This window comes from Quercus robur, chromosome 5 (genome assembly GCF_932294415.1).
Source record: "Quercus robur chromosome 5, dhQueRobu3.1, whole genome shotgun sequence".
NCBI classification, from domain to species: Eukaryota; Viridiplantae; Streptophyta; class Magnoliopsida; order Fagales; family Fagaceae; genus Quercus; species Quercus robur.
The window spans coordinates 17,906,931-17,966,158 of NC_065538.1; the positions used below are offsets into that span (position 1 = coordinate 17,906,931).

Consider the following 59,228-nt stretch of genomic DNA (forward strand, 5'->3'; position numbering starts at 1 on the left):
TCAAATTAATAAAAAGCAGCAAGACGTCAAACACTCGAGCCAATTCACGAGAGATACATGACTTTGGTAAAAGGGTGAGACCCGTGGAGAGGTGATCTGATACAGGTCGATTCGATTGTGGGTGAAATCATGAAAAGTATTGAATTGTTGAAAACCACTAATTGCCACCTTTAATCCTAGGACTAGAAAATTCGAAAACAAATGTCGTAAGTATAGAAAATGTGGATAGCTAGAGTCTGTCTAGGATACATGTCCTCCAACATGCAAGTCAAACTTTTCAAGTTTCAGCAAAAAAAAGTCTAACTTTTCAAGTCACACACAAGATATTTATAATATTGTGTTTATCAATTAAGAATTTATTTTAAATGAATAATATTTATTTTAAAATTATTTTTTGAAGGTCGAAATTCCATTTATGAATGGAAATATTTTTAGTCGTTAGATAACTACAAAGTGCATTTACATAAATTTCTATAGTTTTGGTTAACATAAACTCATAAAATATTCCAATTATAATTATTTAAAACTATATCATGAACATTTATGAACATTTTTTTTTTTTTAGTAAACAATAATACTTATTAGAATACACACAAAAATAGTAATATTAGTGTTTTAAACCGGGTTTATAATGTATTATTTAACCAAAATACAACTACAAAAAGGTCTAACCTTTATGAGCTTAACATAATGAGTTTGACAAGAAAATAATATATGGAGTTTTTTATGTTATACTTTTTGTAAGGACACGATTTGCTCCCAAAACCCAAATGGATGGTTAATGGCCAAAAGAGCCCAAAACAATAGATCTGTTAGAAAGTGGGCTTGAAAATGAACTTTCAATGAGTTAGGTGAATAGTGATCACAGTAGGTTAGTTATTACTGGAAAGAATAAAATAAATAGTTCTGAGCAAGAAAGGTTCTTCTCGATCAAGTCCGAGGATGGTTTGTTCTTATATATTTTTCTTAAACTTATACAAAATTACAGTTCTTGAGTATACAGTGATTTCTTCCTAGAATTTCTGTTGATCCCTTCGTAATGGGGTTCTTCTCTTTTATATTTCCTTCCTTTCTTTCATTTCAGCCCTCCACGTGTAGGTCAGATTGCTAATCTCCTTGATACTTGTCTCATTAGCACTTTCCTGAAATCTTTGGGGGTAGTTGTAAACCTGAAAGTCACTGTTCAGGTATCACTTCCACATTAATGCGGCCAAGGGGTTAGATGCAGAGCATTCAATGTGGTGGTAGCAGCTTTCTTCTCAAATATTTACCAACTCTCTTTCGTCTCATCCCTCTCTAGTGTTTATCCTTCCAAGAATGATTGCATGTTGCCCTATTCTTGATGGATGGTCAGACCTTTGACCTCTACTCTGCTTAGCTAAGGAGGTATTTCTCCTCGGACAACATCTCCTGCTCCCTATGACCAGACTTCTTCCACAGCCTATTAATTTGTATGCATTCGCTAGTATTTATCTGTCCTTAGGTTATTTGACATTTTCGGGCACGACCCATGGCCCAATACTTTTATCTAGGCCTTTCATCCCTACACTTTCCATACTTGAATATTTATACAAAATTTGGTATGTAGAAAATAAATTATTACCAAAAAAAAAAAAAAAAACTGAGATATTTTTTTTTTTATAACTTTTGAAATGTAACAATAATATGCTTCTATATTTTTTTCCCATTCTATTAAATTTTTAATTTTTATATCAAGAAAATGGCCAATTAGCTTTTATTCCACTCCTTTTATATCAAGAAAATGTTAGAACTATTAGTAATATCAAGTAAATTCTTAATAATAATTTTATATCAAGAAAAGCTAACGTCATTTTATTCCACTCCTTGTTCATGAGACACATTAAAAATCTAATTGGCCAATAGCATGGTGGATTGAACTTAAGAACTCTAAGTTTACATCACATCGCAGACCAATAACCCCCCCCCCCCCCCCCCCCAAAACCCAAGTAAAGGTAGACATAAGAGGGGGCCCAAAGGGGCCTAGGCCCCTGGGCTTATGAAATATATATATATATATATATAATAGGTATATTTCCAGTTAAAAAATAAAATTTTATATTTAGACCCCTCTTCTATGTAGCTTAGCCCCTCTCCCCTCAAAAATCATCAGCTCAACCCATTCTAGTCCAGCCCAAACTCATGTAAATCATCAGCCCAAAACATATGGATGCTTATTTGTTAATATTTATATTTTTAGAAATGCTATATGTTCATAGTATTTTCACTATATTTTTCATAACAAATATTAAGCGGTAGGTTGTTAGTGGTTGTTTTTGGTAGGTAAAAATGCAATTTTAGTAGTGAGTTCAAATTAGAAATAGTAACAACTAATCATTTAAAATTTGTTATGAAAATGTTGCAGATATAACATTTTTTTTTTCTTATACTTCGGCCCCTTACTTGAAATCTTGGGTCCATCCTCCACCCAAGTATTTGGGTGCTAATGTCAATTTTAGGAATATGGAAGTACATAGTACTACAATTATTATGGAACATGGCATGTAAATCGCAATGCTCATAAATTTTGAGCTAATGTTTACTTCATTATGTTTTTCTTAATTGTGTGTGCAAGGACTCCCCCCCCCCCCCCCCCCCCCCCAAAAAAAACCATTTCTTTGAAAAATTTAAGTAATATATTGGTTTTATAGTTGGCCCCCCTCAAATTTTTAGATTAGTCCAAATAGTCCAAAAGAAACTGATCACCTAACCCTTTCTTTGGGCCCATGGTCCCTCCATAGTCCAAATACAATACAACAAAAAATCCACAAATCACTAATATCATAATTCAATAATTCATAACCAAAAAAATCTCATAGAAAAAAAATATTCCCTTAGGGGGTGACAATAATCTATATGACTTTTTTATTAATTTATAAATTATGGAAAAGTCAATTACAATTTGCAAAATTCTTTTAGAAGCCAATATTGATGATGTAGCATTGTCAACTCTTAATATTAATATTCCAATTTTTTAAAATCCTCAAACAAAGTTTTGAAAACTTCATTAGTGTGATTTTCAGTTGTATCCAAAAGTATGGGTTTATCATATTGGTGAGTTGGTCAACGTGATAAAATCAACATATTAATTCCAATTACCCAAAATCTGAAGATCCAAAGTCTTCTTTTTTTATACTTTTTCTTCGAAAATGTTAGAATATCATATTGTAACTTTCAACTTTTTTTGTTCATATTATTTTCTTCTTGACTTAAATATTTATAGTAATAAAGTGCAATTATTTTGTCTATCATGATTTTTTTTTTAATAGAACATGTCAAATTTTTCTGGTTCATGCTTCACCTTTGTTCAAATCCTGATTCCGTCATCTGTGTGTGGCAACCTCTCAAGCATCTTGCATCATGCTTGGGTCATGTTTCACGCGAAACAGAGAACCTGATACACATCACATCGCATGCCTTATTACACGAGATCTATAAATATGTACCTTTCCCTTTCTAGTTTCTAGTTTCCACTAGATAATTCGTTTCCAATTAATGAACTAATAGATACTGATCTGGCTGCCACAGTTAAAGTCCGCATGCATACTACAAAGTTCAACTTGCACAAGTAAAAAATTAAATAGTAACCATAAAATATTTTTCATTGCATAAACTAAGATATTTGCAAAGCATACCATAACCTATTGCTACAGTTCTCGAATAATAAAATAAGCTGACTTTTTAATTTGGAGCCAAACGCACACTATGTTAGCTACCCAAATATGCATTTAAATATTTGATAGATAATAGCTTTTCCAACTTTCCTTGAGTTGATTAGGGTTCGTTTGAGATCTGTTTATTTTTTTGAAACTAAAATTTTTTTACTAAAAGTATCGTAAATAAAGATAAAAGTCAACTGAAATAGTACCGTAGAATCCATGAACAGTACCAAAAAGTGTAGTAAGACTCATGAATAGTAACAAAAATAAGCTGAATAGTAAAATAAGTTAACAAAAATAATATTTGCCAAACTGACACTAACTTTTCAAATTATCAATACTAAAATTTTGTTTTAATGGGGCAATCTGAAAATCAATTTGAAAAATCCTCATTTTCCTTGTTGTTTCCCATTGACTTGGTTCACGTCAAGAAAGAAAATGTAGAGAAACTAAAAGTTTTAACATTTCTTAAAACAATGGATCCCTTTGTACGTGGGATTCTCTTAAAGTAATAATTATTATTTACTGCATCACTTTCATTTTTATATGAATTTTGAGAAAATGATTTTGTTTTCCCCTCATAACAAGTGGCGAAGGGAGATATAGCCATATAGGTGATGCAGCATGCAAGTGTGGAAAGAGTTATTGTTACCATGAAGAGTAAGGATATAGGGTTTTTTTTTTTTTTTTTTTTGGAGAGAAGGAAACTGATGGACTATATCCAATTGTAAAATCGAAACAAAATGTGATGGGATATCTTCCATCCATACTTGAAAATCTGGTATGCATAATGCATTTTTAGCTAGACTATGAGCAACCCTATTATCGTTTCTCTTAATGTGAGAATACAACAATCTTACAAATTTGTTAGCAAACACTTTTACATCTTCAATCAGTAAACCCGTTGGTGATAAGCTACACTCCTCTGACTTCAAAGCTTGAATCAGTCCAAGAGAATCACTTTCAAGGATAGCACTTTGAAATCCCAACTCCAATGCAAAAGACAATGCCTTGAGGGCTGCCAGCTCCTCAATCTCTTCAACCTTGTATGCTTGAGGGATTTTTTGTGAGCAAGAAGCCAAAACAGCCCCATTACTATCCCGTATAACCACTCTAATACCAGACATATTAGATGCACCAAAAACCGCACCATCAAATTTTATTTTCACTAACCCAGCTTCCATACTTGAAAATCTGGTATGCATAATGCATTTTTAGCCAGACTATGAGCAATCCTATTGCAATTTCTCTTAATGTGAGAATACAACAATCTTACAAAATTGTTAGCAAACACTTTCACATCTTCAATTAGTAAACCCGTTGGTGATAAGCTACACTCCTCTGACTTCAAAGTTTGAATCAGTCCAAGAAAATCACCTTCAAGGATAACACTTCGAAATCCCAACTCAAACACAAAAGACAATGCCTTGAGGGCTACCAGCGCCTCAATCTCTTCAGTCTTGTATGCTTGAGGGATTTTTTGTGAGCAAGAAGCCAAAACAGTCCCATTTCTATCCCGTATAACCATTCTAATACTGGACATATTAGATGCACCAAAAACCGCACCATCAAAATTTATTTTCACCAACCCAGCTGGTGGGCATCCCCACCTCGTCTCTCCACTGCCATTGGTTATTACCTAGACATTTAGGACCTGCAAATTCTATCGGTACTATGCCAACACTTCCTTTGCACGTTTTGCCACTTGATGAAGCGAAACAGCTTGTAAGTGCAATTGGGTTTTATTTCTTTGATTCCACACCATCCAAGCTGTGTATGCAAATAATTTTAGTGACCTCCCTTCTACAATCATCCAAGACAACAGCTCCTTGACATCCATAAATTCCACCTCAGACCTGAAATTCCATATTCCATGATCAGCCCACCTGCTTTGAACAAACTCTAGCCTTGCATCATCTGTAAGTGTCTTAACTAAAAACACCACATCGGGATCTTTTGCCCATATGATTTCAACGAGCTCCCTCCCTGTACGCAAGTTCCCAAGCCTGCAACAGTTCCACACTAAACAACTCATTGCTATTGGCGAGGCTGAACAACAGCTCCCGCCACTACTGAAGGTGATTTTTCGTTCCTGGGGTTAGCCTGGAATCTTTTTGCTGACACTGCAGGTAGGTCTACCTCTATTCTTGTAACTCTCTTTTTTACAGGAGGTTGATAAGTCCCTGTCATGTTGCCCTTTGTTTTTCTTTCTCTGCATATCTAGGTAGAAGCTACATGATTAGGTTCTGAATGGAGAGATTTAGCTTCTAGGAAGTCAAGTGATTTTTTAAGTTGAGATAAATCACTTAGATTATCACGAGGTAGGGTTTTTTGTTGCTCTCTTGGCCACCCCCAGAAGTGTAGCCGCCCTAAACTCCTTAGCCAAACAAACTTCCTCATTATTTGCTTCCAAATCAGATACGGTCTCATTAATTTTGTTTAATTCCACCGTTATTTCCAAATCAAATACAGTCTCATTAATTTTGTTTAATTCCACTGTTATTTCCTCATTAACTTTGGCTTTTAAACTCGAATCCTTCTTCCTATTTCCAACAAACTTAGCCACACCAAACTCCTTAGCCAAACTTATCTCTTCATTATTGACTTTCAATTCAATTTTGGTTTTAGTAGGAGACTTTATTTCCTCAATAATGATCGCATTTGATTGATTTAGGAATACCGTTTCCTCCCTAATTACTCCACCAAAATCATTACGCATTAATGGGGAAATATTTTCGGCATCACTGCTAGCCGTTACATTTTGTGACTGCTCTGGTGCTTTTCCTTTCCCAAAATTAGATTTTCGGCATGGATTGCGGTCTACCGAGGTGTTTGAGCTTATCTTCTTCTTTGCAACATAGAACCCAGGGACCTTGATCACACTCTTCCTTGCCGCAACGAATGGGAGTGCTCTCAAGTTGGGTCCAAACTCACATTGTTATGGTGTAAGTGTGCCTTCGCTGTCAAACCAAAGCTCACAATCTTTGTCATTGTGAGTAAGCTGACCACACCAGTAACACAGATTTGGCAACCGCTCATACTTAAAAGAGATCCACACGTGCTTTCCTTCCCCTACAGAGATTAATCTTCCACGGCGCAGAGGCAAGGACAAATCAATGGATACCTGAACACATATGAAGTGATCACCATCATAGAGTTTTGGATCAGTTGGCGTGAAGACCTCCCCCACGACACTACAAATTTTCTTCGCCGCCTCAATTATCATGTATTTAATCGGAATTCCATGAACCTGAACCCATAGCGTTGTCCTATCAAATTTTATATCTTGCAACGGAGACTCATTCTCATATCGACTCATTACCACCAAGTGTTTGTCAAAACTCCATGGTTCGCCTCCCAAGATCCAATCCACATCCTCCCTATTGTCAAAGGTGAAAAGAATTTTTTGGTCTCCAAAATTCTGAATCTTGAAGCCATTTCTAGCTCTCCATAGCGGGGTAAAAGTCTTGGCTATAACCTCCATATTGATGGCTCACTTAGTTAAAAACTTTGTAGCAATGGAAAAATCAACAGCTCTATCATCATCAAGCAAACAACAACATGGCCCTTATCTATCTGAAAGAGTAGGTCGATTCCACGATTGAGCCAAGTCATCCATCCTCACACTCCTTCAAACTGTTTCCCAAATCCCCAAAAATAACCAAACAAGCCGAGGAATAACAGTGTACTCCAAGGATACTAAAGCACCTTCGAAGAAGGGACACCTAATTCTACTGTGCAAGAGAAATTCGAGAGAAATCCAACTTCTGAGCACAGAGAAACTTCTTAGTTCCACCACAATGACATGTGAGAGCAAAACTACATACTTTGTGAAAGACCAGGATATAGGTGATTTGATGAGAAATACTAGAGTTATTTTAAATTTTATATATTAATCTTATAAATTAATGTGTCAAATTTTAAATGTGAAATAAAAATAACTAAACTTGTGGGGGGTAAAATCTGTCAGTTGATGTTGGGCCGTAGTTCATGTACCAAGCCCAGCCACGATAAGAAGAAAAGGCATGGGCGTAGGATATCCCATCCCAACCATGATGGGCCGGGCCTGTTTAGGGGCGTCCGAGGAGGAGTACCTCCTCGGACTCGCCAATTAAGTGTCCAATTCGCACTCCATACCTGGCGAGAGGTCACCCAATACGAAGGAACAGTGCGTGACGTTCAGGAAGGGGGGCAACCACAACTGCCGCATTAAATGCCAAGGAACTACTTTTCCAGCCGCATTAATGTGGAAGGGACAGGAACGCAGAATCATCTTGGCCAGTGCAACTCACAGAAAAAATGAAGGATGACCTATGGGACAGGCACTCAAGTGGAGGGTCAGGTGGTTGACAAGTGTAGGGACATGATCTTAGGAAGGATGCTATATAAGAGAAGGAGATCCCCATGGAAAGGGGATCGCAAGCAGAAGGAAGAAAAAGATAGAGAAAGAGAAAGGAGATAGAAGTATAAGAAACAGCCCCAGGGACCATTACTCCAATAGTTTGAAGGAATATCCTTACGTCCAACTGGTTGCATGGCTTGGTCGTAACTGCGTTTCCTCTGTCAAAGACCTAGTTCTTTAACCTACTCTCTACAAATTCATTGTTGAGGGACTTTTGGGCCAGAATCACCCGCCTGTTGGGCCTGAGCCCCAAAATCGTGCCCCTACAAAACTTATATTCATTTTTTTAAGAATAATATTCATTATTTTATTGACATGGAGCCAATCACATTGATTTATCATGTCAATTTGTATGTTTTTTTATAATGAAATTAATGATAACTTTAACATTTTCAATAAAATACCAACCATATAAAATAAAAAATGATTAGATCCTATTGGTCAAGGAAAAAAAACCCTTGAAAAGTTGAAAAGCCAATTTGTCACCCTTTTGCCAACAAAGTTCAGGACAATGCAATGAGAAGTAGAGCACCCAATAAAATGTTGGGGCAAGAAAAGATATCAACCATTAAGTTTGGTAGCCTTTTGACACAACTTAATTACTTAAAAAAAAAAAAAAAAAAAATTGTCACCCTTTTGCCAACAAAGTTTGGGACAATGCAATGAGAAGTAGAGCACCCAATAAAATGTTAAGGCAAGAAAAGATATCGACCATTAAGTTTGGTATCCTTTTGACACAACTTAATTACTTAAAAAAAATGGAAATATAATACAAATATTATATATTTAAAAAGTGAGGTTTTAAAAAACTTAAATTTTTAGTGGGTTTCAGTTAATTCAACTGGTAAAATATCTGGTGGTTAAATAAGAGATCTGGAGTTTAATCTCCGCCTACTTCAAAAACTAATTGGTGTCTTGATCTGGTAATAAAAAACTAAGTATAAATGCACTTTTAGTCCCTATATTTTGCATTTTTTTCATTTTGGTCCCTACATTTTCATTTCACCACTTTTAGCCCTAAATTAATTAACGCGTTCCATATTAGTCCTTACCATTACTCACTTAATAGAAATTGCTGATGTGACAAACGGAGTGCACTGTTGGCACATTAAATGTTAATGTGGCTAACAAAATAATATTAAAAATGCCATGTCAGAATAAAAATAATGATTAAAAAAGACACATAAGCATCCACATCAACTTTTGATTTTGAAAATTAATTTATCTATTTTAACAAAATAAAATATGAAGAAAACAAAATTAGAACCTAAAATACACATTAATTCAAATCTGGTCTCGTCTTAAACATGACCAAGAAAGAACACAAAACCAAAATATTCAATCACATGAACACAAACCTAGAAAAAGCTTCAACCCAAAACTTCCTTATCAAAAACTGGTTCCCCCAACCCTTCTAGTACATTCTCCAAGCTTCCTCTCTCTTCCAAAACTTAAAGCTTCCTTTCTCTCTCTTCCAAAAAACAGAGATCTCTCTCTTCCAAAACACATTTATGGCCAAAAGTTTTGAGCTCTACCTCCTTGCTCATCGCCACCGTCACCACCACAACTAGTTGTGGTGCTTTTTTTTCTTTCTCTGATTGACTCATTCTCTTGATCTCTTGATTTTGCTTAAACCCAAACCCAAATGCCTCAAGCTCCTCGCTCAGATCGGTGCTTTGCTCTCTCTCTGTGGCTCAGATCGATGTCTTTCTCTCTCGGTGGGTCTCTCTGTCTCAGATCGGTGTCTCTCCCTCCCCGATTCCCTTTTTTGCTCGCCCCTCCTTTTTTCCTCCCCTCTCCACAACCTTCCATAGTTTTGATCTGGGTTTAGAGAGAGGTTGAGATTGGTGTGGTGGTAGTTGTGAAACAAAAATCGGTGGTGGTGGTCGATGGTTGTGAAGCAATGGTTGGTTGGGTCCGGTGGTGGGTTGAAGGGTGGGTTTGTTGTTGGAGTGGGTTGTGGGGTGGGTTTGTTGATCGTTGATTGCTAAGTTTGAGATGTTTTGGTGTTCTTGTTGGAGAGTAGTTTGTGTTTGTGTTTGGTTGACAAGAAAGGGTAAGAAAATCCTAGAAAATCTAAGTTTGTGTTCTTATGTTTAATCTAGGTTTGTGTTCTTATTTTAATTTTAATTTTGCTTTGTGTTGGTATGGTTGAGCTGGGTTTGTGTTGGTATATGTGGATTGATTTTGTTTTGGATAATTTAGTTTATGTATATATAAATAAATGGATTGTTTTTGTTTGTACAATATTCATTTTTTATTCTTTTGGGTTTGATTTTCTTGTATTCTTATGTTTTTTCTGGGTTTGTGCTCTTCTGTCTTTATGATGAAGAGGATGGCAGATCTAAATTCATTCTTTCCGTACGATGACAAAAAACCGAGAGCTTTCACGAGAGGAGGAAACGGAGCTATCCAGGAGTACTAAGAAGGTCAAAGAAGGATATCATGCTGATTTCAATGATGGAATTAGTGAAAGTGGGCAATCACAGGGTGGCCAGAACGTTTGGGGGGCGGGGAAAAAAACTTTCAAGGATAAGTTGATGGGTGAGATTCCAGGGGCCTATGTTGAGGCTTTTGATTTTTCGGAGCTATTGGATTTGGATGCGGACTCAGACGAGGAGATGGAAGGCCTTCGTGAAGGTTTGGCAGCGATCAAACTCACGAGAGAAACCAAAATCCGTATCAGAAAGCCGTGGTCCAATGCATTGATTATTAAGCTTTGTGGTAGACCAATAGGTCTTAGTTTTCTTCAGAGTAAGCTTAACTTATTGTGGAAACCAGTTGGGTCCTTGGTGTGTGTGGACCTTGGTGAAGATTTTTACTCAGTCAGGTTCTCTTTGAAAGAAGATATGGATGCTGTGCTTAAAAACGGGCCATGGTTTATTGGGGGACATTTTCTATCCATCAAGCCTTGGGAGCCGTTTTTCAAACCAACGAGTGCGAGTGTTTCGTCTATTGCGATTTGGGTTAGGTTGCATGCTCTACCGTTGGAATTATATGAGATGGAGGTCCTCAAACAAATCGGAGAAGCTATAGGGAGAGTTTTGCGGATTGATTCGCATACTACCATGGAGGCCAGAGGAAGATATGCTAGGTTATGTATTCAGTTAGATGTTACCAAGCCGCTTATTAATACTGTTCTCATTGGGAGGTTTGAACAGCTCGTGGTCTATGAAGGGATACACAAGCTGTGTTTTTCCTGTGGGAGGATTGGGCATAGATTGGAGGCTTGCCCGCTCACTATTAAGAAACCAGAACCACTGGTCGAGGGTGGTCCGATGAGTACTGGAGAGAATACGCATGTTGTGCATTACTCGTACTGCTCTGGCACAGGTAGTGGAACGAATAAGGACAGTGTAGCTGGCAGAGAGGAGGACGGGTACGGACCTTGGATGCTTGTGGCACGTAGGAAGGCTGGGCAGAAGAAAACAAATAATGCCGTTACTTCTGAGAATCATTCCAAGCATGGGCTGGGTCGAGATGATCATGGGCTTATGCAAGATCCAAAGGGCGGTAATAGGTTTTGGAGTAATTCTAATTATGGAGCTAACTCTGTTGGGCCTGTGAGGGTGGGCCGTGAACCAACCTTTGGTTTCAAAAGGCCAGACAAACCAGTAGATGTTCGGTCCAGCCCTTCAGTTAAGGGGAAGAGAGCGTTAGCAAGGAGTAGAGCTGCTGTGGGGTCTTCAAAGGAGGAAACAGGGGCAGTGGGAAATTTTTCTCCAAATACAACGGGGGTGTGGGTTTTACGGAGTATAAATGGTGGAGGTGAGTGCGCCGGTGAGCCTTACCAATTCTCAGCAAGCGGTGGAGATGATTTGGGTAAGCTGGATCATCGGTATGAGTGTGGAGGCTCTGCAGATGGGTCAGGTGGCGATCAGCATGAGGTCAAGGGTCGAGGTGCGGTGGATCGGAGCAATGAAATTGCTTGCGACGGAGGTCAGTGTAAGAAGGTCATTGTTGCTGGCCACGGGTACAGGGGTGCGAAAGCCCAAGTCAACACCAACCTTCAGCAGCCGAGCAATGGTGAGGGAGATGAGCTTGGGTGTTTGGGGTCAAATATTGAAGCTGTGTCTAGGGAAGGTAAACACAATGGAAATGAAGGAATGGTTGAGATGGATGTTGAGGTGGGCAGCAGAGATGTTGGCTTCTCCAGTTAATTTTCTTTCCCTTTTGTCTTTAATAAATATGAAGATTATAGTGTGGAATTGTAGGGGCGCTCTGAAGCCCAATTTTCAGAGTCATGTTAGGGAGTTGGTTAGGATTCATAATCCGTCCATTTTGGTTATAATGAAAACACAGGTTGGGGGAGACAGAGCAAGGGAGATTACAAGTCGACTTCCTTTTGACGGTGTTATTCATTCTGACACGATGGGCTTTGCGGGTGGAATTTGGTTGTTATGGAACTCAGATGGAGTGGAGGTGGTGCCTCTCGCAAGCACGGAGCAAGAAATTCATATCGAAGTTAAGGTAATTCCCTCTAACCTTGCTTGGATTTTTACTGCTGTGTATGCTAGTCCTAGATTTGTGGAGAGACAGGTGTTATGGGATAATCTCTCTAAGGTTGCTAATCTTCATAATAAGCCTTGGATTATTGCGGGTGATTTTAATGAACCCCTTGCTGGGGATGATAAGTTTGGGGGTAGACCAGTGAGTGTAAACAGAGCGCTGATGTTTAAGGACTGTATGGATAGTTGCAATATGGTTGATATGGGTTTTAATGGGCCGAGATATACGTGGACTAATAGAAGGGAGATTCATAGTCTCATCCAAGAGAGAATCGATAGATTCTTTATGAATCCTAGTTGGTGTTTACTCTACCCTGATGCCAGAGTGACGCACCTAACCAGGTGTCACTCGGACCATTGTCCCGTATTGATGGACACCAATCCTAAGAAGCAGCTTCATCTCACTAGACCGTTCAGATTTCAATCTTTTTGGCTACCTGATCCTTCTTTCCGAGTGTGGTTAACAAGGCTTGGCAGCATCCTAGGAGGCTTATGGAAGCGATGGATGTCTTTTCTAGGCAGGCTAGTGTTTGGAATAAAAATCAATTCGATAATATCTTCCATAATAAGAGGAGAATTTTGGCCCGGCTTGATGGGGTGCAAAGGTCTTTGGCCAACCAGCCGTCTTCATCTCTAGTAGCTTTGGAGAACCAGCTTTGTAAGGATCTGGATGTTGTGCTAGAGCAAGAAATGGATCTTTGGGCTCTGAAATCTAGAATTAATTGGATGATCTTGGGAGATAGAAACACTTCTTTTTATCACATTTCAACTCTTGCTCGTAGGAAGTGTAATTCCATCACCGCCATTAAGAATGAGGCGGGGGTCTGGTTGACAGAGGAAAGAGAGGTTGCAAACCATTTCAGAGAAGGTTTTATTAAAATCTATACTACTTCCCAAGTGGTTGCAACTCGTGAAGTTAGTTATAATTTGCAGTGGCAACCTAAACTTTCGCTTGAGGAGAAGAATAGTATTAGCCACATGGTGACAGAGGAGGAAATTAGAGCTGCTCTCTGGTCTTTGAAAGCCTTCAAAACGCCCGGTCCGGACAGGCTGCATGCAGGTTTTTTTCAAAGATTCTGGCTGGTTGTAGGAAGGTCGGTGACTGAGGAGGTGCATACTGTTTTTAGAGAGAAAAAAATTTCAGATTTTCTGAATAGTACGAATATTGTCCTCATCCCGAAGATCCAAGGGCCTGAGTCTATTGGTAGGTTCCGTCCCATAAGTCTGTGTAACTCTGTGTATAAAATAGTGTCCAAAATTTTGGTTGGTAGGATTAGGCCCTTCTTGGATCACCTTGTTTCCCCCTGCCAAGCTGCTTTTGTTCCTGGTAGGAAGGGAGTGGATAATGCTATTGTTGTGTAGGAGATTATTCATACCATGGGGAGAGCTAAAGGGAAAGGTGGCTACATGGCTATTAAAATTGATCTAGAGAAGGCCTACGACAAACTTGAATGGAGCTTCATTAGGGGTATGTTGATCCGTTACAATTTTTCGGATAATCTTGTTGAGATTATTATGAGCTGTATATCTTCTGTCTCGACCTCGATTTTGTTTAATGGAGGAAGCCTTGATCCTTTCAAGCCTTCTAGAGGCATAAGGCAGGGAGATCTGCTTTCCCCGTACATCTTTATCTTGTGTATGGAATTTTTAAATCAGCTCATTCAAGAGAAGTGTGAGGCTAAAGTGTGGTGTCCAATCAAGGCGTCTAGAAATGGCCCAGCCTTCTCTCATCTGTTCTTTGCCGATGATCTTGTTTTCTTTGCTAAGGCGAATGCCGAAAGTTGCAATGCCATTAGGGAGGTTCTTGATACCTTTTGTGGGTACTCCGGGCAGACTGTGAGTGAGTCCAAGTCCAGGGTTTATTTTTCTCCGAATATTGATCCTGATGATAGGGAGGCCTTGAGTGACATTCTTGGTTTCCGTCAAACGGATTGTCTGGGGAAATATTTGGGTTTTCCTATTAAACACAAAGGAAATAATAATCAGGATTTTGGTTTTGTTTTGGATAGAGTGAAGTGTAAGCTTGCAGGGTGGAAGGCCAACCTCCTTTCCATGGCCGGTAGAGCGGTGCTGATTCAAGCTTCTTCTGCAGCTATTCCGGCATACATTATGCAATGTAACTTATTGCCTGGCAAGGTGCTGGATGGTATTGACAGAGTTAACAGGAATTTTCTGTGGGGTTCAACTGAAGAGAAGGGGAAAATGCATTGGGTGGGCTGGAAAAGGTCACAAGAGCAAAAGAAGAAGGGGGTTTGGGGTTTCAAACAGCAAAGGGAAGGAATACAGCGCTGTTAGCAAAGTTGAATTGGAGATTCCACACTGAAGATAAGGCCCCTTGGGCTAAGGTTTTGAGGATGAAGTATTGCAATCCCCAGAGACTTAATTCGAGAAATGCAAACAAGTTGCCTAGCTCTAGAATTTGGAAGGGAATGGGGCGAGGAGAGGAAATTTTTAAAAAAGGAACCAAGTGGCTTCCGGGCTTTGAAAGTAAGTTGGATTTTTGGAATGACAATTGGACTAATCATGGTCCCCTTAGAAAGACCATTCAGGGGCCTTTGTCTAGAGAGGCCGCCAATCTAAAGATAAAGGAGGTGGTGGATCTTACTGGTAGTTGGGATTGGTCTTTAATCCAAATGATTTTTCCGGAGGAAGTTTGCAATGATATAAAGGCCATCCCAATCCCCTTTTCTGCCAGAATAGAGGATAGATTGGCCTGGAAGTACTCGGCCAAGGGTGATTTTGAGCTTAAGAGTGCTTATGGGTTGGCCACGGACTCCTTGAGGGATCCCCCTTTCAATGGAAAGTGGATTTGGAAGCTGAAAATTCTGCCTACAATTCAAAATTTTGTCTGGAAGTGTATGCACCATAGCATTGGAGTTAATCAGTGTTTAGCGGATAGAGGTCTTCAAGTTGATGTCTGCTGCCCCCAGTGTCATGTTGAGGCAGAAACTATCTTGCATAGACTGCGTGACTGCCCCGTTAGTAAGAATTTGTGGCTGCACTTGGGTAGGCGGGTAATCAAGCATAATTTCTTCTCCTTGAGCTTACAGGATTGGCTTTTCTATAATGCCACATCTAGCTCTTATCACCAATCTGGTTCCCTGCCGTGGAATCTTATTTTCTTATTTGGTATTTGGGTGCTTTGGAAGGATAGGAATCTTTGCATCTTCAACCAAAAAAATCCTAATCCCAGACTAAGCAAAGAAGTGATGGATCGTGCTTCGGAGTTCTATTTCTGTGCGAACAATGGCTTGGCCACCAAAAGGACAGTTATAAGGAGTGTTAGATGGGAGAAATCGATGGTTGGCTGGCTCACCTTGAACACGGATGGCTCGGCAACAAGTAAGACTGGTCTAGCAGGTGGAGGTGGGCTAATTAGAGATGAAAATGGGAGTTGGGTGACAGGTTTTGCTAGAAGGATCGGGAGTACAAATAGTTTTATGGCGGAATTATGGGTGCTGCGTGATGGACTACATCTGTGTCTGCAAGCTAATGTGCATTCTGTTATTATTGAGGTAGATGCTAAAGCCATTGTGGATGCTTTTAACTCTCCCACTTCTTGTAATGCTTTTGTCTCAACTATCATGGAAGATTGCAGAATTATGGCTAACCAAATTCCTCAGAGAAGATTCAGGCATATCTACGGGAGGCTAACAAGTGCGCTGATTTTTTGGCTAGACTAGGATTACTGCTAGACAGTGAGTTTGTTGTATTTTCAAATCCTCCGGTGGAGTTGTCTACCTTGTTGGAGGATGATGCCGTTGGGCTGGTTGTTAGTAGGCTCTGTCCTGCCCCTGGTTTTGTTGCTTAGTGTTGTTTATGTTTTCCCTTTTAACCAAAAAAAAAAAAAAAAAAAAAAAAAAAGGTTCTAATTTTGTTTTTTTTTCATTTTGTTAAAATAGATAAATTAATTTTCAAAATCAAAAGTTGATGTGAATGCTTTTGTGTCTTTTTTAATCATTATTTTATGCTAATGTGGCATTTTTAATATTGTTTTATTGGCCACGTCAGTATTTAATGTGCCAATAGTGTACTCCATTTGCCACATTAGTAATTTCTGTTAAGTGAATAATGGTAAATATAAAAATGGAATGCGTTAATTGATTTAGGGACTAAAAGTGGTGAAATGAAAATGTAGGGACCAAAATAAAAAAAAATGCAAAATGTAGGGACTAAAAATGTATTTACGTTAAAAAAAAAAACTATTATCCAAAAAAAATGCCATAAGTTAATATTCTCTAATAAAATAAAATAAGCTAATTTTAAAATTTTGTGGTTCCCAAATGGGTACAAGAGCCAATGCTTGCAGCAAAAACCAAAAGACACCTCCATAAACATGTTGTAGGCTTGTGGCACATGCCTAATGTGGTTCTCTTCCTCCAACGTTGAGTTGATTTCAATGTCATCCATTACATTTAATCGTAATAAGTTAATCTTCCTATTTTTTTTTTATTGATTTCATTGTTGTCCTTGCTATCTAAATAGGAATGAAACTTTTTCTCAAAAAAAAAAAAAAAAAAAAAAAAAAAAAAAAAAAAAGGGGGAATGAAACTTAACGTGACAAACGTAAATTAGCCACACTTTAATTTTAATCATGGACCATATAACATGGTACCACACCTCACCTAAGTTGGTGCACATCACTACCCAATTTTTTGTTTTTTGTTTTTCCACAGAGAGAGAGAGAGAGAGAGAGTTAGTTTTGATATTCTTGATTGAACCTTGACAGTAAAGTGTGCTCAACTAGCATCTGGGCAACTTGGGTTATGTGGGTGTAAAAATGTCACATTTAAGTTAGGCCTTTTAGATATATATCATTGTAAATTTCTTTAAAAAAAACTTCTCTCCTTTCCTCATGTGTGTGTTAAAATATTTAGTATTCTCAAAAGAAAAAATAGTGGGTTAATCCCACATTGAAAAATGAGTGTGAGTAAAAGAGGTTTAAAACTTGTGCTGTATATTCAAGAGTTAAGTCCTTTTGGATACTACTATAAGATTTTTTTTAAAAACCTTCTCCTGTGTGTGTGTTACCATTGGTCGATATTATAGTTTAGGAAGGCCATTGTGAATAGCTCAATAATTAAAGGGAAAAAAGTAATAACTAAGGCCTTGGACCAAGATGGACTACTCCTTTGCTTTGGGCTTTACATGCTCAGCCATTACTATTGGAATTCATGTACTTTTTGGGATATGCCGTTTGGAAATTTGTAAATAACAGAAAGCAGTTTATAAAATTTGTACACAAAATCTTTGTCTATGTTCATGAGCAGCTCCATTAGCCTCGTGATCAATGTAGTTAAACTTCAAGGTTTCTTCTAAAATTTCCCTGCGCAAGTTCTTTAAATACGTCTTCAAATAACAGAACTCACCTCCTATCCTTTTTGTTGGTTGGTCCATTCAGTGTACGCATTGCACCAAATCCTTTAAATCAGATGGAATTCGTAAGCTCAGTAACGCTGAGTTCTTCCATTGATTTAATAAACTTGAGAGTGTATAAATTAAAGAGCTGACTCTTTAAAGATTTACTCTAGCTTGTTTTGGATTGATTATCATATACACATATGATATGAAGGCTTAAGATTATTCAAGTTAGGTTTAGCTACAACAACTTGTAGGTTCTCCTAATATATATGATTGTGATGGATGAATTATTTGTTTGATCTTCGATTATTTGCTGTGCTATACTTATCCCTGTAGAAAAGAAAATGACAGAGTGATCTTCAATTCTATTGTCTTGGCATAACATGAAGCTTCCGGCCAATAACTCATGGAGTACTTTAACTATCCTTCTTTCTAGTTGATTGTTTGATACCTTTATATGACTATTTTTTTTTTCCTGAATTCTTTATCTGCTGTCTTGTTACTATAATTAAACTACCGAAGAAGATTTTCTTAAGTGGTGAGGCAATACCAATCAGTATCAATAGCTCTACCTTATTTTTCCCCCAAAAAAAAAACCAATATCAATAGTTAACAGACATCTAAAAGCTAGCACTTTATGTATAAGATCAATGCGTATGGTAAAAGAGGGCAAACCGAATTGATATTTACGCAACACAATACTGTACTGTACATAAAGACTTTTTTTTTGGTTGCTAAACTGTACATAAAGACTTGAAAATGTATAATATATAGAATTATATATAAATATAATGTACATAGTAACATAAGGGAGTATTGATATAGTCATGGGCTTTAAAACAAGTTTGGGCCTTGAAGCCCTATTAGTATTAATAGATCTGACAGCTTCCACATTCAATGGCTAATATTATTCTTCCTTTTTTTTTTTTTTTTTTTCTTTTTTTCTTTCTTCTTCTTTTTGTGGGGGAAATCCAATGGTTACTGAATCTTTGATAATTAGAGTATGTTCGGAACAATTTATTTTGTTTTTATTTATTTATTGAAAATATTATAAATAAAAACTAAAAGTCAAATAAAATAAACTTTTTTTTTTTTTTTTGGTGAAAGTACCGTTGAAATATAAAAGGTTGAAGAGAAAGTCACGTAGGACCTATTGGACCCGCAAACCACCGTCAGCATTAGTGGAGTAATAAATTTAGCAATATGACTCCACAAAAAACTAATTTATCTATCTTACATTTTCACTTTATAAAACATCCAATATAAATGGTTTTATTTTAGTTTTTAATATAATAAAATAATATAAACAATATAATTAAATAATATATTTATTACAATAAAATAATATATTCACTGCAAAGTAGTGTGAACACATAAATAAAATAAAATATTTAATATAAAACCGTATGAACACACGATTTAATAATACTTTTTTTAACCCATGAGCTATTGTGCATAGCCACTTTTGGCTGAACATGGTAGTTGTGGAGCTAAATGATTTGGCTTTAGCTCCATCAATGTAGCCATAAATTTGTGTTTGGTAGTGTTAAAAATAGCAATATAGTTTTTTAGCACCACTAATACTAATGCTCTTATATTTAAAAAAGTAAACCGACTTATTATGTAAAGTAAAATGTGCGTGGGCTTGCAAACAGTAGTAACTAGTCGCTAACTCATACGATGCATGAATTAATTAAACAAAAGTTTTAAATTTTCACTTTGCTTAAAGATATGATCACTTGAAAAAATAAGTTACAATTTAAGAGGGGGAAAAAAATACTAATACCAATAATGTTAGGCATGTCATGTCTATTATCAATGGCATCCTTTCTTTAATGAAATTAAGGTGTCAATCATTTTTTTAATATAATATAATCCCTCTATTGCTCAATTTGTTTGCAAAATCCTGGATTTTTTCTTGCCATATAAGATGCAACCAAGATACCCAAAAATAAGAAAATAAAAACTATTGTAGTTTTTACATAGAAAATAGTTTTTTTTTTTTAGAATACTAAATAATTTTTTAACACACACACGGGGAGAGTAGAGAAGGTCTTAAAGAAAATAATAATTAATTACACTCAGGAATGACATTGACACTCAGAAAAAGAGTCATTAATCTAGAGCAATAGGTTTTTAATCTATATATGTTTACTGGTACCACTTTTTCATTGAGGAATTTTATCAGCCATGTTATAAACAACCCCCCCCCCCCCCTCTAAAAAAATTCATGAACATTTCTAAAATCAAATTTTGAAGGGAAGATAAATTAAGTCTTGGGAATTATCCCTTTTTTGGATAAAATAAGGTTCATAAGCTTTTACCTTAGATTGAATACAAAAAAAAGAAAAAGAAAAAAAAAAAAAAGCATTTTCTAAAATCTCCTCTAAAATAAATCGGGATGATATACAGGTGATTCGACAAAGTAATCGATATAAAGTTTTTCATTATCTGCCAAATGATTATGTCTGAAATTCGAACAACATTCATGTTATGTTGAACCCTTGAGAAGTTGATTCATATCTCATCCTCATTTGAGTTATCAAAAAGCAATTTGCGAAAAAAAAGAGCAACCCATGGACACAACTTTCAAGACAATATTGTTAAGAAATTATCAATATAGATGAAAGAAACGTAAGCAAAACAAATTCTATAATATTTGTTTGGGGAAAAAAACTACTTAGGGTGCGTTTGATTCGGCTTCAAACGAATTCAGGAAATCGTTTTCTGGAAAATAGAGCGTTTGGCTCTGGAGGAAAATATTATTTTCCGGAAATCATTTTCCTGTTGACCGAAGTTTGAAGCCTTGACCACGGAAATGAAATTCTGCCCTCATTTTCACTTCATTTCATTTCCGTGGCTTGCAAAACGCAGAGAGAGAGAGAGAAAAAACAGAGAACAGCAAACATAAGCGAGAGAGAAAGAACAAAAAAAAAAAAAACAATCGAACGAGAGAGAGAGATCGTGCGGAATAGATCGACGCCAACGAACGAGATTGACGCCGTCTAACGAGATCGAAGCGCGGAATAGCTCGACGCCAACGATCGAGATCGACGCCAACGAAGTCGATCGAAGCCAACGAGAAGTGCGAGAGCGAGATCGAAGCCAACGAAGTCCGATCCGGCCAACGAGCGAAGCTTATAGCTTCAACGAGAGCCAACGATCCGAGCACGCCGATCGATCCAGCCACCCAGAGCTCCGATCCGGCCAACCAAACACAGAAAGCACGAGAGCCAACGGTCACGCCGAGCTCCGATCTACCTCACACCGGTCACGCCGAGCTCTGCCAGACGACCACCGCGCCAAACGCCGCAGACCCACGGTGAGAAAATGCACTGCTCAAACTCACCTCACCGATCCACTCACCTCACCGATCCACTCACATCCGATCCACACTATAAAATACTAACAGTTTATTTATATAAATATTTATATAATTTTTTACATGTTTTTATTTATTAATTTTTGTATTTTTTTTTTTTGATGAATATTAATTTTTGTATTATACATTGTTTATAACTGTGTATTTGTTGGTAATGTATATCAAAATTTTGGGACTTTTCTGATTGCAGGTTTATTAATTTTTTCAATTATCCATTGTTGATTAAACTGTGTATTTGTTGGTAATGTATATCAAAATTTTGGGACTTTTCTGATTGCAGGTTTATTAATTTTTTCAATTATCCATTGTTGATTAAACTGTGTATTTGTGGATTATGCATATGAAATGTAATGATTGGTTTATGAAACTGTGTATTTATGGGTGATGCATATATCAATTTTGGGGCTTTTCTGATTGCAGGTTATTCCCAATTGCTTTGTGGTTTGAATTTTTTTGTAAGCTCTTTTGGGGCTTGACTGGTTATGCATGATTGGTTTTTGCTGTGATTTTTATTAGAATTTGGTTAGTTGGGTTCTGTGTAGAATGCAATGTGATGGTATTGTTATAGTGTAAATAGAATGCAATGTGATGGTTTGGATGTTATATGTTTGTGGCTGATTTTATTTATGGTGTAATCAATAGCATACTTGTTTACATATCTCTTAGACTACAATGTTTGTGATTTTGTTAGATGAAGAAAAAAACCAAAGCCGCAATTCTTGCATCAGTTGCATCTGTCCTCCTTGTGGGGGTTGCATTGTTAAAGAAATTACAACGTAGACGTAGAGATCTGCCTAGGGCGCCTTATGTTAACCATGCCGCCGAGAGAAAGGAATACATAAATAGTGTTTTGCATGGAAGTGAGAGACATTGTGTGAATCAACTTAGGATGAAGCCTATAGCTTTCCACCACTTATGTCACGCCCTCACTGAGGGGGAGCACGTACGTCCGACTGTTCACATGTCTGTTACGGAGCAAGTGTTCATTTTCTTGCACATTATTGGTCATAATGTGAGGTTTCGTGTAATGGGTGGTCGGATCTATAGATCAACTGAGACTGTTCATAGATACTTCAAAGTTGTCCTTAGGGGGGTCCTGAAATTATATAGAGCTCTAATAAGACTGCGTAGCGAAGATACACCTCCAGAGATAAGGAATAGCAGAAGGTTTTACCCATATTTTAAGGTAAATATTGCGACTTGTGTGTTTTTGTAAATTGTGAAGATTTATGTAATTTTAAACCATTATGTTTGTCAAAAATTAGGATTGTGTTGGAGCAATAGATGGTACACATGTTCGTGCATCTGTGCCACCTGAAATACAAGGAAGATTTCGTGGTCGCAAAGATGGAACCACGCAAAATGTGTTAGCTGCCATTAGTTTCGACTTAAAGTTCACTTATGTGTTGGCTGGATGGGAAGGCAGTGCACATGATTCACGTGTATTAAATGATGCATTTGCTAGGCCAGGGGGATTTTCAATTCCCAATGGTATTACACGATTACTTCACCCTTTTGGTTTGTTAGTTTAATAAATATTATGTGTTTTCCTAAACATAGTAGTGATTTGGTTTTTTTTTTAATATATGTAGGTAAATTTTATCTTGGTGATGTTGGGTATGGTAATAAAAATGGAATATTGTCACCGTATCGGAGTGTACGATATCACTTGAAAGAGTTTAGTGATCGTCCTCCTGAGAATGCGCAAGAATTGTTCAATCTCCGACACTCTTCATTGAGAACTACCATTGAGCGAGGGTTTGGAGTGGTGAAAAAACGTTTTCGAGTGTTGGATGCAGAACCATATTGGTCTTTCCCAACCCAAGTGAAAGTAGTGTTAGCGTGTTGTGTGGTTCATAATCACATTATGGGGGTTGAACCAAATGACCATATTATGGAAGATGCAATGAACCAAGTAGAGCTTAGTGACCACCAAGAAGAAACACAGTCTCGTCGGGAGTCCGTCGAAGATAGTAGATCATGGAATGCTAAGAGAGATGAGATATGTCAAGCCATGTGGTCTGATTATATCAGGAGTGGAGAGTAGTACTTTATTTAGATTTTTATGATTGTAATGTGTTTTTTCTTTTTGTTTTTTTTTTAAAGACAATGTATGTAATATAGACTTTTGGTGATATAATGAAAAAGTATTTTTAGCATTACATTGTTATTTGATGGTATTACATTGTCATTTCCATAGTTAGCATGTTCTGTTTTATTGTGCACATTCATAAGCGTGGTTGTATGTGTGTTTGATTTGTTATTCATGTTCCGAGTGTAATTACTGAATGCTACTCTCACTATACTATTTTCGTATGTAGTAATGTCAAAGGGTAAGGAAAAAGTTAGCGGCAGCAAGCAATTTAGGTGGCTGCCACCTATGCATGAGATGATGCTAAAGATACTAACAGAGGAGGCTGGAAAGGGCAATAAGCCCTCTAATACTTTTAGGGCCGGCTCCTTTGCTCTTGTAGCGAAGGAGATAACGGCCCATTTCGGGGTTGAGTGCCACCCTGTATTTGTGGAGAACCGGATGCGGACTCTAAGGTCCATGTGGGCAACTATTCAAGAGCTTAGAAAGAAGAGTGGATTCGGTTGGGACGAAAATCTGAAAATGATAACGTGTGACGCTAAAACCTACCAAGAAGAAGTTATGGTATGGCTTCTAACTATATTTTCTTAATATAGATAATAATATATGTTTTTGCATGTTATATGAAATTTATAGTGTCATTGTTATTGCAAAGTCTTTTATATTGAATTTATGAGTGAAGTTATTATTGCATTATTATATACGTTCTTTTCTCCCTTATAGGCACATCGGAAGCATGCCGAGTATCTGAACAAAAAAATTGAGTTTTACGATGAATTAGCGATTGTGGTGGGGAAGGATACAGCCACAGGTGCCTTTGCTAAGTCTGGAGTGGATATCGAAAATGAGCCAGATAATGGGGATAATGGGGATAGTGCAGAGTTTGTGGCAGATAATGTGGATGAATGTGTGGTTGAAAAGGGGAAGAACGTAAATGAATCATCCACCACTGGGTCGGGAATTTCCAAGTCCCGCAAAAGAGGGCGTGCAGCTTCTACTGCTGATGATAGTGTGCTGACTGATCTGTCTGGTCAGCTGAAGGAAATAGCTGTCGCTCTAAAAGAAATTAATCGGGGCTCGGTAGATTACACAACTTTGTATAATGAGGTAATGGCTATGATGGCGGATGGATATAGCGAAGATATGCTCGCTACTGCCTTCGACCATCTTTGTGAGAATGAGAAGACGGCACGTGGATTTTTAGCAAAGAATGCTAGGTTGAGGAAGTTGTGGTTAGATGGTTATTTTTTCTCACAAATTTGATTTGCTTATTTCATGTTGACTGTGATGGTAGATTTAGGAATTAACTAGACATTGTAGTATTAATATTGACGTATCAATGTATTATATATGTACTCTTTTGTATTATTGGGACGATACAATTGCCCAAATTATGTATTTCGAATGATTATGTTTGATGTTGAACCAAATGTTCTGCAATTTTTGTATTGTTACAGATATGTATAGGGAATGCAGGTTCTTCAATTTTATCTATAAGAGCAAAATATAGCATTGATCTTCTCCAATTCCATGCATATATCATTCAAGGATGGACGATTTTTTAGGGCCAGATTCTAGATCATTTTCCGTAAAATGATCCAAATTATTTTCCGTAAAGTATTTTCCGAACCAAACATGGGAAAATGTTTTCCGTAAAGTATTTTCCGTAAAATATTTGGACGAACCAAACACCGGAATTAATTTTCCGTAAAACGATTTCCGTAAAATATTTGGACGAATCAAACACCGGAATTGATTTTCCGTAAAACGATTTCCGAGACAGCCAAACACCCGAATACATTTTCCTTTTCCGGAAATTAGCATTTCCGGAAAATATGTATTTTCCGGAAAACGTTTTCCAGCAACCAAACACACCCTTAGGGTTTGTTTGGATACTGCTTATTTGCTGAAAACTGAAAACTTATTGTTGAAAACACTGTAGCAAAATAATTTTTAAATATGAATAGTGTCGTGTGGGACCCAACAAAATATATAATTTGCGTTTATCTTAAAGTTGGCTGAAAAGTGCACAATTGCTGTGTGACTCACTTTTCAAACGGCAAACGCAGAACGCTAATTGAAACGTGCAATCCAAACTCATTCTTAGTGTGTGTTTGGAAAAAAAATTAAAAAGTCAGCTTATTTTACTATTCGGCTTATTTTTGCTACTATACATGGCCTCACTGCACTTTTTGGTACTATTCATGGGTCCTATTATACTATTTCAGCTAACTTTTATCTTTATTTATAGTCTTTTTAGTAAAAAGTTTTTAGTTTCAGCAAAATAAGTAGATCCCAAATAGACCCTTAGTGTATAAAATATAATATAAGAGAAAAACTCTTAGAAGAATTTAGCAAAATAAGGTTGAAACAGGACATAAGTATAGAAGATATGACATCAAGTATAGAAAATATATAAGCTAGAAAGTTGTGATTACATAAGTGGCATTATTGGCATTATAGAAAATACAAAGGAATCACATAAGAAGAGTTAAGACCTTTTTCTAAAATAACAAAGTACAAGTCATTGCCATGATCTACTACCAAAATAAGGTTGGAAAAATATATCATTTACATGTGCCAAACTTAGGCCAAAAATAAGCTACTACCAAAAATTAGGTTGGAATAAGACATCATTTGCATGTGCCGAACCTAGGCAGCCTTTTCGGCTTTTCTACCAATTGGTCTATCGAACTCTATTATGTCATCATCCACACCCCCCCCCCCCCCCCCCCGGCATGTGACTTAATCTATTGAACTTGAAGTTTGAGGTAAACCTTTTGATCTTTCCATAAGCTTACTCCACTTTGGTTGGTTATTCAACATAAGCCAACAATGTTCAAATTGGAAATTTGTATTGTTGGATAATGCATATTTATATAAAATTTTTTGCCTGCTCAAACTATTTATTTATTTATTTATTTATTTATAAATAGAATGTAATTAGTACATTCGAACTATTGCTAAATTAATATTTTGACACAATTGTAATATAATTTATACATTTATTTGGTCAATCACACCACTTTAATTCTTTGCATCAATTTTTAGCCATGAACCCATAAAACTTATATGTCTCCTTATTAATCATAGATCATCAACTTGTTAGGGAGGAAGAATTATGTATGGTTTCGAAGATATTGTGTTTGCAAAAGTATTGCCAAACTTTTGCACGAAATGTCTCTTGCTTTTGTTCATTGCCATGCATAGCATCCACGCTAGTGTTAAGCCATGCCCAGAGAAGGAGGTTGCCTTCCTCTACACTGAAGTTGCCACCCCGTTTTGTTGTCTTAGAGGTGACAATTTCAAGTTCTGGTGAAGAATCTTGGATAGACGTTGGAGTATTTTGAGATACATTCAAATATTGTGCCCCCAAATTGGAGAAGAGTGACTGAAGAGAGAGAAAGAGGAGATATTTTGATTAAAATAATATAGTTGGTTTTACCAACACTGTTACGGTTGTTGGTTTTACCAGCACTGCTACAGTAGTTGGTATATTTTTGAATTCACTGTTCACAATTACTAAAAAATTTAGCAATAGATACTTGAGTAAAGCTCATTTTAGCGTGTATGTTGGTAAAATAGCAATTTGGGGGGGGGGGGGGGGGGTTTACACCCCACAATGCTAATGCTTTTAAAAACACATACACATACTCATACTAAATACTCAATTATGTTTTTCACTTTTAAAAATATATTATTAGAAACATGGTACCAAACACTTTTTTTTTTCTTTTTTTGCATTATGAGTACTTTAAACACATGCTTTTACAACACCTTTTAAACCACAATTTTCACTTTTCATATCATTTTAAAAACCAATACCTAAACTCTCTTACCAAACAACCCCTAGACTTGTTGTATGGAGGCTTTATATTGGTTATAAATAAACTTAAGGTGCCAATCATCATGTGGCATGAGAATGAAGAATTGCAAATAACTTAATTAACATTGCTAATACAACAATTACAATAGCAGTATTAAGCAAAAAGAGTACAACTTGTATAAGACGAGTACAATTTGCCTGACTCACATATGGGTTTGGGTTGGATTGAGATCACTAGCAATAAACTAAGTATTGCGCCACTTACAATAGTTTTTAATGCTTAAGATTGAGAGTTAAGAAAAACAACTTTTAAGCTTAATCTGTAAATAGAAAATGTTAAAGAGTGAAAAGTAAAAAAGTGAAGAAGTATTTTGTGTGTGTGTGTGTGTGGTGGGGGGGGGGGGGGGGAAGTAATTGCATTTAGTGCAATACTTAACCCTGATCTCAATCCGATTTGGGCCTATATAATAAAGAAATTGTTTATCAACAATTCTTCTTCGTAACAGTGGAATTTGCTTTCCTAGAAAGGAGTATAAACAATTCCACATTCGTGAATTGACCAAGTGTGGATATCAACGAGTTACTTGAAAATTTATTTTTATTTTTATTTTTCTTCTTTTTTTGTTGGTTGGGGGGGGGGGGGGGGGGGGGTGGGGGGCACCTCAAACGAACAATCAAATAAAAAACAATGTAATATTCCTAAATTTGAAGACGATTAAGCCAACATAAATCCCGATTAAAATATTCATTTCATCTCAATTTTTTTTCATAATAAATTAACCAATCAAATAAATAATGATGTAATATTCCAAAACTTGAAAACTATTAAGCCAACATAAATTCTGACTAAAATATATTCATTTCATCTCAGGAATTGTTTTTCATAATAAATTAACCAATTGTTAATGAGAACTGTGGGAGCATTTTTTGCTTCAAGGAAACTCATGTTTTACCCAGGTAATTTTTGCTTGTCCCACATTGGAAAGATCTCATCCCTATTTCTCCCTTTTAAGGGATGAGCCAATGAGAAAGAGTACCATTAGTTTGGTTGGGAGCATTTTTTGCTTAAAGGAAACTCATGTTTTACCTGGGCAATTTTTACTTGTCCCACATTGGAAAGATCTCATCCCGATCCTTTTATTGTGGGAGCATTTTTTTCTTCAAGGAAACTCATGTTTTACCTAGGCAATTTTTGCTTGTCCCACATTGGAAAGAACCTTTCTCATTGGTTCTTTCCAATGTGGGACAAGCAAAAATTGCCTAGGTAAAACATGAGTTTCCTTGAAGCAAAAAATGCTCCCACAAGAACCACTTATTAAGTTGACAAATACCGACATAAAAATCTTAGTCAAGGCAATAACTAGATTATAATTCTGTTTATATATAATTTTTTTTTTTTTTTGATAATTGGAAGAAGATGAATTTGAATCATTCCATTGAAAATATTAGGAGGTGACAATATAAACTATAGGACTCTTGACAACTAGATTATAAATTGTTAACTAGCAAAAAAATAAAAAAGTTATATAACACTAAAAGTCTAAAATTATTCTAAGATTTATTGAAGCAATAATTTTGCCTTTGAAATTGCTAGATTTAAGGTGATAGCTGATACATCACAAATTTATTTTACGTAACAATAAAATATGACACTAATTTTACATTTACGTGATCTACATGCGTGAACTCTTATACCGGCTCAACAAAATTGGAGGCCTAAGGCAATATATTTAAATAGAGCATTTTTATTATCACTTAAATAAATTTTTTTGAGGAACCCACTTAAATAATATTTAATTGATGTTTAGTATCATAATTTTTATATAACAAAAATCTATTCTTTTTATTTTGTAATACTTTTTTTTTTGTTGGAAAAATGCTAAAGATATAACAAATTTTACTACAAAAAAACTTGCAAATGATATAACAATGAATATGATTAGTGACACTTCAAGAAGATAATAAACAAGTACTTGAATAGATGATGTTAGGGATATTATAAATTTTACAGCATGAGTCTTATAAAGATGTATCATCAATCACAAAAAATTAATTAACCAATCAAATAAATAATGATGTAATATTCCAAAACTTGAAAACTATTAAGCCAACATAAATTCTGACTAAAATATATTCATTTCATCTCAGGAATTGTTTTTCATAATAAATTAACCAATTGTTAATGAGAACTGTGGGAGCATTTTTTGCTTCAAGGAAACTCATGTTTTACCTAGGTAATTTTTGCTTGTCCCACATTGGAAAGATCTCATCCCTATTTCTCCCTTTTAAGGGATGAGCCAATGAGAAAGAGTACCATTAGTTTGGTTGTGAGCATTTTTTGCTTAAAGGAAACTCATGTTTTACCTGGGCAATTTTTACTTGTCCCACATTGGAAAGATCTCATCCCGATCCTTTTATTGTGGGAGCATTTTTTTCTTCAAGGAAACTCATGTTTTACCTAGGCAATTTTTGCTTGTCCCACATTGGAAAGAACCTTTGGTTCTTTCCAATGTGGGACAAGCAAAAATTGCCTAGGTAAAACATGAGTTTCCTTGAAACAAAAAATGCTCCCACAAGAACCACTTATTAAGTTGACAAATACCGACATAAAAATCTTAGTCAAGGCAATAACTAGATTATAATTCTGTTTATATATAATTTTTTTTTTTTTTTGATAATTGGAAGAAGATGAATTTGAATCATTCCATTGAAAATATTAGGAGGTGACAATATAAACTATAGGACTCTTGACAACTAGATTATAAATTGTTAACTAGCAAAAAAATAAAAAAGTTATATAACACTAAAAGTCTAAAATTATTCTAAGATTTATTGAAGCAATAATTTTGCCTTTGAAATTGCTAGATTTAAGGTGATAGCTGATACATCACAGATTTATTTTACGTAACAATAAAATATGACACTAATTTTACATTTACGTGATCTACATGCGTGAACTCTTATACCGGCTCAACAAAATTGGAGGCCTAAGGCAATATATTTAAATAGAGCATTTTTATTATCACTTAAATAATTTTTTTTGAGGAACCCACTTAAATAATATTTAATTGATGTTTAGTATCATAATTTTTATATAACAAAAATCTATTCTTTTTATTTTGTAATACTTTTTTTTTTTTGTTGGAAAAATGCTAAAGATATAACAAATTTTACTACAAAAAAACTTGCAAATGATATAACAATGAATATGATTAGTGACACTTCAAGAAGATAATAAACAAGTATTTGAATAGATGATGTTAGGGATATTATAAATTTTACAGCATGAGTCTTATAAAGATGTATCATCAATCACAAAAAATTAATTAAAAAAATGTATTTAATAAGTTGTTGATGTCCACAAATCATATTAATTGTCACATCAATTTAAAAGACCTATGTATTTAAATTTATAGTATTTATAGCATTTTCCTATCTGAATTATTTCTTATGATTAGTGATACATATATTTGTAAGACCCATGTATTTAAAGTTGTATTATCTCTAACATTACTTAATTCTTTAAGACTTCTTAAATGTAGAAAAAAATGTAAAACTAATTTTTTGTCCTATATCTCAAAATTTTTTTGTTATAAAAAAATATATCAAAATTTGTCCCAATTTTGGGCCCTTTCTCTAGTAGGTAGGGGTGCTCTAATATATTGTATAAAAGTATAAAACCACTATATACCTCTTTACACTAGTGACTAGACTGTAACAAAAAAAAAACAAAAAAAACAAAACTCAGAAAGTTAATTTGTTATGAAAAACACACTACCACTCCCTCTCAAAAAGCAAATTTAATAAAAAAAATCTCAGCATGATATTTTTCTGAGTTATTGCTACTTTTCTAAGAGAAACTTGGTCTAGAACTCCAAGTCACTGAGATTTAAAAAATGGCCAACATCATCGGCACAACCATCTGGTCCTTGCCCAATGTGGTTGAATGGTCTTTGTGATTGCAACATCATCAGCACAACCACCTGGTCTTTGTGATTACAACATCAAACGGACCTGGCCCTTGGCCGATGTGGTTGAATCAAGGCAATTTCAGACTATAAGAGCATCATTGGCATTGTCTCCAACGGTCACTTCTGTGATTTTCCCATTCATGTGACGAGTTGTGATTGGTGGAAAGGTATTGATCACTATTCCCTTTTTTAATTTAATCTCTATGAAGTTTATGTTGGGCTTGCTTTGATATTGGCAAATTTATTTGTTTTGTTTTTTTAGCTCGCGAAAGTTGGGCTGATCTGGTAAATACCCAAGTCCCGACCGGCCCAATACTTGTTTCTGTGTTGTGTCGCCACCTCAATAGTTTCTCTTCAGAAACCTCAAAAAATCTAAACCCAAAAAAACACAGAGACAGTGCGAGACTACGAGGTTTTCAACTCTTCTTCTAATCTATTCTAGGGCTTGACTGCAGCCAACCTTAACCGACCACCATGTACCGAACCGCAGCTTCACGTCTCAGGTCTCTCAAGGTCAGTTCTCTGTTCCCCACTCTAACTAATCCTAACTTTCTGTTTGCTTCCCTAGAAAATGGTAGGTGACACAAAAAAAAAAAGGGTTTATGAAGTTAAGACATCTTAGCCTAGACTTAAACATCATGAAAGTGTAAAGATTGAGAATTTATTTTTTGTTTCTTAAAAATTTTGATTTTTTGTATGTTAGATCTGATGTTGGTATGTTGGGTTTTGATGATTGGATATTGGTGTTTGATTTTTTTTATGATTTTGTGTTGGGTGGAGAGCTTAATCAGTGATTTGGGTTTGTTTTGTTTAAGCTATATATCTATAGGATTGGATTATCTTAAGGGTTAGGAAGAGAAATGTGTTAGTTTTAGTGTAAACTATGGGTCTAATGTTACCTGCTGACTTTTCGTTTTCAGGAATTTTCCTTAGCAATACCAAAATCAGCTTTAGATTCATCAAAGATTTTTTTTTCTTCATGTTTGTCTCTGGTTATGCTCAGACATTGGTTTTTGCTGGGTCTTGCTTTGCTTAACTTATTATATTATTTTAGCAACACATGGGTAGTTTTCGTTTTGTACATCACATATATCTGAAGTCTTCTAATTTGTTTCAATGCGTTTTTGGGATGAACTTTTTACTTGCAACTAGTATTGAATGTGTAAATAGTCTGTTTTATTTTCTGGTGGGGGGAAACAGATAGGGTTCTTTATGTTTTTATATGTTTCTGGACAAAAGATAACAAATTTTATTGGATTCTCTGATGGTAGCTTGTTTTGTAGTGACCCTTCATTTGCATTTTGTTTTATCATGTATTAAAGTAGGAAAGTTACTGGTAAAATTTCATTGATGATGATTCTACATTGATGCCTTACTAATTGGTAATGTATCATCCTTTGTAACAAAACTGCTTGAGTAGGGTCGTGTGGGCAATCTGGGGGCGACCAGGTTTGCGGCTTCGAGTGCAGTTGCTGCAAAGACATCCTCTGGGGGTTTCTTCAGCTGGTTGACAGGGGAAAAGTCAGCTACTCTACCTTCTCTCGAAATCCCACTTGCGGGCATTACTTTCCCCCCTCCACTACCCGATTATGTTGAACCGAGCAAAACTAAAATCACAACTCTCCCGAATGGTGTCACAATAGCTTCCGAGACATCACCTGTATGGGCAAACCTTTTGTATACTTTGATTTGTTTAACTATTCTTGTTAAATTTCTGCACCATTGTTTTCGTTGTTTTTAATCCTGATTAAGGTTTTGCTGGTTGGTTTTGATCAGAATCCTGCGGCATCAATAGGGTTGTATCTCAATTGTGGTTCCATTTATGAAACACCAGAGACATTTGGGGCTTCACACTTGTTAGAACGAATGGCCTTCAAGAGCACAACAAATCGAAGCCACTTGCGCATTGTGAGGGAAGTGGAAGCAATTGGTGGTAACATTGGAGCCTCAGCCTCTAGGGAGCAAATGGGGTACACTTTTGATGCTCTTAAGACATATGTTCCTCAAATGGTAGAATTGCTAGTTGACGCTGTGAGGAACCCTGCCTTCTTGGATTGGGAAGTCAATGAAGAGGTAATATTTTTTATTTACGTTCTTCTTGTAATATTGAATAGACATAATTATAGAATTCTTAGTGGAAAGAAGCCCTAGTTTGTACTAACCTTTGTGACATAGTGATATATCTCCTTAAACCTGTGGGAGGGGAGGGATTTGGAGTGTTGGAGCTACATTGGCTTCTCTAAAATAGTATAAGCCCCCCAAAATGCCTATAATAAGCCCAAACAAATACCCACATTGGATAACCAACACATTAGCCAAAATAAAATTTTACTACAGTGCTCTCTAAAAATAGATAACACAGTGAAGTATGGGTTTTTTGGGTTAAGGAAGAGAGAAGAAATGGGAGGAAATAGTGAAATATGAAAGAAAGAATATTTAAATGAAATAGAGTTTAGAACAGAGAATCGGATGTGGGTAAAGTGGTTAGCTAAACTAGAAAAAGTTGGTACTTGTACTATAATGGAGTAGATATTTTGCATAAACCAATGTGAATGCTCTTAGAGAGGGATAAGCCTATTTGTAGCATAATATCTCTAGTGACCATAAATAAGATAAAATAAAAGAGTCTCCATGGATTTCCTTTTCCATTTTTATTTTGTATAGTTGCCTGGCTATTCCTGATCTTTGTATCTTGAGTGGCCATGGGCTTAATCATTAGCTTTTTTTAATAAACTTGAAAGAGTAGCAAACTACAATTTCCCCTTCTTTTCTATGATATATGCTGGACAGTTTTCTTATTTAAGCAAGTGGCATATTGAACCCCTGTTGCTAAATAGCTTCCTTTGCCATTGCATGAGCATCAGTTTGGACAATTAAGGAGTTTGATTCTGTTAATTAAAGGATGAGGTGGGGTATAACTACCGAATTGTACTCTTTTTCCCTCAGGAATTCAGTATGAAGCTATTTATTTTTCCCAATTTCTTTTGGTTTCCATGTTATTTTGACATTCACATGTGAGATCAGACAGTTCTAGGAGGCTTTCATGTGTGACACCATACATAGTTTTAAATCTTCCTGTTTATTTTTGTTTGTAGTAGTTGGTTGCATCAAACGTTCTGATCTTAGTACACCCTATTTTTTTTCAGCTGCAAAAGGTGAAAGCAGAAATTGATGAACTTTCCAAGAATCCTCATGCCTTACTATTGGAGGCAATTCACTCTGCTGGTTATTCTGGTGCATTGGCAATTCCTCTTTTGGCTCACGAAGCTGGACTAAACAGATTGGATGGCACCATTTTGAAGGAATTTATTACTGTAAGACCACGAACCATTTTAAATAGAGCATGTGCACTATTACTTTCATAATGGTGTTTGATGTCTGTATTTGACAATTCTTGGTTGACTTCCATAATTTGATTGTTTTTTTTATATCTTTCTTCTTCGTGTGCATGGGCTTTCTAAATGGTGGTTGATTTCTGTTTTTTAGGAGAATTATACTGCTCCTCGGATGGTTCTTGCAGCTTCTGGGGTTGAACATGAGGAGCTTCTATCAGTTGCAGAACCACTTCTCTCCGACTTACCAAGCGTGCACCGTGCTGAAGAGCCTAAATCTGTATATGTTGGAGGGGATTACCGTCGTCACGCTGACATAGGGGTACGTATCTATACTATTTGACTTTTTGTTGGGTCATCTAATTAAGAGTAATATTATTATTACTTTTAATTTGTGCTGTTACTTATCTGATCAACTCCTTGCAAGAACAGTGCACACATGTTGCTCTTGCGTTTGAAGTTCCTGGTGGCTGGCGTAAAGAGAAAGAAGCTGTCCTTTTGACTGTTCTTCAGGTATTGCATTTAAAATAGATATTGTGCATTTGGGACCAGTGTTCTCCTTACATTCCTTTCAACACAGTCCCCCCTTCCCCCACGCCCCAAAATAAGTCGTAAAATGGCTATGAATTAACAAGTGTGAATCCTGCAGATGCTTATGGGAGGAGGTGGTTCATTCTCTGCTGGGGGCCCTGGAAAAGGGATGCACTCGCGGCTATGTAAGTTTTAAGTTTTACCTAGGTGTTCTCGAATAGTTTGGCTACATTACTTGGTTTTATTTTGATTATGGTCAGTTGTATTTATTTTGTCCCCTTTCCCTGAAACTTAGTCCCCTTTCTGTGTAATTCTCATTTCTTGTTGAATTTCACCATCTCATTATGTGAATATGGTGGCAATAGTCTCATAGATATAACTTGGTTTTATTTTGGTTATGGTCACTTGTATTTATTTTGTCATCCCTTTCCTTGAAACTACTTTTCTTTCTGTTTTACTCTCATTTCTTGTTGAATTTCACCAGCTCTTTCTGTGAATATGGTAGCAATTCTTTCTGAGATCTAAATTTATGTTATGTCTGTTTGGATACAGATCTCCGAGTCTTGAATGAATATCAACAAGTCCAATCCTTCTCTGCATTCAACAGCATCTTCAATGAAACTGGATTGTTTGGAATTTATGCTAGCACTGTAAGCAAATATCCTATAACTTCCCATTGTTGTGACTTTTGATCAACACTTTTGGTGGATATACACATTCCTGTAGGGACATGTGCATGTGAGTCTGGTTTTGTATAAATGGCATAATATTTACAAGAATAAAATGATACTGCTGGAGGATGAACTAATATTTTCTAATTAGGTAGGCTTCGATGGCCATCTCATTGTTTATCTTTAATTAAGGCCCTTCATTAGGGTTGTTGGCGTTCTATTTGATGATGACATTATGCTTATTTACTGGTTGTGCATTTTATTATTTCATCTTGATTCATATGAAAGGTTAGACAAGAAAACTCTGACACATATGAGCTTAATAACTTAAGGAGATGGTAGCTTTGTCTTAGAGGATGGCTTCTGTTGATACGTATTGATAGTATGGAAATTCTTTGGAAATCAGTTGGTCCAGTGTAAATTTATAATACTTATAGGCTCCCTAAAGTTTGGGAGTTTGGGAGTGTTTGGATTTACACCCTGAAATTTCAAAATTTGGATTTTACCCCATTAAGTTTGGGGGTGTTTAGATTTTACACTCTGAAGTTTTAGGATTTCAATTTTACACCCCTAGAGTTTGGGGGTGTTTGGATTTTACACCCAAACACCCCTAAACTTTAGGGGTAAAATCCAAACACTCTCAAACTTCAGAGTGTAAAATCCAAACAACCCCAAACTTTAAGGGTGTAGTTTGTAATTTAGCCATTCCTATAATTTTTCATTAGTTTATAATTCTGCAAGTCCATTCATAAATATGGATTATATTGACAAAGAAATGAATCAAATGATAAAGAAATGAATTAGCTGATCAATATGGCGAGTTGTTCTGTGTGTCTTATGTGGTGCCTTTGGCATGAACGTAATGCTCAGTGCTTTGAGGGTCAAGTTAAATATCTATTCTTGAAGTCCTTGTATGAGTGGACTTTGTCGCCTACATTGTTTTTAGTTGAGGGTTTCATAGATTATTTTGCCTCGAGTTTTTCATAGATGCTTTTTTCCCCCTTGTCATAGTTTGCCCTGCCGTTTACAACTAGAGTACTTGGGTAACACTTTTTTTTCCTCTGATTTTAATGGAATTATACACATATTCAAAAAAAGGAAAAAAAAGAATGCAAGGCCCTTTTCTATTTTCTTTGGCTAGATAGTGTAATTTCGTGTATATTTATAGAGTATTAGATCTTTAATATTCTGAATTTGCATTTTTCTAAAACAATTTGAATATATGCTAGACTTGCTGACATTATTAATTTATTTTGATTGTGTGTAAAATTTTTATGCCACCATTTAAGCTTTTTTACTAAGCTTGAGTATGTTCGATTTGTGTACTTAGGTCCCTGAATTTGCATCAAAAGTTGTTGATTTAGCAGCAGGAGAATTGATCTCAATTGCAACACGTGGACAAGGTGTGTTTTGCATCCCTTTCATTCTGTGTTTTCTTAGCAAGATTCCTGATACTAAGCCCTCTCTTTTGTTTGTTTGTTTTTATTTATTTATTTTTTTATGGCTGGTCTTGCAGTTAGTCAGGGTCAGCTTGATCGTGCCAAACAGTCCACCAAATCTGCTGTTCTGATGAATCTGGAATCTAGAGTATGTTCCCACCTCCTAGTTTTTCTTTTGGTTAATTTGTAATTTGGTGCTTGCTTTTATGGGCTTATAATGGTTGTACTTGCAGACGATAGCATCAGAGGATATTGGGAGACAGATTTTGACATATGGAAAGAGGTATGCCATGAGTAGATGGATTATATTTCTCTTCCTCCTATTCAGCACAGAATTTCTTCCTTCTATAATCTGCTTTTGCATCTTACTCAGTGTATTCTACTGGACACACTAGCATTATATCATATAATTTTTTGGAGGAATGAATGATAATTGTTGTGGTGTAGTGCAAATGCAAATGAAGGAAACAGAAGCAAGCACCTTTGTAGTTAGACTATTAGAATATTTAAATATTTACCATCTCCATTGGAGATAATCATTTCCCTGGGAGTTAAATACAGCAGTACTCTGCTATATATAGAAGTGAATGTAGAATTGGTCTTTTATATTAATTTTGACCTTTGCAGATTGCCTGTGGAGCATTTCTTAAAGGCTGTAGATGAAATCACTTTGGAGGATATTTATAACATTTCCCAGAAGATTCTTTCTTCACCTCTAACCATGGCATCATATGGGGATGGTAATCTTTTATTCTTTACAGAATTATATGATCTTGTTTTACTTTTTACTAGAACTGGTTAGTAAGTTAAATTCCCTTCTTTTGTGCAGTTCTCAGTGTCCCCAGCTATGAATCCGTTAGCCGCAAGTTCCAATCTAAGTGAGAGTCCCTCTGCATTTCAACTCAGGCATTTTTGAAATAAAAAATTTGAAGGAATTTTTTTTGGTCAAAGCTGCAAATGCAAAGCTTCAACAAGCTATGTTATTATTGTTTGAATTTTATCTTCACATGTGGCATCATTTATTTGTGTTGTCCATGTTTAAAATGCAAACAACTTTATTTGTAATGTAATAAATATTTTCAATCTAGATCTGTGCCAAATCGAACAAGAGAGAAAAGCCAGAAAAGCCATACTTCAGAGGCAACTTTGTCCAGGTTTTTGGATGATTTTGTATGTGACATTCTGGGATCTGTGAATAATTTGAGAAATTTCAGGAAAATGGTTATGTAATTTTGGAGATTTTTAAGTTTCCAACATTCTTATAATGGCCTTTTATTTCATAAATTGTCCAAATTTTATTCACCAAAAGGAAAATGCTAAAACCACTACCAATTTTATGAAATTAAGTATAAATTATTGTATAAATGTAATTGGCAACAAATATTATCTATTCGTTACAAAAAAGAAAAAAAAACAAAAATTCAACACTTGAACATCCTACCACATGTATGTTCATGTAAGCTTCTCTCTTTTCAACGACCTATAAACTATAAAGGATGTGAGTGATTTTACAATTTCGTTACATGGCCACGAGGAATACAAGGTTTGTGAGCCCATCTTACAGTGGCCCAAAGTAGGCAAGGCCTAGTGGCACATCTTTTGAATTGAATTTTTAGATTCGTCAAAGAAACGGTGTCGTTTCACGGTACACACCTGACCTTCAAGTCTGACCCTTTTCGAGTCCCATGTCCCCTAGAAAAACAAAGTTGTATACCCATTATCCACTATTGTTCTAACCGAAATCTGTCCAAACCCTACTAATTATGGACCTGGTAGGCACCAAGCCCAAAATCGGCAAGGCAGCATAATGTCAAAAATTGAACCCAATGAGCCCATCAAACAAACGGTGTCGTTTCATCACACCTGACCCTTCAAGTTTTCAACTTTAAGTCTCAACTTCAAAAAAAAAACTCCCGAGCCAAAAACCCCCAACAAAAACCCCACACCAGCATGAAACTCCACCACTTGCCGACCACCGTAGTGACCTCCACGCGCCGCCACTACGCCACAAAATACACAGCCAAAGTCACCTCCACATCCCCAACGGGCCGCTCACTCTCCGCCGAAGTAACCCCTCTCCCATCATCCCCATACCCCACAGACACCCGCGGCTACCCAATCCCCCGCCGCCACGTCATCTGCAAAGCCACACAAATCCTCCTCAACAACAACAACCACAACCAATCACATCCCTCCACGTCGTCATCGTCAGCATCACCGTTCCTCGACCTCTCCGACTACCTCCACTCCCTCTCTCTCCCTCTCACCCCAACCGAAGCCTCCGAAATCCTCAAGTCCCTAAACCACCCTTCCCTCGCCCTCTCCTTCTTCCGATTCTGCCCCTCCATTTCCCCAAATTTCCAACACGACTCCCTCACCTACACGCGCCTCTTCCTCATACTCTCCAAATCCCCCTCCGTCCCCAACCGCTCCCACCTCGTCCGTTCGATCCTCTCCGAGATGGACCGCTCCGACACTCGCGGCACGATCTCCACCGTCAACATCCTCATTGGGTTCTTCGGAAACTCCGAAGACCTCGACCTTTGCATCTCCTTAATCGGTAAGTGGAAGCTGTCCATGAACCCTTACACTTACAAGTGCTTGCTTCAGGCGTATTTAAGGTCCTACGATTCCGACAAGGCCTTTGGTGTTTACAACGAAATGCGTCGGCGAGGTCATACGTTGGACATTTTCGCTTACAACATGTTGTTGGATGCTCTAGCCAAAGACCAAAAGGTATAACAAGTAACATTTCTCATAATCTCATTGTTTTATGCAACTCTTAGTATTTGATTAGTCTTAAAGTGTTGCAAGAGTACGCTTAATATATAATATAGTATTGGCCATAATTTATGAGAACATAGTGTTGTTGTTTGGGAATGATTTTTGGTATGCCAGTGTGATGTTGAGGAAAATGTAGTTTGTGAGTGTTATATGTGGACATTGTGTCATGTAAGAATTATCCTTGCTTGGTTTGATTTTTCTCGCAGGGAGAGCTCAAATCAATTAGATGTTTCAATTAATATGTTTGTTTGTTTGTTCAACCTACTTGCTGTATGCAAATTTGTTTGACATCTTGTTGCAATTGGGAAATGACTAATAAGATTTTGCACTGGATGATGAACTCAACTCACTACAAGAAAGTATATGGAGAAGAATGCATGGACAAAGTACTAGTGATGGTCAGAATTTTGGATTTCTATTAGATTGAGGATTATGGAGTAGTAACAGTACTAAGGCACTTGTAAAGTCTTATAAAGGTAGTTCTGCTAGTATAACGCTTCGCATGAGCCGTAGAAGTAACTATCATATGAATACAAGATTTTTAAATAAATGAAATGAAAAGATTATAAGCAAATTTCAACAAAATATGAATTAATCAAGGATTACTGTTTGTATTTGAAGTGACCTCTTCTTTGACTTTGTGCAATATGTTTTAGTTTCATGGATCCTGATTATCTGATCTGCAGAATTGTGACAGGTTGAACAGGCTTACAAGGTTTTTGAAGACATGAAACGGAAGCACTGTGAACCGGATGAGTTCACTTACACAATTATGATCAGAATGAATGGAAAGATTGGTAAAGCTGATGAGTCACTGGCGCTCTTTCAGGAGATGCTAGCAAAGGGCTTCTCACCAAATTTAATTGCTTATAATACCATGATCCAGGCACTTGCAAAGGGTCGGATGGTTGACAAGGCCATATTTCTCTTTTCTAAAATGGTAGAGAATGAATGTCGGCCCAATGAGTTTACATATAGTGTCATTTTGAATGTTCTGGCTGCAGAAGGGCAGCTTGGTAGACTAGACGAGGTTGTGGAAATATCAAAGAAATACATGAATAAGTTGATCTATGCATATCTTGTAAGGGCGCTGAGCAAATTGGGCCATGCAAGTGAAGCTCACAGGCTATTTTGCAACATGTGGAACTTTCATGATAAGGGGGATAAAGATGCTTGCCGGTCCATGTTAGAGAGTTTATGTAATGCAGGTAAGACAACAGAGGCTATGGACCTGCTAGGTAAGATTCATGAAAAAGGAATAACTACTGATACAATCATGTATAATACCGTTTTCTCAGCTCTTGGCAAGTTGAAGCAAATTTCTCATCTTCATGATCTTTTTGAAAAGATGAAACAAGATGGTCCTTCACCAGACATATTTACGTATAATATTCTGATCTCTAGCTTTGGTAGAGCTGGGAAAGTTGATGAGGCTATTAAAATTTTTGAAGAACTTGAGAACAGCAATTGTAAAGCTGACATTGTCTCGTATAATTCATTGATCAATTGCCTTGGGAAGAATGGTGATCTTGATGAAGCTCACATGAGGTTCAAGGAAATGCAAGAGAAAGGATTCACTCCTGATGTTGTCACATACAGCACGCTTATTGAGTGCTTTGGAAAGACAGATAAAGTTGAGATGGCTTGCAGGTTGTTTGATGAGATGCTTGCTGAAGGATGCTATCCTAACATTGTAACATACAATATCTTACTTGACTGTCTTGAGAGGTCTGGGAGAACTGCTGAAGCAGTTGATCTATATGCAAAACTTAAGCAGCAGGGGTTAACACCAGATTCAATTACATATACAGTACTTGAACGGTTGCAAAGTGGTTCACATAGGAAAGTCAGATTTCGCAGGCAAAGTCCGATTACCGGTTGGGTTGTTAGCCCTTTGAGGTAATGGAGGATGAGTTTGGTAAGTTTTGGTAAAGCTTCAGCTAGGCACAGCAAAAATTCAGCTAGGCTGCTGTGCAGGAAGCATCTGTGGTTCACAGCAGATGTTGGGAAGCAGCTAGAGGTTGCTTTACAAAGCTGCTGTGTTGATAGCAGGCCCTTAGTTTAATAAATTATTTTAATGATCAAAATTTTACCTATGATTTTTTCAAAACTTCCAGGACATTATTTTCTTAAAATTTCTCCTATCATTTGATGAAATCTATATTGGTTATTTCAAATATTCACAGTACTTTTAAAAAAACATTTACCAAAAACTCAGTAAAGGATTTTAGCTATATATAGCTGCATCTGCAAAACATTTACCAAAAAAGCTATGGCCTGCTTTTGCACAGCAATTCCTTGTAGGAGCAGCTTTTGCAAACTAGAACACTATCAAACTTTCCTGGAGGGAGCTGAAGTTTTGTAGTATTGGTTTGCTGCTAAGTAGGTGACCATGTTTTTGGAGACCTGGGCATACGTTAATGACATCACACATTCACACCAATGAAGAGGGGGATACCCAAGGAAGTACTTAAATATTTTCTGTCACTTCTTTTGAGGGTAAGAAGTGAGCATTCGACTCTGTGGTTGTGCGTTTGAGAATTTTAACCCAGCATGTACACATTTCATGAGTGATGCACCCTTGTTATACACAAAAATGTTGTATACTTGTATCTTCAAAACATCAAGCAAGTTTTTGCTTCAATTCGAGTTATGGTACTAGTTTTTTGTTTTGTATGTTTGTTTTCCCCTTACTATATGGAAGCAGCGGCGGTGTTTATGATTGCTATTGTGTGGACGTTAAATTAGCCAAGTTGCTTTGAATGACGGTGGCAATCTTAGTTATGCAAATTTTGATGTTGTTGTAACGTGATGTGGTTAAGGTTGCTGATTAAAATGTACATTATTGGTTCACAATTGAGGTGGTTATTACTTGATACAATTGTGCAGCTGTAAGTACTTTTGTTTTTGCCTTATCTGTTTCTCTCCAAATAGTTCATGTGAAATGTATCTATTACTGTTGTTTATGGACTAACAATCTACTCTAGTATAATCTGTGTCCTGATTTCATATTATAGGTCATACTTGCAATGCAAATTGTCTGTCGGGAAAAGAGAAAAAGGAGAACAGAGTAGGAGAAATTGTTACTGCATGGCAGATTCTGAAAGCCAGCTCAAAACTCTAATTTCAGTTTTAAGGTTTGAGAAGCTCGGGATAACATTTCTAGAAATGAAAAACAAGGTTCCAAAACTTACCTTATTGAATATAGTGTGTTGTTAAGCATTGATCTCTAACCTAGTGCAACTAGATAAACAATTATCTTTTGCCCAGTTGGTGTTTGGACCTAATATTCAATTTGCTTTGGGGTTAACACAGAAAGTTTTTTGTAAATTAATAAATTTTTAAAAGCTCACCTTCAGTAATTATTAGTTATTCTGATGTATTAGATTGCATCTAAATTTATTGTTTCCCTTACAAATATAAAAGGACATTTATTTCTATCGAAGTCAAAATCTTCCTCTTCCTTAAGGTCATGCATGCTTAGAGCTTGTCCCTAAGAAATTTGTAGTTTTAATAGTCAAACCAAAAAGCGTCTTTTCAATTTAGTTTTCCAGTTCCAAGGATTTCTCTTTTCTTCTCTATTTCCTCATTTATCTCCTTCCATCTTAACCAAAGTCTATCCATCTGCCCCCTGCTACTAAAAAACAAAGCCTAGGCACAAATTTTAAATTTATTTATTTTTTCTAGTTTTAAGTGGGCCGAAAACGGCCCGACATGGTAAATTTTAAAAGACAAACACAAGGCCCATCATTCTCCACCAATGGACTAATCATAGAAAATTCGTGTCTGGGAAATGTTGAAAAAGAATTTAGCGTTAACAAAAAAAAAAAAAAAAAAAAGAGAAAGAAAAAGAATTTAGGTTATGTTTTGTAACACTTTTGGTTTTATATTTTCAAAAATTTGTTTTTGGGAATATAAAGAATTTTTTTTTTTGTATTTTTGAAATAAAAAACATGTTTGGTCAGTTGAAATTAAAAAAAATAATTTAAAAAAAAAAAATAGAAAATACTAAAATATGTTGCTATTATGATTTGAATTCTAATGCTAACTCATTAAATGAGATAGATTTATTAAATTAAATGTGTGTTTTCATTGACTTTTGAAAATTAGAAACTGAAAACAATTTTTTGCATGTTTTCAGTTTCCTTCACAAATCAAGTTTTGAGAATAGTTTTTGTTTTCTGTCCATTTTGGATTGCCAAACAAGTTTTTTAGTTTAAAAATAGAAAATTGTTTTTAGAAACAAAAAATAAGGGGAAAAAACAGTTACCAAACATACTCTTTTGGTTTTTTGTCTCAGTTTTGATTTTGCAAATAATCTAATTTTAAAAATTATTGAAATAAATTAATTTTTAACTTTTTTAACACATTTAACATAAAAATGACCAAAAATTATATATTTTTGATATATACAATATAAATAAACTACCAAAAAATAAACAATTTCGGAATTGGGATTGAGTGAGTTGATAATTACTATATGCGTATTTGAAATATTTAGGCATAAATAATTAAATACACTATTGATTCTTGAAGTTTACCAAGTTCTGTTGGATCCTAAAATTTCAAATGAGCTCTATTAGTCCATAAAGTTTTAAAAAATGATTTTGTGTGGGAGCCTTTTTTCTTAGCACATAGGCCTAAGGATCCTACACCAAATACTTATGGTTTGGTGAACTAGGCTTGGTTTACCACAACTAATTGAGTTGTTTACAAACCAAGTGGTGCACAGGGCAAGAATCTACAACACATATACACTAGCAAGCAAGATTATATGTATTGAACAGCAAGAAAAAACAGCAAAAGGAAAACAATGTAATAAGGAAAAACACACAATGGCTGTTAGGGATTCTCAAGTCAATATGAAATATTTGATTATTTTCTTAATTATAGATTACAATGTACTCACCAAGACGTGTTACGAGTTTCAAATAAGTTCAAAAATCACAGACTTAGATGGCTATTCAAGCCTCCAAGACTTGCAAAATTTGAATCTTTTTGAATCCGAGTATGTTCTACAGTGGTTGTGTTAGGATATCGGGGATTATTTCTCTTCCTTTTATTACTTTCTCTAATTTTTGATAGAGTTTTCTCAATGATTCTGTTATGGTTTACTATTGCCCCCTTTGCCCTTCAATGTTGGTTGCCCTCCCCTTTTATAGTGTCATGGTAAGGTTTTGGGATACCATTAATTTCTCTCTTTTGCTCCCCTAGGCACCAGAGTTTGTGCTGTGCCAGTCACTAGGGTTGGTCCTTTCCTTATTCCTCATAATTTTCTCCTTTCGGTGCTATCTTCTTGAAAGTCCCTTGTTGACTTTCTGTTCTGAGATGCCCTTAGATAGCTGACCTCAGCTTTTGGCTTTTTACTTTTTCAATTTTTGGCTGACTCTTTTCTTGTCATTTTTTCCAAGTAGTTGGAATCCTTTCCTATTGGGTTGAAGGTTTTTCCAGCCACTTCCTCTTATAGCTCTTCATTCTGGTTTCCTTGAAGTACCACCCTCTTTATTCATGAACGGTTACTTCATGCCTTCTGACTCCTTGCTGGATCATTAGGTGCTTGAGAAGGACATTTCTGTCCTTCATTCCTTGTGTTTTTTTGGTACTTCCTTTGAGCTGTCTCAATTTTATCTTAGCTGCGTTGCGCGTATCAGGGATCCGAGCCTTTGGCAGCCCCTAGGGATCCCGACCCAGCATTTTCTGCTGGACTCCCCTTAATGTCCTGATCCTGGCAGGCTAAGCTTTTCCTTCCATGGATTTTTGGGCTTCAAATTTTTTGGGCTTACCATCCTTTTTCTTTGTAGTGAATTCATTCATTTTATGATTACTTGTCATGGGGTTGGCCCATTATGTTATTTCTTTGGACCTTGGTGTCATGATTTTTTTGAACTCAACAGAGTTATATTAGTCATTTTGTAAACTTTTGATAGTTTCTTTATCTATATGGCTAACGGAACAATGATATTGCATTTTTTGAGTGACGTGGGAATGTGTTTTATGTTAAAAATTAGCCATCTTCATTGACATGTCACCAAAGCTAAAACAAGTCTCCCCAAATCCAAAAGGACCAAAACTGAGAACTGAGTCCTAACCCAGTTCCCACCTCTAGCAGCTGCTTAGCCCTCATGTGGACCAAAAAAGTTCCAAAGTTCCCCATCCAATCCGAGCAAGAAAAGGTATTGTGAAACTAATTCAATCAACATTTAATTTACTAGTGTTTTTTATGCTTTCAAAACAATTAATAAATATTTTCAAAATCTCTACCTTAAGACGATAATACCAAATCCAAATTCGTTGTATCACTAAAGAAGAAAAAAAAATAAAAGACTAAGCAGATCTATTTTGGCTAGGTTGATATGTCAACGATGATGTGTAATTTTTTTAATATAAAAAATATTGTTATGTCACTTAAAAAATACTATGTTATTATTCTGTTGCCACATAAATAAAAAAATAACTAACAGAAGTTAACAAAATGATCAATAATTCTCATTTTTAAAACTTCAAGAATCAATAAAGTCAATTTGAAATTTCAAAGGATAATAGTACTTGCTTGGAAAATTTCATGGACCAACAATGAATTTTTGCAGATTAAATCAAAATCATCTTTTTTACAAAGGTTAAATGCCAATTATTGCATAATAGTATAATTCACAATTTTCTGTCGGCAAATATGGAATGTACAGACCAATAAAATGACAAAATCTTATCCACGCATAGCACAGTGAGATTTGTACTCGCCGCATATTCTTCATATATATCTTATGAATATCCAACTTTTGTCATGGATCCAAAAAGACAAATTAAAAAAAAAAAAAAAAAAAAAAAACCTCTCAACTTTGGTTGAGCCCAGTAAACTCAGATGGTATTTAAAAGTCAGAAGCTAAGAGTATTACAAAATTTTAATTACTTAAAAATACTATAAATTGATTTATTAATTTTAAAAGAATAATAATTAAAAAATTTATTTAATTGAATGATATTAAAAACATTATAGATTTTAGTACACAAATTTTGTAATTTGAGGTGTCAATTTTTAAACCCAAAAACAAAAGAAATAATTAAAAATTATTTATTTATTATTATAATATAAATGTGATAGTCACCTCAAATTTATCATATTCTTTTGAGCTATTGAATTATATCACTGGCAACTTTTGATTGGGAGGTCAATTTATAAGATTTATATCAATGCAGCAATTGTAATAACTTTCGCACGTTTTCTATCTATAAAAGAAACAAAGCAAAAGAGTAAAGACCGAATCTCCACGTTTTTTATTTGTGTGGATCACAAAGCAAAAGAGTAAAGACCAAAGAGGTACCTTGTTTCAATCTGAGGAAGAAAAAGAGATAAAAAAGAAAAAGACAAGAGGCCCAGCTAAGACCCCTGGACCCCTTTAAATAGGTCCATTAATGTCTAAACATTTTGAACGTGGGTTAACGTACCCTTTGTATTGTGTGGATAAAGAAGGAAAAAATAATTGTGGCCGTTGGATGAGTTATCTTATCTTCCTTATCCAATTATAAAACGACAATGCTAGGGTACAAGGACAATAATTGATAATTCTTTTTTTTTTTTTTTTGAACTGGAAAGCTAGGACAATAAATTCTACAACCTTCTTTACTCACCACGGTTCATTACAATTTTTTTTTTTTTTGCGGGAAAGTTTCTTTACAATTTTAGCAATAAATTTTAAGTGAGAAACGCTTATGGGTTTTAATTTAGGCTCGTTATTGAAATTAATTTTTTGTCCATTAAAAACTACTTGTCATCTCTTAACTAAAATTTGTTTTGTAAATAGACAAAATTTATTGTGTTGTAAATAGGAGTTGAATGAAGGTCTAAAGGTACAATTATAAGATGCTCATATGTGTCTAGACTCTTTTAACTCAATTGGCTGGCAGCCTGATACTATTTGGTATTTTTAATGGAAAAATTTCCTTTACCCTCGATTATTGATGTATATATAAAAAGAAAAACTAATATGAATGACCATAATGTTATAAACAATAAATTTTAATTTTTTTTTTCACAAATTATTAAGGTTTCATATTGTGATTTATTCAATATTAAACTATCAATGACATTATATCACTGTGCTAATCACAATATGTCAAGTTTTGAATTTTCTTAAATTTATTGTAACATTTGACTTATTATACCACGAAGGATAAATACATATCTCTCAAAAAAAAAAAAAAAAATGAAGGATAAATATATATATATATGGTGGCATCATATAATATTAAAAAAGATGCAGCAATATGTCAAAGGTGAATCAAGTGTCCTCCAGGTCTGCATGTTCCCTGATAAATAAATAAATATTTATTTATTTAATAAAGTCTTTTTTTATAGAAGATATTTAAAAAAGTCTACATGTTCCTCTTCCCCAAAAAAATTAATATAGTCTTCATGTTCCTAATGCACGTCAGAACCTTAATGGACAAATTTAAAGTTTTTATGCTACATGGTAGGAAATGGGAGAGAACATGATACATAGGCATCGATATAGTTTTCAGGAATGTCAAATCATACAAGAGTTCGACAGCACTAAAGAAGCATTCAACAATATAGAATACAAGCTAAAATTTGAATGACGAATAACAATTCCAACTTAAGATTTTACCTTAATCCTCTAACTCAACTTTTAATGATTGACAAATGACATCATTGACATGGGTCAAAAATCTTTTCAGATAAGGTTCAAGAACTTGATTATCACTGTTAGATTTTATGAAAATTTAGAGAAAGAGAGTGACAACAAAAGAAAGAAGATGCAAGGTATATGTTGTTCGGCTTAATAATCAATGTTCATGGAGGAAAGTTTTAACGGCTACATCTTCACTATAATATAAATTTTCAACTTTATTACATTAATCTTGGATATGGGGCATTTATAGGAGACTAAACGATAAACTAATCATACAATAGACTATGATTACTTGACTTGTAGTAAAAGTAGTATTATTAGCTTGCACATTAAGGATTGAGTCTGGGCCTAGACTATGATTGGACCCAATGCCTCTAATCACCTAGAAAGTTTAAAGATGCTTACTATGTTTAATTTTCCAATAATTTGGTTTCATAAATTTAGGATGGAAGGAGGATAAAAAAAAAATGTTAAAATTAATACTAATTTTACTAAAAGAGAGTTAATGAATTGATGTGATAATGAAAATGTAATTCATGCTACATAAACATAATAAATATATTTCTGAATTACTTTTTTGTGTGTAGAATTTTAACTCATTATCTTGTAAGATTTATATAATCTTTTTAATATATAAAAGAAGATGAGAAAAAGTTTGATCAAGAACTTTAATTGGATTTTAATTTTTAATTGCATCTTAATTTTATGTCGAGTGTTATTTTAAAGTGAGGTGTTATGCCCATAATATTTTCACAACACTTTCATGACAAATTATATGTGGTAAGTTGTTATTGATTTTAATTTAAACTTACCACTGAAATTATTTTTGTCCACTAATAATAACTTGTAACAATCTGTTACGTATGATTTATTGTGAAAACATTTTGGACATAACATTTATCTATTTTAAATGTCCTATTATTGATGCCAAATGTTTTTAGATTTGAAATATACTCAAATTTCTTGCCAAATGTCATTTCATTATACTCTAATTTTGTGTCAATTATGTTTACATGGAAATTCATATATCTAAACTTATAAAAATATAGAAGACTAAATTCGAATTTTTTATACATCTAATTCAAATTCAAAAGCTTGTTCCTTTCCTCATATTCTTCCTTGCGAAGAATAGGTGTTTTACTCGTGGGTACCCACACTAGTCACACTATGGCTTTTATTGTTTTGCTGTGATGGGTCCTAGGGAGATAAATTTTTTTTTTTTTTTTTTCCTCCTGAATAATACAATTTATTGTAAGAAGAAGAATTGATGGAAAATTAAATCCAACGTGCAATTGGATTTGTGGCCCAATATATCGAAGCTAGTTTTATTTATGTCCGTTTGAGTCCAATCAAGAATTCAAGATGCTTCACTTTGTTGTTATTGTTGTTTTCTTTCCCCTACTCAAAAGATCTAAAATGTTGCACGAATTATAAGAAAGCTACAGTCCTTTTATCCACAACAACAGAGAAACCAATGAGAAAGCCGGAAAAGACGATGGAGGGAAAGAACCCATGCATGCTGCAGTATCAGATACATGTCAACATGTGCTGTATTTCAGTCATACTTTTAACTAGAGACATGGTAAAATAAAAAGCAACCTTCCCACATGCGTAGGGCAATAAGTAAATCATAATAATTGAAATGAAAGATATTATTAGAAACATTATTTACAGATTTTTACCATCACATATGTTGTATAAATTAATGTGTCAATTTATATAAAAAAAAAGTAGAATTAAGAAATATATTATCTTGTTGATTTGGCAATTGGCTCCGATCACATTAATTTCCTTTTTGTGTGGTTTGTTTGTTGATTTGAACATTAGATGTTTCCATTTGAAATACCAAGATGTGCCAATCAATTTAGTTACAAGAATTTTAATAATCACATTAATTATTATGTCATTTTATAATTTGTGGTTAAAAGAAAAAGAAATCCAAGAGAGATAATATTTCTTACAATGAATTGGAATCATTTAGAGTTTTTAGTGTAACTACTAACTATCACGTGGTTTTGAAAATATTTTTCATTCATTTGGAAATGAATAGATTGAATTTTGCATTGTTATTTTAAATAAATATCAAAATCATGACAATCAATATTTTTAAAATGTTGGTAGTGGTAAAATCTGATTCACAATGTCAAAATGAATGCACAAAATTTTAGAAACTCTATAATGAAATTATCTTAAGAATTATAGAGGATTTTAATCATTTTTCAATTTTTTAAAACAATTGTTAGCTTTATTTGTTATAATTGGAGTAACATCACTTGGACTTGAATTCACTACTAATACTAGTTTTATTATGCATCAATCAAAATAGACCATTTTAAATTTTAAATAGATCTAAAACAAAAATTATTTTCTTAGACTCATTGAAAGGGAAAAAAATGTTAAAATTATTGACATTTTTACTATAAAACAGTTTACAAATTGCACTGATAATAAACAAGATTTGTTTTGTATTTTAAAATTGATAATAACTCTACTAAAACATCTTTTTATAAAATTAATAGGGTTCGTTTACCAAGTGTGTCTCACTGAATTTCCATTTGAAATGATATTTATTGGACCAGTGGTGTTTGAGTAAATTACATCCCTAAGTAAGGTCCCTTTGCAAAGTTAGAACCTATATATAGAGGCACCATGCAGTGAAATCTATCAACTTCTACAAACTACTCTCTAGCTCTTTCCCTTACAAATAACCATGAAGGTTTTATCGTTGTTCTTCTTCCTTGCCACAATTATAGCAACATGCCAAGGAGCCCCCCACCACCACAATCCCGGCTTTGACTGCCTCAGTTGGCGTCTAGCCGTCGAAACTAACAACATGCGTCATTGGTCTGTGGTTCCACAAGCTTGTGTAAGCTACGTTGGGCACTACATGCTCGGCTACCAATATCGTAAGGATGTTCAAGCTGTGGCTGATCTTGCTTACAACTTTGCCAAGACCGCCCCACTCCCCAGGGACCTCAGGACAAATCTTTGGATCTTTGACGTTGCTGATACTGTGCTCTCTAACTTGCCTTATTATGCTCAACCTGATGTTGCTTTTGGGTAAGTAATTAAATTTTAATAACAAACATTTACCCCGAGATAACCTAAAGAGTAATAATGCATGGTAACAATCACTGTGAAATTTGATACTCATTATTTATGTACTGCTTGAGTTTGATTCGTGCTAAATGCATATTCCTTCCTCTCACATGAATAGAGTCCTATTAATTAAATTATGGTGGGATTCATCATTCATGTGAAAGGAAGGAGTATGCATTTATAATATTCTAAGAGTATCTAATAATTTTCTTACTTAATATATAGCAATATTGTAGTAAATATCTGCTTACTAATTTAGTTTGTTTCCACCTTAATAATAGCATTGTTTTAAATATATCTGCATCTGATGGGTTATCTTTTTTCTCATCACTTTTATCAATATTTATTTCAGGGGAACGCCATATAACTCGACAAAATTCGCAATATGGGAACAGAAAGGCATATCACCAGCAGTGCCTGGGATTCTTGACCTATACAAGAAAGTGCAAAGTCTTGGGTTTAAGATTGTCTTTATTTCAGGAAGGTCTGAGAGCTTGAGGGAAGTTACAACAAAGAACCTGAAGAATCTAGGTTTCACCACTTGGGAGAAGCTCATACTAAAGTAAGCACCAAGCATTTTAGAGTTATAAAAAACTGCACCATACAGTTCCTAAATGCAATCACAACCTTGAGTCTTAGACCAATGTCTTATAGTATATTTATATATGATACAGTAGTTTTTTTTTTTTTTTTTTTTTTCGGGGGTAGAAAATTATGCAGTATTTATAGCTTTGGTTTTTGAGATACTTTGGAGTGAATACAAATCTCATGTCTTATACTAAGTATTACACTTTACACTCTTTCAATTAAAAGTTTGTCGTGCATCTTCGCCCACTTTTCAGTTCTCTTTATAATACCATAAAAAAGATTAAGTAATATCACTCAACAATTAAGTTCTCGACAAAATGTCATTTTGATTATAATTAAATATATATGAAAATATTTGTATTCTCTACAATTTATTTATTTTTATTATTATGAAAGGAAGGTACTTAGGAGGAGGATGATCAAAGTTGGCTTCTAATCTGAACATAATCATAGTAGCATTTTATTTGTTAGATTTAGTGAGCTATATATAGCTGCTCTAGTCCTACCACAACATCGACGTACAAGAAACCGATGTTTCACTAATAATTTATACATGCTTCCAATTGTGGGAGTCAAACCAAGACCTAGTGTCCACAAAATTACTTCAGAATTGAGAGTAAGCCTATGACCAATGAACCACCACTAGCCTTGGTGGTTGTATCTCTCTCCTTTTTAAACTCTCTTTCTTGACTTCTTGTATCTGTTCTTAAGTTCTTTGATAGTTGGTACAAGGATCTCGTAAGCATCCTTAGTGTAAACCAAAAAAAAGAAAAAAAAAAGACCATCCTTACAGTTTTTGGTCACTCATAATTAATTTTTGTGACAGGCAAACCTCTGATGCGGGTACCTCATCACAAATTTACAAAGAAAAGAAAAGAAACGAGCTTTTAGCTCAGCGTTACAGAATCGTTGGGAATGTGGGAGATCAATGGAGTGATCTAGTGGGAGAACATGTTGGCATCCGGACATTTAAGGTGCCTAACCCAATGTACTACATTAGTTGAACAATTCAACTTTTGTAAGTCTGAGAGCTGATGGGATATGTTTGAAAATAAGGTAGATGAGCTTCAGCGCTGTGTTCTACCACTTGTGTCCTGCCAAGTTCGGTGTTATGAGTTGTGTTGTGTTATTAATTGTGAAAGAGTCAGTCTTTCTTTTTTTCTTCTGTTCCGTGTGTCCTTGTTTAGTCTGAAATAAATTGTCTATGGTTAAGAGTTTGTGCTGTGAGGAGTTAGTCCTAAGTCCTCTAACTCCCAAGTAAAATGTAGTTTTAATTTTTTATAAGAATTGAAATTATCTACCTTTTGTTGTGTATCCTTATTTTATTTTAAATTAAGTTTTTTTTTTTGGTCTGTCTTGTCCCAACAAGTTAAATGACATAAATTTTTATATTTTTAGTTCTAAAATTATTGAGAAAAACATATTAATTAAATTTAATGTTGATCATAGGTTTATGTCCAATTTTTGCATTGAACAAAGATTTCCTATAAACCAGTTGGAGGAATTTCTTTCAAATCTCATTTAACCACTGTGTGACGATTTATAAAACTAGTCACATGACTAAAAGTACATGTATATCATATTTTAACTATCATAGAGTGGATTGAAGCAAGTTTCCTCTAAACCAATTAAAAGGTAAATTTTTTCTCCGAAACTTATCTTATTAAATCATAGTGTTATCCAGCATTGGCAGAGATTCTAATGAAACTGAACCAGAGAACCTATTATCTTTAGCACAAATGGTGCTTTGACATGATAGTCAATTTACTTTGTGGTTAACGCAAAAAGGATTCATAAGATTAAATGTCAATTGGGACGTCAAGAACTTTATATCTCGATAATATTATTTGGTTTTATTTATAAGAAAAATTAAGATTCGAATGTCCTTCCCATTTATTATAACAATGAAATTATTGAAAAATAAATAGATAATCATCTAATAAGGAAGAATATCTTTCTCACTCTCATCGAAGGAGGTGACTCAAAATCAAACACCTAAGCCAATCTATATATATATATATATATATATATTTTGGTACGCCAAAATAAACTAAAGGGTATGTCATTTTAGAATTTGTATGAAGATATTTTGGTACGCCAAAAATTAAAGACGAAACATGAGAATCCTGTTATTAGTAGTGTGTATATATATATATATATATATATATAAAATTTAAAATTTAATTAGATTTAGCATAAACCACCTAAATTTTAAAAACATTAATTCATAGAGATAAACTCCATGTTTAAAACAATATCACCACAATTGGGTATGATTAATTTTTAAAAATAAAACTCACACATTCATCACTCTCAATTCTCTCTACGTTTGTATCAAAAAAAAAAAAAAACTCTCTTTGTCTACCTCGATATTGAATTATTTTTGCTTCATCATAATTTCAAAAATAAACACTAATGATTTTTTTTATAATTCTCTATCTCTAAGGCTGCGTTTGAATCAACTTCAAAGTGATTCCGGAAATGATTTTCCGGAAAATGCATGCGTTTGGCTGTCACGGAAAACGTTATTTTCCGGAAAATGATTTCCGGTTGACCACGAATTTTCCCTTTGACCACGAAAAATGATTTCTGCCTTCATTTTCACTTCAATTCACTTCCGGAAAAAGAGAGAGAGAGAGAGAAGAGAGAGCCCAGATCAGAGAGAGAGAGGGACGATCGCGCCGACGAGCGGCGCGGTGCACGATCGCGATCGTCGATCGAGCGGCGCGATCGACGATCGCGATCGACGAGCGCGCTCGTCTCTCGTCGATCGCGATCGTCGATCGACGAGCGCGCTCGTCGGATGAGCGTTTCGCCGGATTTGATGTATTTTCTGGTAAAATGATTAAATGAACCAAACACCAAAATTAATTTTCCGTAAAATGAATTTTGTGACAGCCAAACACATGAAAACGTTTTCCTTTCCGGAAAATAGCATTTCCGGAAAATAAAATGATTTTACGCGAACCAAACACAGCCTAACATTGTTGAATTTTCAGGTGTTTGTGATGGTTTAAGATCTAAGAATATTGGGGGAAATTGTGGGGTTAAAGAGTACCTGTGCAGGTCTTTGTAGTCGACCTTGGTATTTAATTATTGTTGATTCATCAAAATTTTGAAAATAAATACTAATTATTTTTTTATTCTCAATCTCTATCATTTTTGAATTTTCAGGTGTTTGTGATGGTTTGAGACCTGACAACTTTGGGGGAAATTGTGGAGTTAAGGGATTACCTGTGTGTGTCTGGACTCGTGTTGAAGGGTAAGTTTTATTAGTCTAAAGAAACTACTGGTAGCCACTTCCTTTAAATCAATTTCACATAATTTTTTAGATCTTTCATTGTCACTAGTTTTGATTGTTTTAGTCTCATGTTGTCAATTTAAAAATGCTATATTTATTAAATAAACCTTATTAAAAAATTTATATGATTGAGCTATTTCCCTTCTAATGTCTTTTTTTGGATAGGCTACAACAATTAGATCTAGAGACTCAACAGACTGGTGGAGATACTTGCCATGAATATTACACACTCAATAGAACTCACAAATCTCCTTAGCATTTAGTATTCAATTTGAAGCCTTACGTATTGCACTTAAGGTTCTAAAAATTAAGTTTTACTCATTTGCGTATAAGTTAAGAGGATTATTTTTTTTGATTTTTTTTTCTCAAAAAAGAGGTTTTTTTTTTCTTAAAAAAAAGAAATAATATGTGATTAGTCCCCTTCGCAATAATTTGTTTCTAATTTTTAATATCTTCATTTTTTTTTGGGTAAACTACGTATTTGGTCCCTATTCTATACACTATATTTCAATTTGGTCCCTAACTTTTCAATTGTGTCAATTTGGTCTCTAACCTTTCAGTACCGTGTCAATTAAGTCTTTACTATTATTTTTTGGATGAAAATTGATAATGCGTTTAATGGTCAAAATAAAATATTAGCTTTCATTGATGTAACAATACGCTATAATTTTATTTTAACCGTTTGACATTTCATCAATTTTCATCCAAAATATAACAATAAGGACTAAATTGACATAATTGAAAGGTTAGAGACCAAATTGACATATGCTATAAAGGATAGAACCAAATATGTAGTTTACCTCTTTCTTTTTTTTTTTTTTTTTTTTTTTTTTTTTTTTTTTTTTTTTTTCTAATTGGATCATAGTACTAAAAAAAAATTCTTCAGAATTTTGATTTGAATTTATGCTATTTTGGGTTGTTGAGAATCATGGAAAAGGAAGCCAAATTTATAATATTCAGGAATAAATAGTTATATATATATATATACAATTTTTTTTACTAAGGTGATCCACTTTTTGACTTATATGCAGGTTGATCAGATGGATTAAGAAGAAGGGCTTGGGTTTTCCTACATGACATGACATCTTCTTATTTTTCTTTTCTTTTTTTAAATTTTTATTTTTTTTTCCCCTTGATGGATTGTTGTTATATATGTACTAATGTCGAAAGCAAGATAAAAGAATAAATATGAAAATGAAAAGCCTTCGATCACTTGCGAAGCTGTAAATTTGTAATGAAATAATGAATAGGGAGAATGAATGATTCAAAGCTGAATACCCCTAGAAATTTTGGTGATTGAAAAATGCATCAACCTCGAATTATAATCAATAAAATTTTTGCAATTATCAAAAAAAATAGAAAAACTTTTGAACACACGCATAATGCAACACGTGTACAAAGATGCTAGTATATATATAAAAATAAAATAAGAAATCATTACATCTTTTAGGAATATATAGTTTTAAAAAAGTGAAAGTTAATACTATATTTAATTTGAATTATTTCTTAAAAACATGTATAATTATGATAATTTTTAATTGTATTTATGCATATACACGAGACTACACACAATAATTACAGCCCTTTGTACTTTTTTTTTTTTTTTTTTTTTAACTTTATTGCAGTTTTATGTCATATTTTTGCAACTTTTAAATTGTGGGAGCAGTTTTATAGAGAGAAAAAAAATTGAAATAAATTATAGTGTCAATTTTATGTTTTTTTTTTTTTTTTTGGTGTTGTTGTTGTTGTGATCATCATCAAATAAAACCCATGTTAGTGCAACATTAACCAGCAGCGTGCATGTTAACATTTTCGATAAACAAAATGACAAATTGGTCTATCCAGAAATTGGGACAATGACATGACAATATGACATCTCGTTCGCCGCATATTCGTCGCATCTTATCTATATTCGTCTCCTATCATTATCAACAGGGAAAAACAAAAACTCTCAATGACTTTTTAATATAGGATTTTATTAATGTGTGCCCTAAGGGCACACAATAATAAATCAATTTTAGAAAAAGTTTATCGAAAATTGAAAAAATTTTGACAGTTTTTTCAATTCCCAATAAATTCCCAATAAAATTTTTTTAAAACTGGATTTGTTAATGTGTGCCCTTAGGGCATACGTTAACCGGACCCTTTAATATATATATATATATATATATATTATATACCCTTAAAAGCATTCTCATCAAGAATATTAAATATTTTATCATTTACTACTTCAAAATCCTAATTTATCAATTTTAACATACCAGTTTACAATCCACAATCCACCATACATCAAATATTCTTTTTTTTTTTTTACAACTTCATTTAAATAATATTATTTTTATTTTACCACTTTCTCTCTCTTTCCACCACTTTCTTCTCAACGGTTGGCCACTGTCAGCCCCACCACCATAAACCATCAACATTCCACATCAAACCTAGACCCATGGCCAACCCATTGCCACCACAATCAGCATCCATCCAAAAATCAACCCCATAGCCAAAAAAAGAAAAAAGAAAAAAGAAAACAACAACAACAAAAACTAAATTAAACTTGAGAGAGAGAAGCCTTACCATGAGAGGAAGAGAGGGAGGTGGAGGATAGAGAAACCCATCAAACCCAAGACCCACGCCTCAGCCACAGCAACGCACCTCCACCTCTACCCACCCACCTCGTTCTCAATCCCAGCCAAAACCCACCTCCTCGATCTCAACCCCAGCCAAAACCGTCGCCGAGCACCACCGATACCCACCAAACATTACAGCCACAGCTTCAATCACAACAAGAAACCACCACCACAAGAACCACAAGACACCGGCCACAACAACCACAAGAAAACACATAACATGCCGATCTCCACACTGGTCTCCACGTCGATCTCCTCCACGCCAATCTCATGCCATCACGCCGTTCTCCTCACCACCAAGCCGATCTCAAATGTACAATCTTGTTGTGAGGGAGTGAGGGAGGGAGTGTGAGGAAATGAGAGATGTAGGAGACGAAGAGAGAACCAGAGAAAGAGAGAGAAGAGGGAGACATAGAGCTGGAGAGATAGAATAAATAAATTAATAAAATATTATACAATACTACTACAGTGCGCTCTAAAAAATGAGAGTATACTGTAGCAGTATTGCAAATTTTATAACATTTACTGGGTTTGATGGAGTGGATTTTTGGGTTTAAGATGCTAAAAAATAGCATTTATAGCATATGCAAGGCTTGATAAGAATGCTCTAAGGGCATATATTGGTAAACAATTTTAAGAAACTTTATAGAAAAATGTAATAGTAATTGACTGTTTTAACAACATTTTCAATTTTCTATAAAAAATTTCTTAAAATAAATGATTAATATGTGCCCTAAGGGCATACATTAGCCCGACCCATATATATATATATATATATATATATATATATTAGTTGAGTTCAAGTTACACCATTTCTTAAAAAAAAAAAAAAAAAAATTCAGGTTACACTTGGTGTAATTCTAAATAATTTTACACCACCCAATAATTTGTTATAGAATTAATATCTTGAAAATCTCACCATTGAATTATATGTTCTGCATGTTTTTAACATTCAAGTAAATTTTCATGTCAATTGAATGTTATTTATCATT

General features: G+C 34.9%; 6 protein-coding genes across 6 annotated transcripts; 5 read left to right on the plus strand and 1 right to left on the minus strand.

Annotated features, from left to right (window-relative positions):
- Window positions 1–5,991: 5,991 nt before the first annotated feature.
- Window positions 5,992–7,161, minus strand: LOC126727927 (uncharacterized). Its single transcript, XM_050433823.1, has 2 exons — window positions 6,647–7,161; window positions 5,992–6,565 (listed from the first exon to the last, which is right to left on the minus strand). The coding sequence occupies exons 1-2, from the start codon at window positions 7,159–7,161 to the stop codon at window positions 5,992–5,994; spliced, it is 1,089 nt and encodes a 362-aa protein (XP_050289780.1).
- Window positions 7,162–20,937: 13,776 nt separating this feature from the next.
- Window positions 20,938–24,847, plus strand: LOC126725332 (uncharacterized). The gene is made up of 3 exons (XM_050429994.1): window positions 20,938–21,270; window positions 23,652–23,986; window positions 24,146–24,847. The coding sequence occupies exons 2-3, from the start codon at window positions 23,654–23,656 to the stop codon at window positions 24,683–24,685; spliced, it is 873 nt and encodes a 290-aa protein (XP_050285951.1). The 5' UTR covers window positions 20,938–21,270; window positions 23,652–23,653; the 3' UTR covers window positions 24,686–24,847.
- On the plus strand, window positions 22,168–23,456 carry LOC126725333 (uncharacterized). Its single transcript, XM_050429995.1, has 2 exons — window positions 22,168–22,516; window positions 22,596–23,456. Exons 1-2 carry the CDS (start codon window positions 22,220–22,222, stop codon window positions 22,860–22,862), a joined length of 564 nt encoding a protein of 187 aa, XP_050285952.1. The 5' UTR covers window positions 22,168–22,219; the 3' UTR covers window positions 22,863–23,456.
- Window positions 24,848–31,563: 6,716 nt separating the features above from the next.
- Window positions 31,564–38,422, plus strand: LOC126725334 (mitochondrial-processing peptidase subunit alpha-like). The gene is made up of 13 exons (XM_050429996.1): window positions 31,564–31,732; window positions 32,640–32,879; window positions 32,996–33,292; window positions 34,366–34,533; window positions 34,706–34,873; window positions 34,984–35,064; window positions 35,201–35,267; window positions 35,635–35,732; window positions 37,084–37,156; window positions 37,270–37,340; window positions 37,426–37,475; window positions 37,820–37,932; window positions 38,022–38,422. Exons 1-13 carry the CDS (start codon window positions 31,694–31,696, stop codon window positions 38,072–38,074), a joined length of 1,518 nt encoding a protein of 505 aa, XP_050285953.1. The 5' UTR covers window positions 31,564–31,693; the 3' UTR covers window positions 38,075–38,422.
- A 649-nt stretch (window positions 38,423–39,071) lies between these two features.
- On the plus strand, window positions 39,072–42,891 carry LOC126725335 (pentatricopeptide repeat-containing protein At1g51965, mitochondrial). The gene is made up of 2 exons (XM_050429998.1): window positions 39,072–39,928; window positions 40,674–42,891. Exons 1-2 carry the CDS (start codon window positions 39,143–39,145, stop codon window positions 41,877–41,879), a joined length of 1,992 nt encoding a protein of 663 aa, XP_050285955.1. The 5' UTR covers window positions 39,072–39,142; the 3' UTR covers window positions 41,880–42,891.
- An 8,393-nt stretch (window positions 42,892–51,284) lies between these two features.
- LOC126725336 (acid phosphatase 1-like) lies at window positions 51,285–53,611 on the plus strand. Its single transcript, XM_050429999.1, has 3 exons — window positions 51,285–51,684; window positions 52,076–52,285; window positions 53,138–53,611. Exons 1-3 carry the CDS (start codon window positions 51,335–51,337, stop codon window positions 53,313–53,315), a joined length of 738 nt encoding a protein of 245 aa, XP_050285956.1. The 5' UTR covers window positions 51,285–51,334; the 3' UTR covers window positions 53,316–53,611.
- Window positions 53,612–59,228: the final 5,617 nt, after the last annotated feature.

What these genes read in the sequence shown, in the direction of transcription:
- LOC126727927 (XM_050433823.1), bottom strand. Translation starts at nt 7,161, where the DNA reads ATGGAGGTTATAGCCAAGACTTTTACCCCGCTATGGAGAGCTAGAAAT. An exon ending in GACAAAGATTGTGAGCTTTG is followed by an intron (nt 6,566 to 6,646) that starts GTTTGACAGCGA and finishes CGTTGCGGCAAG; the next exon opens with GAAGAGTGTGATCAAGGTCC.
- LOC126725333 (XM_050429995.1), top strand. Translation starts at nt 22,220, where the DNA reads ATGAAGCCTATAGCTTTCCACCACTTATGTCACGCCCTCACTGAGGGG. An exon ending in GGTTTTACCCATATTTTAAG is followed by an intron (nt 22,517 to 22,595) that starts GTAAATATTGCG and finishes GTCAAAAATTAG; the next exon opens with GATTGTGTTGGAGCAATAGA.
- LOC126725332 (XM_050429994.1), top strand. Translation starts at nt 23,654, where the DNA reads ATGTCAAAGGGTAAGGAAAAAGTTAGCGGCAGCAAGCAATTTAGGTGG. An exon ending in CCTACCAAGAAGAAGTTATG is followed by an intron (nt 23,987 to 24,145) that starts GTATGGCTTCTA and finishes TCTCCCTTATAG; the next exon opens with GCACATCGGAAGCATGCCGA.
- LOC126725334 (XM_050429996.1), top strand. Translation starts at nt 31,694, where the DNA reads ATGTACCGAACCGCAGCTTCACGTCTCAGGTCTCTCAAG. An exon ending in TAGCTTCCGAGACATCACCT is followed by an intron (nt 32,880 to 32,995) that starts GTATGGGCAAAC and finishes GGTTTTGATCAG; the next exon opens with AATCCTGCGGCATCAATAGG. An exon ending in AGGGATGCACTCGCGGCTAT is followed by an intron (nt 35,268 to 35,634) that starts GTAAGTTTTAAG and finishes GTTTGGATACAG; the next exon opens with ATCTCCGAGTCTTGAATGAA.
- LOC126725335 (XM_050429998.1), top strand. Translation starts at nt 39,143, where the DNA reads ATGAAACTCCACCACTTGCCGACCACCGTAGTGACCTCCACGCGCCGC. An exon ending in CTCTAGCCAAAGACCAAAAG is followed by an intron (nt 39,929 to 40,673) that starts GTATAACAAGTA and finishes GAATTGTGACAG; the next exon opens with GTTGAACAGGCTTACAAGGT.
- LOC126725336 (XM_050429999.1), top strand. Translation starts at nt 51,335, where the DNA reads ATGAAGGTTTTATCGTTGTTCTTCTTCCTTGCCACAATTATAGCAACA. An exon ending in CAACCTGATGTTGCTTTTGG is followed by an intron (nt 51,685 to 52,075) that starts GTAAGTAATTAA and finishes TATTTATTTCAG; the next exon opens with GGGAACGCCATATAACTCGA. An exon ending in TGGGAGAAGCTCATACTAAA is followed by an intron (nt 52,286 to 53,137) that starts GTAAGCACCAAG and finishes TTTTTGTGACAG; the next exon opens with GCAAACCTCTGATGCGGGTA.